We start from the raw sequence: 72089 nt of genomic DNA, 5'->3' as shown, positions 1-72089 counted from the left end.
ACAGAAATGTCAGTGTCACATATGGCAGATCCATCACCAGCCATTTCCTCCTCCTTTCTGCGTTTGAATATAGTTGGAGGAGCATATGAGGTTTGGAGCTCTGACAGCCATGTTAAGAATAAGAGATTTGCAGTAAAAAAAAAAAATGACCCAGATACCTGACATTACTAATCCCCCAGTTAAACCTGAAATGTCTTCCTGCAAATCATCTTATTATGGGAGATAATGAACCCTATTGAATGAACCATATTCTTTGATAGTTGCAGCTCAAAGATTCTAATGAATACAATGATATATGTTCAAGGTTTGAGAAAGCATGAAAAAAGGAGCTCTTGCCCCAAACTGGAGAATCAGACAAGGTTTTAGTAATGATGGAAAGATGCATAGAAGTTACCTGGATAAAAAACATGAGAATATCCTCCTAGGAAAAGATAATAGATGATAAAGGCAGAAAGCTGTAAAAGAATATGGTGGCTAGCCATAACTATTTTGACATTACTGTGATATAAAACATAGAAGTAGGTTGGGTTGGGGAGGTTCAAGTCATGAAAACTTTTGTATGTCATAATGAGGTCATTGAAATTTATGCTATAAGCAATAGGAATCTACTGGAATGCTTTATTTAAGCAGAGTGTTTTGAACTTAATTAAGTTATAGTTAGATACTTCTGTTTATATTTTACACTTATAAGACTGGAGTTATAGTAACAATCTCTCAGTAATAGTTCAGGCAAGAGATGATGATAATATAAATCAGACATTGGTAGTAGGAATATTAAGGAAGAAATATTTTCAAGAAACAGTTGGGAAGTAAAATTGAAAGTACCCAATTTATTGGATGTGGAGGTAAGGAAGATAAAAGGACTTAGGATGATTCTCAGGTTTCCGTCTTGAGGAGATGGTGGATAGAAAATAAGTGATAAAGAACTAGTTGTGATCATTTAATTTCCAAATGCCAAATACCTAATCTTTTGTTTTAATTATTTTCTAATGGAAAGTTAAATAAAAACATTTCCCTGCTATGGCATATACGGAATATTACTCAAATTTTCTTGATGACTCATGGTAGTAATTGTGAGTATCAGTTATTGTTTGGTGCTGTAAAATATTTATACACTCTGGGGCTTGAATTCATATGATACTTTTCTATAGCACGTTATTATGGAATTCTATGGCATTAATTAAATCGTTCTATGTGAATTTCATGGTTACTCTTTATTCTTCATTATTTTTAGGCTATGAGTTATCAATTCATTCTTTCCTTCAATACTATATTCAATTCAGTGTGTTAGACCTTGTTCTAGACATGGAGGGTACAGTGCTGAGCAAAACAGACATAGTCACTCTTCTCAGTGTCCTTATGCTGTAGTGAGGAAGGACAGACAGTAAACAAGAGACATAAATGTCAACATAATTCTACATAGTAATAAGTGCTTTGAAAGAAGTAAAATAGAAATGGCAGGGGATTAGGCCAATAGAGAGTAAGATAATAAGGAGGGAAATCACCTTTCACGAGGAAATTTTTAAGTGAAAGCTATGTAGATGACAAGGAGCTCATGATGCTAACCTCTGAGAGGTAAGCATTGCAAAGCCAGAAGCCAATCAGAGTAAAGATGGAGAGGAGGATGTAAGCTTGCTGAACTTGAAGAACTGAAAGACTGTTGAAGGTGAATGACCCAGGGGGTTGGGGTAGTAAGAGTTGAAGGTAGAGAGCTGGACATGGCACAGGTCATGAAGACCTCGGAGGCTACCATAAGGAGATGAATATCGTTCCAATTACACTGACAAGCACTGAAGTATTTAAATCATAAGAATGACATAATCACTTTTATACAAAGAAAATTCAGTCTTCTGAGTGGAGAATGGAATATATGAAAATAAAAGTGAAAATAAAAGGAGACAAGTTAGGAAGGTATTGTATTAGTCCAGGCAGACATGTAGCAATGGGAAGAAAGAGAAATAGATGTACTAAATATATTTTGAAGGCAAAACTGAAAGAACATGTTGTTTATAGCAAAATTTACCCCTACAATTTTGCTACTACTTTACTGTAGATTATTCCATTCAGATTATCAGGTGGTTATGATGATCTAGAATAGATTCTGAATAATAGTTTCAAGGGTTTCCTATAAGTAGAGTTTGAACTTTAGTGTATTGTCTTTATGTCTTTACACTGCTTTGTGGGTTTTCAGAAGATTATTGGGGAGTAACTTCTACAAAAATATGATATTGGTGTACTAAAGGGTAATTTCAAGATTTTTACTTTGAGGACATAAACATCATTTTGCAAACGCTTGCTTGAGATTCTCAGTACATCAAAGCAAAGTGATAAATGTTTACCAAGAAATTATGTCTCCTGGTAGACAGACCAAAATTTGGAACCTTTGAGATGTTCTTACTTTCCAGTGAAAAGTGATCATATTATCTCTGACCTTGCTCAGTACCTTTAATGGCTCTGTGTTACAGTTTCTCAGTCTTTGAATGGCAATAATGATCTTTCCCATCTAAGCTAAGATATATTTGTAAAGTACATGGAACTTGCCAACAGGCAATCACTATATACATGACAATTTATTGTTAGTTTTATGGCCAATTCAAATCACAAAGGAATTGAAGTCATTGCCATTTGAAGGTTGTTCAGTTCAGTTTTTAGAAAGATGACTGACCCAGTACAACAGTGACACAAAGTCCCTGAAAAATTACGCTCAAACTCTGCCTTGGCTATGACGGGAAAAAAATGATTGTTGAAATAACGGGACTATAAAAATGACATGCCTTTCTTCCCTAAACAGTTGGGAAATGTGAGACAGTGCTGGGGTTGAAGGATTAAAGAGAAGTCAGCACTATTTTTTAAAATATTGTTTCAATTTTAAGGTATAATAATTGAAGACTGCTTAGGCTTTTTCTTAAGTAAGTATTCATGAGAAGTATTTTTATTTAATTAAAAATTTACTGTGTACCTCATGATAATAAAGTCAACCGATGAGTGTGATGAGGGATACTAAGTGTTTATAGTAGCATGAATTTGTGAAAATTATTTACGTTTGGTGAAATAAAGTAAGCTATGGAGAGAAGGTGACATTTCAACCATTTCCACAGTGCAGATAAGAGGGAAGACTGCTTTCCTCCTAAGAAAACAAGGTGAGTCAGCACTTTCAAATGGAAATGTAGTGGTTACAATTGAGGAGAGTTGAATACTCTGATTTTAGTGGAGTACATAGGGGGAAAAATAAACCAAATAAATTAGAAAGAGACAGAGTAGCCTTATTGGTCATGCCTTTAATGACATCCTTAGAATTTGAATGTTGTATCATAGATGGGAAGACTAGAATTGGGATAATCTGATCTTTGCTTAACTAAAAGAAAAAAGTCTTTTCAATGGTATCTGCCTAGAGATACCATTACCTAATATTCCCCCATTTTATGGTTATTTTAACCATAAAATATAGATAAAAAATAGGATCAGTTTAAAGGGCTAGAAAAATTTATTCTATTTTTTTTTACTGAGATGTAATTCATATGCCATAAAAATTCATCCTCTTAAAGTATACAGTTCAGTGTACTTGCTATTCAGAGTGTCCAATCATCACTACTGTAAAATTTTACAAAAGTTTCATGACCCCAAAAGATACCCCATACCTAAAGGCAGTCACTTCTTCCCTCCTCCTCAGAGTACGACTAATACATAGTATCACTAACACTAATACTAATTAGTGGTAGAAACCACTAATCTGATTTCTGTCTCTATGGATTTGTATGTTGAGGATATTTTGGATGCTTAGAGACCTAAAACGTGTGGCCCTTTGCGACATTTCTTTCACTTAGCGTACTGTTTGTAGTTTCATCCACGTTGTAGCATTTAACAGTACAACATTCTGTTTTATTGTCCAATAATATTCCATTTTATGGTTATACCACATTTTGTTTATTTATTAAACAACATTGATGAACATTTGGATTGTTTCACTTTTTGGCTATTATAAATAGTGCTATGAATAGTAACATATAAGTTTTTTGTGCATTTACGTTTTTCAGTTATTTACTGTATACCTCAGAGTGGAATTACAGGGTAATAGAATAACTCTATTTTTAACATTTTGAAGAACTGCCGACCTTTTTTCCAAAGTGGCTGCACTATTTGACTATTCTATTAGTGATGTATAAGGATTCCAATTTCTCCACATCCTCTCCAACACATGTTATTTTCGGTCTTTTTGATTTTAGTCATTATAGTGAGTGTGAAGTCATATCTCACTGGGGACTTGATTTGTATTTCCCTAATGATCAGTGATTTGGTTGAACATCTTTTCATGTGTTTGTTAGTCATCTGTATATGCTCTTTGGAGAAATTTCTATTCAAATCTTTTTCACATTTTTAAATTGGTTTGTCTTTTAATCATTGAGATGTAAGACTATATATTCTTGAATAAGTCCATTATCAAATATCTCAGGTATATCACATCTGATGAAAACATATAATACATTTCTCCCCTTTCTGGGTTGTCTTTTTCTTGATGGTTTCCTTTGAAGCACAATTTAAAAAATTTAGATCAAGTTTAACTGGTATATTTTTTCTTTTTTTGATGGTGCTTTTGGTGTTATATATAAGAATACATTGCTAAATCTGAGGTCATGAAGATTTACTCCTATATTTTCTTATAAGAGTTTTATATTTTTAGCTCCTATATGTGAGTCTTTGTACATTTTAAATTAATTTTTTGTACATGGTGTGAGATAAGCACTCAAGTTAATTTTTTGTGTGTGAATATCCAATTGTCCCAGAACAATGTGTTTAAAGATTCTTCTTTTCCCATTGAATAATCTTGGCACTTTTGTCAAAATTGAATTAACCATAAATGTAAGAATATATTTCTGGACTTTCATTTCTATTCTATTGATCTATATGTCTGTCTTTATCCCAGGACCACAATGTCCTGATTACAGTCGTTTTTTAGTGAGTTTTAAAATCAGAGTGTGAGTCTTCTTACCTTGTTTTTCTCTTTGAACGTTGTTCTCGCTCTTCTGGCTCCATTGTAATTCCATATGAATTTTAGGATCAGCTTGTAATTTTCTGCCAAACAGCCAACTAGGATTTTGAAAAGAATCATATTTTTGTTTGTAGATCAATTCAAGGAATATTGCCATCTTAATAAGTGTTTCAATCTATGAACATGAGTTATATTTCTATTTATACATCTTCTTACGGAGCTTAACCTTCTTTCAGCGGTGTTTTGTGGTGGTCAGTGTACAGTTCTTGTGCTTCTTTCATTAAGTTTATTTCAAACTATTTTATACTGCTTGATGTAATATAACTGATTTGTTTTCTTAATTTTATTTTTGGATTGTTCATTAACTATTTTATAGAAAAAATGCTATTCTATGTTAATCATGTATCTTGCAATCTTGATTAACTATTAATTTTAACAATTTTTCTTTTCCCAGTTCCTTAGGAAATTTTATATATAAGATCATATTATTTAAAATTGAGCTAGTTTTATTTCTTCCTTTTTAATCTGGACATTAGTTTTACTTCTTTGGAAAAGAAGTAAATCTGGAAATCTTTTATGTATTTATTTTTCTTCTTTAATTGCCCTTCTATAACCTTCAATAATGTTGAATAGAAGTGGCAAAAGCAGACATCATTGTCTTGTTCTTTTTTTTTTATCATCTTTATTGGAGTATAATTGATTTACAATGGTGTGTTACTTTCTGCTTTATAACCAAGTGAATCAGCTATACTTATACATATATCCCCATATCTCCTCCCTCTTGTGTCTCCCTCCCACCCTCCCTATCCCACCCCTCTAGGTGGTCACAAAGCACGGAGCTGATCTCCCTGTGCTATGCGTCGGCTGCCCACTAGCTATCTATTTTACATTTGGTAGTATATATAAGTCCATGCCACTCTCTCACTTCGTCCCAGCTTACCCTTCCCCCTCCCTGTGTCCTCAAGTCCATTCTCTACATCTACGTCTTTATTCCTGTCCTGCCCCTAGGTTCTTCAGAACGTTTTTTTTTTTTTTGATTCTATATATATGTGTTAGCATACGGTATTTGTTTTTCTCTTTCTGACTTACTTCACTCTGTATGACAGACTCTAGATTGATCCAACTCACTACAAATAACTCAATTTCATTTCTTTTTATGGCTGAGTAATATTCCATCGAATATATATGCCACATCTTGTTTATCCATTCATCTGTCGATGGACACATAGGTTGCTTCCATGTCCTGGCTATTGTAAAGAAAGCTGCAATGAACATTGTGGTACATGATTCTTTTTGAATTATGATTTTCTCAGGGTATAAGCCCAGTAGTTGGATTGCTGGGTCATATGGTAGTTCTATTTTTAGTTTTTTAAGGAACCTCCATACTGTTCTCCATAGTGGCTGTATCAATTTACATTCCCACCAACAGTGCAAGAGGGTTCCCTTTTCTCCCTACCCTCTCCAGCATTTATTGTTTGTAGATTTTCGGATGATGGCCATTCTGACCAGTGTGAGGTGATACCTCATTGTAGTTTTGATTTGCATTTCTCTAATGATTAGTGATGTTGAGCATTCTTTCATGTGTTTGTTGGCAATCTGTATATCTTCTTTGGAGAAATGTCTATTTAGATCTTCTGCCCATTTTTGGATTGGGTTGTTTGTTTTATTGATATTGAGCTGCATGAGCTGCTTGTCTACTTTGGAGATTAATCCTTTGTCAGTTGCTTCGTTTGCAAATATTTTCTCCCATTCTGAGGGTTGTCTTTTCGTCTTGTTTATGGTATCCTTTGATGTGCAAAAGCTTTTGTTTCATTAGGTCCCATTTGTTTAGTTTTGTTCTTATTTCTATTTCTCTAGGAGGTGGGTCAAAAAGGATCTTGCTGTGATGTATGTCCTAGAGTGTTCTGCCTATGTTTTCCTCTAAGAGTTTGATAGTGTCTGGCCTTACATTTAGGTCTTTAATCCATTTTGAGTTTATTTTTGTGTATGGTGTTAGGGAATGTTCTAATTTCATTCTTTTACATGTAACTGTCCAGTCTTCCCAACACCACTTATTGAAGAGGCTGTCTTTTCTCCATTGTATATTCTTGCCCCCTTTATGAAAAATAAGGTGACCATATGTGCGTGGGTTTATCTCTGGGCTTTCTATCCTGTTCCATTGATCTATATATCTGTTTTTGTGCCAGTACAATACTGTCTTGATTACTGTAGCTTTGTAGTATAATCTGAAGTCCGGGAGCCTGATTCTTCCAGCTCTGTTTTTCTTTCTCAAGATTGCTTTGGCTATTCAGGGTCTCTTGTGTTTGCATACAAATTGTGAAAATTTTTTGTTGTAGTTCTGTGAAAAATGCCATTGGTAGTTTGATAGGGATTGCATTGAATCTGTAGATTGCTTTGGGTAGTATAGTCATTTTCACAATGTTGGTTCTTCCAATCCAAGAACGTGGTATATCTCTCCATCTGTTGGTATCATCTTTAATTTCTTTCATCAGTGTCTTATAGTTTTCTGCATACAGGTCTTTTGTCTCCTTACGTAGGTTTATTCCTAGGTATTTTATTCTTTTTGTTGCAATGGTAAATGGGAGTGTTTCCTTGATTTCTCTTTCAGATTTTTCATCATTAGTGTATAGGAATGCAAGAGATTTCTGTGCATTAATTTTCTATCCTGTTACTTTACCAAATTCATTGATTAGCTTTAGTAGTTTTCTGGTAGCACCTTTAGGATTCTCTAAGTATAGTATCATGTCATCTGCAAACAGTAACAGCTTTACTTCTTCTTTTCTGATTTGGATTCCTTTTATTTCTTTTCTGTCTGTGATTGTTGTGGCTAAAACTTCCAAAACTATGTTGAATAATAGTGGTGAGAGTGGACAACCTTGCCTTTTTCCTGATCTTAGAGGAAATGGTTTCAGTTTTTCACCATTGAGAATGATGTTGGCTATGGGTTTGTCATATATGGTGTTTATTATGTTGAGGTAAGTTCCCTCTATGCCTACTTTCTGGAGGGTTTTTATCATAAATGGGTGTGGAATTTTGTCAAAAGCTTTTTCTGCATCTATTGAGATTATCATATGGTTTTTATCCTTCAATTTGTTAATATGGTGTATCACATTGATTGATTTGCATATACTGAAAATCCTTGCATTCCTGGGATAAACCCCACTTGATCATGGTGTATGATCCTTTTAATGTGCCGCTGGATTCTGTTTGCTAGTGTTTTGTTGAGGATTTTTGCATCTATGTTCATCAGTGATAGTGGCCTGTAGTTTTTTTTTTTTTTTTTGTAACATCTTTGTCTGGTTTTGGTATCAGGGTGATGGTGGCCTCATAGAATGAGTTTGGGAGGGTTCCTCCCTCTGCTGTATTTTGGAAGAGTTTGAGAAGGATAGGTGTTAGCTCTTCTCTAAATGTTTGATAGAATTCACCTGTGAAGCCATCTGGTCCTGGGCTTTTGTTTGTTGGAAGATTTTTAATCACAGTTTCAATTTCAGTGCTTGTGGTTGGTCTGTTTATATTTTCTATTTCTTCCGGGTTCAGTCTCAGAAGCTTGTGGTTTTCTAAGAATTTGTCCATGCCTTCCAGGTTGTCCATGTTATTGGCATGTAGTTGCTTGTAGTAATCTCTTATTATCCTTTTTATTTCTGCAGTGTCAGTTGTTACTTCTCCTTTTTCATTTCTAATTCTGTTTATTTGAGTCTTCTTCGTTTCTTTCTTGATGAGTCTGGCTAATGGTTTATCAATTTTGTTTATCTTCTCAAAGAACCAGCTTTTAGTTTTATTGCTCTTTGCTATCGTTGCCTTCATTTCTTTTTCATTTATTTCTGATATGGTCTTTATGATTTCTTTCCTTCTGCTAACTTTGCGGGGGTTTTGTTCTTCTTTCTCTAATTGCTTTAGGTTTAAGGTTAAGTTGTTTATTTGAGATGTTTCTTGTTTCTTGAGGTAAGATTGTACTACTATAAAGTTCCCTCTTTGGACTGCTTTTGCTGCATCCCATAGGTTTTGGGTCGTCATGTTTTCATTGTCATTTGATTCTAGGTATTTTTTAATTTCCTCTTTGATTTCTTCAGTGATCTCTTGGTTATTTAGTAGTGTATTGTTTAGCCTCCATGTGTTTGTATTTAGTACAGTTTTTTTCCTGTAATTGGTATCTAGTCTCATAGCATTGTGGTTGGAAAGGATACTTGATATGATTTCAATTATCTTAAAGTTACCAAGGCTTGATTTGTGACCCAAGATATGATCTATACTGGAGAATGTTCTATGAGCACTTGAGAAGAAAGTGTATTCTGTTGTTTTCAGATGGAATGTCCCTTAAATATCAATTAAGTCCATCTTGTTTAATATATCATTTAAAGCTTGTGTTTCCTTATTTATTTTCATTTTGGTTGATCTCTCCATTGGTGATAGTGGGGTATTAAAGTCCCCTACTATTATTGTGTTACTGTCGATTTCCACTTTTGTGGCTGTTAGCATTTGCCTTATGTATTGAGGTGCCCCTATGTTGGGTGCATAAATATTTACAATTGTTGTATCTTCTTCTTGGATTGATCCCTTGATCATTATGCAGTGTCCTTCTTTGTCTCTTATAATAGTCTTTATTTTAAAGTCAATTTTGCCTGATACGAGAATTGCTACTCCAGCTTTCTTTTGATTTCCATTTGCATGGAATATCTTTTTCCATCCTCTCACTTTCAGTCTGTATGTTTCCCTAGGTCTTAAGTGGGTCTCTTGTTGACAGCATATATACCGGTCTTGTTTTTGTATCCATTCAACCAGTCTATGTCTTTTGGTTGGAGCATTTAAGCCATTTACACTTAAGGTAATTATTGATTTGTATGTTTCTATTACCATTTCCTTAATTGTGTTGGGTTTGTTATTTTAGATCCTTTCTTTCTCTTGTGTTTCCTGCCTAGAGAAATTCCTTTAGCATTTGTTGTAAAGCTGGTTTGGAGCTGCTGAGTTCTCTTAGCTTTTGCTTGTCTGTAAATGTTTTACTTTCTGCATCCAATCTGAATGAGATCCTTGCTGGGTAGAGTAATATTGGTTGTAGGTTTTTCCCTTTCATCACTTTAAATATGTCCTGCCACTCCCTTCTCGCTTGCAGAGTTTCTGCTGAAAGATCACCTGTTAACCTAATGGGGATTTCCTTGTATATTATTTGTTGTTTTTCCCTTGCTGCTTTTAATATTTTTTCTTTGTATTTAATATTTGATAGTTTGATTAGTATGTGTCTTGGCATGTTTCTCCTTGGATTTATCCTATATGGGACTCTCTGCACTTCCTGGAGTTGAATAACTATTTCCTTTTCCATATTAGAGACGTTTTCAACTATAGCCTCTTCAAATATTTTCTCAGTCCGTTTCTTTCTCTCTTCTTCTGGAACCCCTATAATTCGGATGTTAGTGCGTTTAATGTTATCGCAGAGGTCTCTGAGACTGTCCTCAATTCTTTTCATTATTTTTTCTTTATTCTGCTCTGTGGTAGTTATTTCCACTGTTTTATCTTCCAGTTCACTTATCCATTCTTCTGCCTCAGTTATTCTGCTATTGATTCCTTCTAGAGTATTTTTAATTTCATTTATTGTTTTGTTCATCATTGTTTGTTTGCTCTTTAGTTATTCTAGGTCCTTGTTAAATGTTTCTTGTATTTTCTTCATTCTGTTTCCAAGATTTTGGATCATCTTTACTATCATTACTCTGAATTCTTTTTCAGGTAGACTGCCTATTTCCTCTTCATTTGTTTGGTCTGGTGGGTTTTACCTTTCTCCTTCATCTGCTGCGTGTTTCTCTGTCTTCTCATTTTGCTTAACTTACTGTGTTTGGGGTCTCCTTTTCACAGGCTGCAGGTTCATAGTTCCTGTTGTTTTTGGTGTCTGCCCCCAGTGGCTAAGTTTGGTTCAGTGGGTTGTGTTGGCTTCCTGGTGGAGGGGAGTGATGCCTGTGTTCTGGTGGATGAGGCTGAATCTTGTTTTTCTGGTGGGCAGGACTGCATCCGTGGTGTGTTTTGGGGTGTCTGTGAACTTACTGTGATTTTAGGCAGCCTCTCTGCTGGTGGGTGGTGTTGTGTTCCTGTCTTGCTAGTTGTTTGGCATAGGGTGTCCAGCACTGTAGCTTCTGGTCGTTGAGTGGAGCTGGGTCTTAGTGTTGAGATGGAGATCTTTGGGAGAGCTTTCACCGTTTGATATTATGTGGAGCCAGGAGGTCTCTGGTGGACCAGTGTCCTGAACTCAGCTCTCCCACCTCAGAGACACGGACCTGACACCCGGGTGGAGCACAAAGACCCTGTCAGCCCCACAGCCATTTATTCACAAAGCGATGAACAGCCAGAGAAAGTGGTGGAGGGTGAGGTCTGGGAGGGTCCCGAGTGTAGGAGCTTCTGTCTCTGTGGAGTTTAGGATGCATCACTCTCTCAACTTGTGGATGGGTTCCTCAGTCTAGAAGCTCTCTGAACCCCTTTATTTAGGGTATTTATGGAGCTTCCATTAGGCATGACTGATTAAATCTTTGTCCATTGGTAATAGCTCAATCACCTGCCCCTCTGCCGTCTGTGGAGTCTGGGGGTGGGGCTAAATGGGCCAAACACTGCTAGTTTTTTAAAAAACCACTCCCCTAAATATTGACAAGATGATCTTACAATGAAATGTTAACCACCCACTCTTTCTGGGCACACTAGGCCAGCAGTGTTCACCGAGAAAGAAATGCTTCATAATGTACCCAGAATATATGTTTGTTTTTCCTTTTGCATAGAAGAAAATGAAAGAGTTAGAAGAGACAGAGATAGACACAGAAACAGAGAGAATGAAAGATACAGATATTCAATATTATTTTATTTCATTGTGAAAAGCCACCTTGGAAAGTAATGACCTTTAATCACAAACCACATAGAAAACTTTCTCAGTGCATTGCAGAGTGCCATGTCTTCCTTTTCTTACCTTTAATTTGTAGCTTTTCATTTTATTTGGATAATCTGTAATCCAAGAGAGGCTGACTTGTGTGTTTGGATAGTTTCCTAGTTCATAGTGAGCCAGCATTATATTGTAGTCCTTGGAAACATAATTATTTAAAAGAAATGGGTTGAAGTTCCCCCTTTCCCTTTTCACACACTGCAGGAAGCTGTTAATGGATCCCCCGAGATACCTATACTGGTGGAAAAGCAATAAAATTTCTTGTATTCATTGCTTATAACATTTTGCTAATAGATGTGAAATTCATAAAAAGTCATACTTTGTCACAGTCCTTTGTAGCACTTATTTGTATTTCTGTAACCTAATTTGTAGTCCATGTTCACACATGTTCTAATTATTCTATTCTGCAGTGAGTGATTTTAAATTGCTTTTACCACCTACTTTCCAGAAAGGAATAATAAGATGATTAATGAGGACATGTATAAAACATTTTGAATGCAGAAAGGAGCAGTTTTTAAAACTAAAAATAACAAACTATTGTAGGGAGCATTCTTATTTCTATGTCTATAGAAATACATTTGTTTTGGCATAATAATAAATGAATCCTCACCTTTAAGATGCCATATTTTAGAAAGACACGTCCTCTATATAAGTAAAATATCTATAGTTCTTTTATTGATTTATTTTGAAATGAAATTTTATTTTTTATTATAAAATAGTGGCATTTATTTAAAAAAACATTATAGTAAGTAAAAATTAAAAGTGAAAATAAAGTCCCCTGTATTCATCTCTCTGCAAATTTACCATTGTTAATCCATCAGTAAGTGCCTTTCCAATTGATTTATCAGTCTGTAAATCATATAGACACATAGTTGTCTGTCACAATAATTATTAAATAAATGAATAATGATATATAATTTTTTTACAATGTAGTGTTATTATACTCTATGTGTTTCTTTTCTACCACTTTTTCTCTTAATGATGTATTAATACTTTGTATAGTCTCCAGAATTTTACCCCATTATTTAATAGCTAAATGTGTTCGATAGCTAACATAACCAATTTCCTATTGTTAAATATTTATAGATTGACTTTCTTTATTCTATTTACAATCCATGATGAAAATCCTGTCAATTAAGTCCATTGTATAACTTTAGGAAAAATTCTCAGAAACAAAGCTACCAGTTGTGCTGGTTCTGAGAATACATAGGATTTAAGGAACTAAAACATACTGGCAAAATACCTTTCAGAAAGATGATACCCACTTACATTCCCACCAGCAATGTATGAAAGTTCCCAGGCCCTATGACCTAGACTGGGTCTCTGTCTTTTTTTAAATTATTGCCAATTGTATATGAGAAAAAAGACATCTGGTATCTCATTATTTTATTTTATTTAAATTAAATCCTAAGTAATAATCTTTCCAGTCTACTTTCTATCTCTTTAAATTACATGTTTTGCTTGTATAAATTTGAAGTTTAATGCCAATAACTGAAAAAAAATGAATAATTTAGATTATCTTTTCCTAAACTTGGGGGAAAAAGAAAATTATTTATCAAATAAATTAGGTAAGTTTTTACTTGAGACACAATTTTTTAAAATAGAAATACTTAAAATGTTTTATTTTATTTTATTATCAATGTCTTTTTAACCATCTTTATTGGAGTATAATTGCTTTACAATGGTGTGTTAGTTTCTGCTTTATAACAAAGTGAATCAGCTATACATATATTATCAATATTTTTTAGCCTAAGTTTCATTGGCTTGCAGTTGGGAGAGGGGAGAGGCTATATTACTCCTACTCTTTTGAGATGTATTTATTTTTAGGTTTTATAATATTTTAGTTAATACATGGAACACATTTTTATGATTTCTGAGAAGTGGATACCCCAGCAATAGTGTATCTAAAAGATATGTGAATTATAAAATTGTTTAAGAGCAATGAATTTCTTTTCAAAATAATCTTTCCAGAATGAATATAGTATAAACTTCTAAAAATACTGACATAGACTATGTATATCTAAAATATGTTTGTCAGATGATAACTGTTGGTGGCCAGATATTTTTAATGAATGTGCAATTCATTTGATGAAACATTGTACAGGTAAAATGTGTGTGGATGTGTATGCTTTATTTTATGGGCTAAATGAGAAAACTATTTCCTGCAGTATGTGACGTAAGCTAATGTCCATGTTAATGAATTTAAGGTTTTAAGAAAATCTAACTTTGTAAGAGCTTGCTCTTTGCATTGTGTTTTAGAGAATCTCTTTATATTTTTAAGACCTTGACCACATCAGACAGGTAATTGCTTACATTGTAACATAAAATTTGAAAGGTGTTGGTCAAATGACCTCATTTATACTTACTTAGAATATTTGTTTATCTTTAATTGAACAACCAAAGTACCATGTCTTTTATAGAATATGGATTTTTACAATGAATCCCAATTTCACAGTATTCTCAGTTTAAAGAAAGATCATAGCAATAAAAGTATACATTCTTCTAGAGAGCTTAGCTAATACAGGTATATCTCAAAGATTTGCTGGTTCGGTTCCAGACCACCACAATGAAGTGAATATCACAATAAAGGAAGTCACGGGAATTTTTGGGTGCATATAAAAGTTAAGTTTATACTATACAGTAGTCTGTTGTATGCAATAGCATTATGCCTAAAAAAATCAATATGCATACCTTAACTAAAACATAGTTTATTGCTAAAAAGTGCTGACCATCACCTGAGCTTTCAGGAAGTTTTAATCTTTTTGCTGTGGAAGGTCTTACCTTGTTGACGGCTGCTGACTGATCAGGGTGGTGGTTGTTGAGGGTTGGGTGGCTGTGGCCATTTCTTAAAATAAGACGACAATGAAGTTTGCTGCATCTTCTTTCATGAATGATTTCTCTATAGCATGTAAGGCTGTATAACAGCATTTTACCCACATTAGAACTTCTTTCAAAATTGAAATCAATCCTTTCAAACCCTGCCACTGTTTTATCAACTAAATTTGTGTAATATTCTAAATCCTTTCTTTTCATTTTAACAGTCTTTGCAGCATCTTCACCAGGAGTAGATGTCATCTCAAGAAACAATTTTCTTTGCTCATCCATAAGAAGCAACTCCTCATTCATTAAAGTTTTATCACAAGTTTGCAGTAATTCAGCCACATCTTCAGGCTACAATTTTAATTCTAGTTCTCCTGTTATTTCTATCACACGTGCTGTTACTTCCTCCACTGAAGTCTTGAACTCCTCACAGTCATTCATGAGGGTTGGAATCAACTTCTTCCAAACTCCTGTTAATATTGATATTTTGACCTCTTCCCATGAATCATGAATGTTCTTAATGGCATCTAGAATGATGAATCCTTTCCAGAAGGTTTTCAATTAACTTTGCCCAGATCCATCAATGGAATCACTGTCTATGGCAGTTATAGCCTTACAAAATGTGTTTCTTAGAGAATAAACTTGAAAATTGAAATTACTCCTTGATCCATGGGTTGCAGAATGGATGTTGTGTTAGTTGGCATGAAAACAACATGAATCTCATTGTACATCTCCATCAGAGCTCTTGGGTGACCAGGTGTATTGTCAATGAGCAGTAATATTTTGAAAGAAATCTCTTTTTCTGAGCAGTGGGTCTCAACAGTGGGCTTAAATATTCATTAAACTGTATTATAAACAGATGAGCTGTCATCTAGGCTTTGTTGTTCCGTTTATAGAGCACAGGCTGAGTAGATTTAGCCTAAGATTTTTGGAATGGTAAATGAGCATTGGCTTCAACTTTAAGTCACTAGCTACATTAGCCCCTAACAAGAGAGTCAATTTGTCCTTTTATGACCCAGCAATTCCACTACTGGGCATATACCCTGAGAAAAACATAATTCAAAAAGCTACATGTACCCCAGTGTTCATTGCAGCACTATTTACAATAGCCAGGATATGGAAGCAACCTAAATGCCCATCAACAGATGAATGGATAAAGAAGATGTGGTACATATATACAATGGAATATTACTCAGCCATAAAAAGGAACGAAATTGGGTCATTTGTAGTGATGTGGATGAATCTAGAGTCTGTCATACAGAGTGAAGTAAGTCAGAAAGAGAAAAACAGATATCATATATTAACACATATATATGGAATCTAGAAAAATGGTACTGATGAACCTATTTGCAGGACAGGAAAAGAGATGCAGATGTGGAGAATGGACTTGTGAACACAGTGGGGAAGGGGAGGGTGGGATGAATTGGGAGAGTAGAATTGACATATATACACTACCATGTGTAAAATAGATAGCTAGTGGGAAGCTGCTGTATAGCACAGGGAACTCAGCTCCATGCTCTGTGATGACCTAGATGGGTGGGATGGGGGGGGTGGGAGGGAGGCTCAAGAGGGAGGGGATATATGTATACATATAGCTGATTCACTGTATTCTACAGCCGAATCTAAACATTGTAAAGCAATTATACTCCAATAAAAAAAAAAAAATTGTCCTTTGCAGTTTTGAAGCCAGACATTGACTTCTCTCTAGCTATGGAAGGCCTAGATGGCATCGTCTTCCAAAATAAGGCTGTTTTGTCTACATTGAAAATTTGTTGTTTAGTGTAGCCACCTTCATTAATGATCTTAGCTAGATCTTCTGGGTAACTTGCTCGCAGCTTCTACATTAGCACTTGCTGGGTTCATCTTGCAGTTTGATTTTATGGAGATGGCTTCTTTCCTTAAATCTAATGAATCAACTTCTGATAGCTTCAAACTTCTTTTGCAGCTTCCTCTCCTCTCTCAACCTTCATAGAATTGAAGAGAGTTAGACTTAGGCTTTGGCTTAAGGGAATCCTGTGGCTGATTTAATCTTCTATTCAGACTACTGAAATTTTCTCCCTATCAGCAATAAGGTTGTTTCAATTTCTTATCATTCATATGTTCTGTACTGGAGTAGCACTTTTAATTTTCTTCAAGAACATTTCCTTTGCATTCACAGCTTGGGTAACTGTTTGACGTAAGAGGCCTAGCTTTCAACCTATCTCACCTTTCGACATACCTTCCTCACTAAGCTTAATTTTATTCTGGCTTTTGATTTAAAGTGAGAGATGTGTGATTCGTCCTTTCATTTGAACACTTAAAAGCCATTGTAGAGTTATTAATTGGCCTAATTTAAATATTGTTGTGTCTTGGGGAATAGGGAGGCCTGAGGAGAGGGAGAGAGACAGGGGAACAGCTGGTCAGTGGGGTAGTCAGAACACACATAACATTTATTGATTAAGTTTGCCATCTTATATGGGCATGGTTTGTGGCACCCCCCAAAATAACTACAAGAATAGCATCAAAGATCACTGATAACAGATCACCATAACAAATATAATAATAATAAAAAGTTTGAAATATTGTGAGAATTATCAAATTGTGATACAGAGACAAGAAGTCAGAAAATGCTGTTGAAAAAATGAAGCCAACAGACTTGCTCAAAACAGAGTTACCACAAGCCTTCAATTTGTAAAAAAAAATACATTATCTGCAAAGCACAATAAAGAGAAGCACAATAAAATGAGATACACCTTTATCGAGTTTTGAAAGGAACTAAATACATAAACTAGCCAATAAATGTCTCCATTAAATAAGATATTCCATGTCTTTTCAGAACAACTTGAGTAAGAGGTAAGGAAGTACTTATGGATTATTGTTCAGTAGCTCCTAAGTTTTAGCTTTAACTAAGAAGTGGAATTATCAAAGAAATATTGGGGACTAATATCCATTAGTCAACTTCGTCTTTTTCCAAATAAATTTAACAAACTAAAAGTATCCTCAAAAAATAACAATCATTGCATAAACTAAAGGGTCTTTTACACTAAAGGAGTAAGGTATACATGATTTCGTTGTAAATTACAGTCTTCTAAATTGAGAATATTTATCCTTAGGGAAATATCATTATGTTGTCTTGATTTTCTTAATTTGTATAAACCTATAAACCAGATTTTAGGAATTACTAACTGCAGTCTTCTTTGGAGAAGCTTGAATTAGAAGTTACAAAGAAGTTGTTACTTGGGGGAGTAGGAATAGTTTTGGTTAGATAAATGAAATAAAAGTACATTTTAATGAGCCTTTCAAGAAAGTTAAGTGTGGAGTACTTCAAATCAGACATATTGGGTGCTTAAGTCACATACAGCCTCCGTGAATGTCCATTAGTCTTTCCATGGGTAACCCATGTCATTGGTTTGAAGAACTATTCCGTTTGCAGTATATCCTGTCCTAATAGCCACTTCTCCTGACTGAGTGACTATGAAAACATGGAGAGTATGTAAGGACTTGTGACCCAAGTGTCTTGCTATATTAAGCACAAGGTTAATTGAATGGAAGTGTGCTATATAAAGTTACCAAATTGAATGTGGAAATTGCAGCTCTCTGTGTGTAGAAAATCCCTATTTTGGGATTGATTTCAGCTCACAGTGTGTGAAGATCTGGGTATGTTGGCTTATCTTCTTCACTGGCTTCTGGTATAGAACTCTTACCCACTGGGTTCAGAGAAGCTTTCAGAGCTATAGAACTATTACCAGAAATAAGGTCATCTACAGTCTGGGTTATTTGAAATTCACCACTGACAGTCACTGACAATGAAAGAAGAGAATTAAAAAATCAGATCACAGGGATATATCCATTATTTATCCTTCTTTTGCTTCTTCACACAGAGTGGCTCTTATATATCACTGGAATATTATCTTTTAAAAAATGTGTTTATTTGTGTACAACATATATACTACAAAGTGCAAAAATATTAAGAAGACAAAAGAGCAATTTTTGTTATGATCCATTTCAGTCATTATCACCCAAAATATAACCAGTATTTTTAGATCTATCACTTTATATTTGTTTTCTCTGTTTAACTTATATAAACTGAGTCATAATGTTGTCTATTGTGTCTTGTTTATTTCACTCAACATTATTTCTGTGGCATTCATTCATATTGTACATGACATTCGTTTGATATTTTTCATTACACTATAGCATTTTTTAATATAAATATACCATGATTTATTTATTTGGTTTTTGTTTTCTATATTTCATTGACCTTTGCATTATTTCCAGTTTGGCCCTATTATTAATGATGTGGCTATGAACATTTTTATACATGTCTGTTGGTGCATATATTTATACATCTTTATTTGGTTTAGTATTTCCAGTTACTGGAATTGCTATTTTATTGCTTATGTCTATGTTTAGACATATTATATATTGCCAAATAATTTTCCAAACAACTTTCCATTTTATATTCCCGGAGAATTCCAGTCACTTAATGTTCTTCTCAATGCTTGTTTTTGGCAATTTTTAAGATTTTTATTTTTAAACACATCCTAGTGAATGTGGATTGATTATTTAAGAATTTAGCTTTGTGTGTGTAAGAGGGCACCTATTCAACAACTCTGACCTTCTATCAAAAATTTGGCCATTTCAAAATATGTGTCCTTGAACATTCATATTTACAATGTATCTGATAATTTTAAAATATTTTGTTTACAGAAGAACTTATTTTAAGTGACTTTGAAGTAACTACAGGATAATGCTCTCCTTAGTCTGGCATTTTGGAATCTCTACAATCTGGTCACTTTATGTTTTCCTATGTTATAGACCCCATGGTGTCTCAACAGCTTGTGGTTCCAAAATAAAGGTAATATTGACAGAACTAGTTTATCAGGTCAAATGTTCTTTCCTACACATTATGAAAAATAAGGGCTTAGACTTCTCAGTTTCCCTTCCCCATCTAGAAAACCTTAAGGTTTTCTCTAGATAGGGGATGATATAACATATCATGGAGAGCCTGAGTTTGTATACATATATTCGAGCAGATTTTTTCAGCTCTGCTAAGATTCCTGCTTCTCTTGTTTACTTGCTATGCGACTTATGCATGCATATTCTTATAGTGTTTCTTCTATAGGGTTGTTGGTATGATTAAATTATATAATATAGAAAAAACTAGTTGTGTTTTTGATATATAATATGTACATAATACTTATTAGTTATATCTTTCTATACTTCAAAGGTGAGTTCAAGCCATTTATTTTCCACTAACTCTTTTCTATACATTTTAAATTTTCTTTAATTATTTCTTTGATAAATTTCCTCCTTCAGATGTATCTTGCATATTTTAAATATCTATCATATTTTTAATTTCCAAGAGCACCTTTTGTTCCTTGTATGCTGCTTTTCATAACATTATAGCATACGGTTATTGTTTTGTAGACAGAGTTATAGTTTCTTGACACTATTAGCCATAAACTTTTTAATAAAAAATGTGATCTTTGTATTGTATATTTCCTCACAACTTTGTTTTTCCATTTGTGTGCTTTGCTTTTGTTTTTGTTCTCTATATTTTTAGTTAGAGGTATTTTTCTAATGTCTGAACATTGTGAGCTATTTACTCCTATTAAAGAATGAGAAACAGGAAAGTAGACAGGGTGATCTGTGCACATGGACTGGGCTTGTTGGTGGATTTCGTTGAAGAGTGGTTTCATTAGGAGAATCTTTAAAACTGTTATTTCCTTTTAGGTTGGTCAGTTTTTTCAGAAAGTAATCACCAGTTTCCTTTCTTGGCAGTACAAGTTTCTTAGAGAAGAGGGAAGGGAGCAAGTTTCTTATATTTTCTTTTCGTATTTATTTTCTTTTCTTTATATACTTTTTTACTGATATAAAACTTATAGTTAAGAAAATGCACAGATTTTACATGTATAGTCCAATGAATTTTCTAAAATGGAAATATCTGTGTAACCATACCCAACATACATAATGTATTCATCACCCTAGAAAATTCCCTCTTGCCCCTTGCTCATCAATCACCTCTGCACAGAGTTAACCACCATGCTGATGTATAGCAATTTACCTGAACACCGTAAGCTTAGCTTTCTTTTTTCTTCAGTTCATCGTCATTTGTCATTTGTCCCTCTGCTTGCTAGGTTTAAAAATATTATTGTCATCACATCAACATCTTATCCTGTTCTCTTTTCTTTGCTAATTTGCCTCTTTAAATAATCATTTTAGTGTCATTTTTGTGAGATTTTAGAAGGAAGCAGAAGTAACCACACAGTTAAGCTTACATTTTGAATGTGCTTTTCAATGTAATGTCATACTTTTTTGGATTATTATATTTACTTAATTCTTGAGCCATTATTCTCATAGTTAATTATGTGAATGAACTAAATCCCTTACTGTTCTAATATTTCCATATCTCCTTTGAGTAACTGAATGGATATTTTGGGTTTTTTTTTAATAGGTACTGCTTTTACCACTCTAATCCTTTTGTATCACCCCAAAATAGTTAGCTGTGGCATTGTTCTGTCCACATAATCCATTTTTTTTACAATGGTAAGTATCTCTCTTGCAGATTATTTCACTTCCATAATGATTCATATTTGATAATACTTTTCCATATAAAGAGTTATTTATTGATATAAGTACAAAACTCTGCATATAGCTGTTGGGCGACCTTCAGTGTACTTCTGCAAGATAAAGAGGGTTGTGACATGTCAACACATTGATTTTCCTAGATATGACCACATTTTCTCAGTCCTCATAAAACAAACCAGTAAAGATAAAAATATTTTATAGCCACCAAAACAACTTGATTGTAATTTCTTTCCTAGCAAGAACTGTGTGATTCATTTATCATGAATATATGTATATATACATACATATATTCTATAAATGCTTAAATTATTGTGTTTGGATTCCGTTTTCACAACAAATACTTATGGTCTTGCTTTATAGATGAGCAAACGGTGGCTTATGGAGATCACATTTGCTCCAAGTTCATGTAGTTATTTATTGGCAGTCAAGATATGTTCCAGATTCCTTAGAGTTGATCCCGGTATTTTTTTTTTTTTTAATTTCCTACTTTACCACATTGGCCTCTTACATAGTCAAAGATTAGAATTAGTATAAAAAAGAAGAATGGTCATCTGGCAGAATACTGGCAAAGTCCCCTGAGCACAGGGGAGGCCTTACATTTTCATAGTTCTTATATCTCAGTGACTCTGAGACTGAAGTCCAAAACATAACACAGTAGAGCTTCTAAATATAGGGGAGTATTGTAGTTTTGTCATAATTACAAAGCTTTACTGTAACTCTCTGGAGAGTAGAGGTTTTCTGCTTCAGAGACAAGGTCCACGGGTCTTAGCCTTTATTTCTCATTAATTACCCAGTACCTTATCCCCTTCCCCTTCTGATTAATGTATCCAATGATGTATTGAATCAGGAATGTCAGAGGTACAGACTATCTCAATGAAGCATAAGAAAATCTTGGAGGGACAAATTTCCAGAGGTCAGTAATATACGTAGTAAAATAATCTGAGCCAACTCAAGGGTACCTGTATGGGTACCACAAATAAACTCTGAACAAGATGTGACATTCCCCAGAGATTGGTCCCCTTATGGACTTTCTTGATCCTGGATTAGGTTGTTCAAAATAAGTTAATGGTGAGGAATATGAGAGCAGCCTATCTAGCACCACCTGCCAATGCCTGATACCAATAAACTAAAAGTCAGAATATTAACACTCTGAAGCTTGGTTTGCCTTGAGCTCTGCTATCTTGCTATTTAAACCTTCCTTATGTCCATTCCCAAACAAAGCCTGCTTCTAGCTAAACATAACTTATTCCCATGGACTCTAAGTGGGGTGGAATCTTCTTGGCCTGACATTAGGCTGGTTTTCAGAAACCCTAGGGATCTCTCTCAATGTCAGAAACTCATTTTCCACTAGGGATTTTGTCTTTGAATATTTCCTGTGCATTATTCTTGCTTAACATGATAAAATAATGCTACTTAACAAAAAGGTGACTTTAAGATGCTATTGAATAAGAGCCTAAGAAACATTTACATCTTGCCAGCTCATTATGCAAAGTAGTTAAGGGAAAAATAGATGTACAGGGGACCATGGCTTAGTCTCAAACCTTAATGTAGAGCACAGTGTGAGAGGCCTACTTCAGGTAGAACTCTTAAAACCTTAAAACAAATGCAGCCAAATGTCTTACTCTATCTTTTTCAATGTGGAAAGCTCACAGGTAAGCTTTAGATCTCATCACATCACCAAAAAAGAAAAGTAGGAGAAAAGAGGGAGCTTGTTCAAATACCTAGGTCAGAACTAGTTTAGGCCTCTCATTCCAGATTTGTCAAGGATGGAAAATAGTTCTCAAGAAAAGCAACTCCATGCCCATTATACTTAGATGCATGTAAAAAATATTCAAAGTGTATATGTGTGTTGGGGGGGAGGTGTTTGAAGGTTAGAAAGTCTTGAGTCTTGAAAGTTCAAGAGAAGTAACCAACCTTGACAGACCCTAGACCATTTGATCTCAGCACACAAAAGAAAATCTCTAATGTAGAAAGAGAGAGGACAGGGCCTTCAAATGACTGAGAGTGGGTTATGCACTGTTTCAGCTCTCCAAGATGGCAGAAGGGAAAAGCGTCTTAAGAGGAAAATGACTATTCCATTGTGGGCAGTGATGCTTATTAACCTTTTGATAAGAATAGTGAAAATCTTTATCCATTAGCAGAGTGGTCAGTATAAGGTCCAAAAATTAAAGACTGAACCATAGCAAGGGCTTACTACCTTGGGAATGGATCCAGGGCACAGGAAGTAGAGCTTTCTTAAATTAATATTTATAGTGATTTTCTATCCCTTTACTCCTGCCACTATTACAGTGTTAGAATTGTTTTCCTTTTCTGTGATTTTTTTTTTTTCTTGTGGGAATGATACCCACTCTCAGTCTTAGATTGGTACTACATTCTAGCATTTCATATGAATTCAGTTACTAGTCATAGATTAAATTTATTTTTGCTTTTTCCCTATTCCTTTCCCACCTCTTTGGTTATGTGAAGTTAATACAGTTATCACATTTACAATTTATGATCATTTTTATTAGTGCACCACACACAACATGGTTATGCTAATTCACATCTAAATTTGGTAAAATGTATGGATGTATATCCATCCCCACCCAAGGATGGACATACAAACACAAGCAAACGTGCAGATTGAATGGTTTAGTGAGGATGTGTTGCCTTGACACTGAAAAGCAGCATTTCTGGGTAGGTTAGCAATGGGGCTACAAATGTCTAATTACCTTCTATCTGATACCAACTAAGATGATCATTACAGTGTGAAAAATAGTCCCATCAGTGTTGATAACTAGGGACCAGTGCTAAAATTATAATCCCTAGCATTATTAAGGATACAGGGAAAGTGTGTGAATGTGCTTAATTTGTCACTAGTTTCTGGAAAGTGAGACGTTACACATTTTGATTTCATCATTATACTTCTAGGTATTAACTTTCAGTATATAATTGGACAAAAGCTCAATGGTGTATATAAGTAATAAATATTTCACTCCGTTGGTTATAAGTCTAAAAGTTAGAAATAAATATTCACCAATAGAAAAGTAATTAAATAAATAAAGCCACATAGTGAAAATACTATGCAGCTATTATAAAGATGATATAGAACTAAATTCTAAGGGTCACAACATAAAACTTGAGTAATAAATAGTGCCACTGTGTGAAAGGTAGAGTACAGTCTATAGGTTTGTGAGTGTTTGTGTATGTGAATATATTTGCAAGAATATATATCTGGGATGGTTATGCCCAATATATTATGAATAATTAATTCCTATTGCTAAAATTTAGCTTGATATTCACTTTTCTTCATATTCTATCCCATTATTGATTTTTAAAATTAAATAACATGTATATATAACTCACATAAATACTAAAATGTGACATGATTTTTATTTTTCACACAATTATTTCAGTAACACAGAAATATTCAAAAATACTATCTTGCCATTTAATATATACAAATTTCATAGGTTTCTTCCAGTAGATTTATTGCACAATCCAGGAATAAAACTTAAAACTGAAAGTCATTTAATAGTAATAAAACCTAAATTAACTAAAGAAAATACATTTCTCATATTTAGTCATTTTATATTTAGTTATTGTTATCCATGTATAGTTTTTGAGTTGTTTATATACAGTTGTTTACAATTTTAATTGTAGCACTTTGTAGGAAGAATCCAGGCTAAAACTATTTTTCTTCGGGTAAGAAGGTGGGAGTCATCAACTGACTCTATCCCAGTGGCCTGATTATTAGGCCTACTACCAGGCTGGCTTTGGATTTATCAAACACAGAAAGTAATGTACATGACTGACATTCTTCCAGTTGAAGGTCAGTTGATAACCAGTCTTCAGTCCAATGCAATGAAACAAGACAACAAATGGTTCCAGGCCAGCTAAGAATTGTTACATGACAAAGAAAGATCTTCGGAGATTTTTATGTAAATCCTCATAATGTGATTTTGAACTGGTACCATTTTAAATTCTAGAAAGAATAATTCCTAACTAAATCCAAACAAGATTATTTAAAGCACATTATCCTGGAGATCCAATGATGGCAAACCCAAAGAATTTCTATTTTGTTTGCTACTGCAGTTACACATGAAGATACCTAAGTGAGCTTTTCTTTAGCTTTTAGATCTGTTGTTATAAGCTGAAACAATAGTAAAGCAGGCCTCTAAGATTCAAAACTACAAGTGTATCTACCTGTAAATCAAAAAATCCAAGTCAGAGATAGTTATACTGATTTGCTCACAGTTCTGTAGAGAACCTCTGCATTACTTAACTCTAGATACATTGGATTCTCTCTGAGTAATGCACTTTGAGCAAAATACAATGGTAAAAACTCTCATCAAAGTTTGTATGGATGGAACATATCTCAACATAATAAAGGCCATTTATGACAAACCCACAACTAACATCATACTCAGTGATGAAAAGCTTAATGCTTTTCCTCTAAAATCAGGAACAAGACAAGGATGACCACTCTTGCCACTTCTATTTAATATAGTATTGGAAGCCCTGGCCACAGCAATCAGAGAAGAAAAAGAAAAGCCATCCAAATTGGAAGGGAAGAAATAAAACTGTAACTGTTTGCATATGGCGTGATACTATATGCAGAAAATCCTAAAGTCTCCACCAAAAAACTATTAGAACTAATAAATGAATTCAGTCAATTTGCAGGATACAGATAATTTACAGAAATCTGCTGCTTTTCTATATACCAAAAATGAACTATCAGAAAGAGAAAACAAGAAAACAATCCCACTTAAAATTGCATCAAAAAGAATAAAATACCTAGGAATAAACTTAACCGAGGGGAGGAATGACCTATACTTTGAAAACTATAAAATGTTGATGAAGGAAATTAAAAATGATACAAAGAAATAGAAATATATTCTGTGTTCAAGGATTGGAAGAATTAATGTTGTTAAAATGTTCATACTACCCAAAGCAATCTGCAGATTTAGTGCAATCCCTATCAAAATACCCATGACATTTTTCACAGAACTAAAACAAATAATCCTAAAATTATTGTCAAACCACAAAAGACCCTGAATTCCCAAAGCAATCTTGAGAAAAAAGAACAAAACAGGAGGTATCATGCTCCCCAAATTCAGAATACAAATCTACAGTAATCAAAACTGTGGTACTGGCACAAAATCAGACACATAGACCGATGGAACAGAATTGAAAACGCAGAAATAAACCCACACACTTACTGTCAGTTAATCTGTGACAAAAGAGACAGGTGTATACATTGAGGAAAGGACAGTCTCTTCAATAAGGTGCTGGGAAAACTGGACAACTACATGTAAAAGAATGAAAATAGAACATTTTTTCACACCATATACAAAAACAAACTCAGAATGGATTAAAAACCTAAATGTAAGACCAGAACCCATAAAATTCCTAGAAGAAAACATAGGCAGAACACTGTTTGACATAAATTGTAACAATATTATTTTGGATCTATCTCCCCAGGTAAAGGAAATAAAAGCAAAAATAAACAAATGAGAAAGCTTTTGCACAGCAAAGGAAACCATTGACAAAATGCAAGACAACCTACTGAGTGGGAAAAAAAAAATTTACAAATGGTATATGATCAACAAGGAGTTAACATCTAAAATATATAAACAGCTCATACAACTCAATATCAAATAAACAACCCAATTTAAAAATGGGCAGAAGACCTAAACAGACATTTTTTCAAAGAAGACATATAGATAAATGGTCTTTGAGGTCCTGCCCACCTTAAAAAGTCTCTGGTTTTAGATTAAAATGAGGTGCTCTTAAAAATTATTGCTTGAGGTTTCTGTGTGGAAGTCGGGGTAAGGGAGTAAATCACAGAGCAGTTGCACAATTAGAAATATCCTAGTTAATCATTTTTATTCTTCAGCATTTTGTTTTTATTGGATCGTTTATTTGATACAGGATCACATTCTGCATTACATTAAAATTTTTTATATGTGAAAACTTCTAGTTCCTAATTAGATTGTAAGTTCTATGGTCTTTAGAACCTGATTTATATTTCTTCATTTTATGCTGCAGTCATATGATCATAGGAGGTGCTTAGGAAATACTCGTAGAATTAATGAAGAACTAAATTTATAGAGTTAATAGTCCCTTCAGGCAGGGATGTATCTTAAATTATTTTATTATACAAGTCTTTTTGTAAACATATATTTTTCTTTACCTTAGTAAAATAACTGGGAGAAGAATTTCTAGATCTTTAAATTGGTTAATTATAAGTAATTGCCAAAAGTTTTACCAGAGTGGTTGTACCATTTACACTTCCATCAAAAATATATAACAGTTCCAGTTGTTCCATATTCTCATCAATATTTGATGTTCTCAGTCTTTTCATTTTAGGCACTCAAGTGTGTGTATAATGGCATCTCAGTAATACCTGTTTAAGTTTTGCGTATTGGTATTGAATTGTTTGTCCTTTTATTACTGAATTGTGAGAGTTCTTTATATATTCTGGGTACGAATCTTTTGTGAGATATATTTACTAATACTTTCGATCTGAAACTTGCCTATTAATTTTCTTAATAGTGTCTTTTGATTTAATTTTTTTCTTTTATGAATCTTACCTTTTGTGTCCTAAGATACCTCTCTTTACCCCCAGGTAATGAACATTTTCTTCTGAAAGCTTTATAAATTCAGCTTTTATGTTAAAATCTATGATCCAAGACAGATCATTAATTTTTATACATGTTGTGAGGTATGGGTTAAAGTTCACTTTTTCATTTATGTGCATATCCAATTGTTGCAGTACCATTTATTGAAAAGACATTCCTTTCCCCACTGAGTTGCTTTGGTGACTTTTTTGTTGAAAATTAATTATGTATGTATGGATTAACTTGTTCAAGCATTTTCTTCTTTAATAGACTGTTGAACTTTGAAGAGTATTGATTGCTGAGTTAAATGCACAATACAGAAGGACTATTTTTATATTAAACTTTAAAGTTATCATTTGTGGACTAAATATATGTCTTAATTTAAAAACATTTATATTTAAAGCCTTCTTATATTTGCATGAGGCCACATGAGAGATAATATGATGGACAAATATGGTGGAAAGAAATGGCAAGAGATACAAATGAGCCATAAGGTGCCATAGCTGAAGTAGGGAGATAAAGGGACAGAGCAGGAGAAGGGGAATACAGAACAATTACATAACACCAAAGAAGTTGGATGGTAATTTAAGTTTTTGATGGAGAAAAATAAATCTTAGTTTCTTTGAAATGCACCTATTCCCAGAGATTTACTTTTTTACGTTGTGTTTATAAATTGAATTCAGTTTGTCAGAGTGACAAATGAACACAAAATGCCAGTCATAATGAAAGGTCATGTAAGCCCCAATTTACTGTCACACTTTTCTAGTTTGTTGTTTCGGCCACCAAAAATACAGATTTTTTCCCCAGGATATGAAAAGATGGAGATCACATTTTAACCTTCAAGGCACTTTTCCACTTATCTAGACACTTAGTTCTTTATCTGAATGGAAACTACCTACTGGGTTGGATTTTATGGGAAATTTAAGGCTGCAGTGGTTTTGATAGAAATCAACTTATAGTAATTTATGATGGGATACTGATTAGTCAGCTGTATAAATGACCCACTCCCATTTGCCTGGAGATTTCTTGTCCCATTCCCACCTTTTATACATATTCCAAGGTTCTGCTGAGCAGTACGGATTGCTGTTAAGCAGGCATGTGTTACTGTCAGTCATTTTCCATCTGTTTCTCCCACACACTCTAGATATGCAATAAATGCATATCAATATGCAATAAATGCAATGACAAATTGCTTATAAGAAAATGCTTAAATGAAGCATACATTCTGATCTTTTTAGAGAAAAATTACCTCCTTAAAGAATATCTATTCTTGGCAAATGGAGAGCTTATGCAGGAGAAAAAGTTGGACATCTCCTGTGGTTGCATATTAATTTTGATCCTCATCTTTCTCACAGTGCCAATTATTTTTAAAAATTTCCTTAATTTTCAGTCAAAAGTAGAATTTTTATTTGGAAATAAAATTCTTAATATAGCATGAATAATTATTCTTACTGAACTTTCTTTTTGAGGCAAAAATATGAAATAGACTACAGATTACCCATAGAAGCAAAATGTAAACATATACCAGAGAAGTCAAAGAAGCTTAATTTTTCTTATTTTTTCATTGTTAAATATGTCACCTAAAGAATGACTTCTTTTTTTTTCCTAAAGAGGTGCTTAATTGCACTAATTTTAACTGATTTTTTTTTTTGTACGTGTAGTTGTACGAGTTGAATGCTTCATATACAGTAGCATGCTACTATAGCAGGAAAAAAAGGTTGAATTTCATTTTAGAACAAAATAAAAATAAAATCGTGAAGTACTGTTTTTCTCTACAGGATACAAATTTGTATAGTTAGGTACTTTATGACATTAATTTTTCACCTCATCTCAGGAGAAGGAACTGACTTTATGATCTATAAAATACAAAGCATGGACTTGAAAAGATGTGTTTGTGTTTTTATAGATACATTATTAACTGATATATTTGATGGTTTTATTTAAGGATTTTTGCTATTTATTTATGAAATGCCATTTTTTTAAATGGACTGTAGGGAGAGGTAAGAATTCTTGGCTCTGAAAACTGCTAGTGCTATGGGGAATTATTAAAGTTATAAGCTGGATAAGAGGAACGTTTTTATCTTTTCTAACCATAGCCACATTTCTCTTTGTTTAAAAATAAACTTTAAAAAAATTTTCTGTAATCAACATCTGGGTAGCAAATGAAGAAGAATGGTGAAGTGGGTGGCCTTCAAACACAGTTTAATAAGGACTACTCATTACAGCTTTAAGGATCCCCGTTCCATCTTACTGTGCTTCAGTTTAGCAGATGGGAAGATACACACATGTGGGATTACCTTCTTCCCCTTTCTTCCTTGCTTCTACTGCTCCCAGGAAATAATTGGATTTTGTGGCAATTCTGTGCCATTGGAAACTAGGAGATTCTTGTGATCCTCCCAACAATCCCACACACACACACACACACACACACACACACACACACACACACACACACATATACATATTATGGAGCTGATCTTGTTCTCTCTCTCATTTAATTCAGATCTTTCCATCTTTGGTGAAGTATTGAAAAAGTATTTAATAAGCTGATATGTGTGTCCACTACTAAAATTGATACAGAAAATAGAAAAATATTATTTTAGGGTTTTTAGAATTTTATTTGAATGACTTCACAGTGTAAAGAATTGATGCTCTGATTATTTGCATTACATTTTCAGGGACACAAAGACAGTAGTACAGCCAGGATTAGGAATCAGGTAGCTTGATTTCTAGTCGATAGCTTTATGCATAGTACTCAGCATTGCCTTGAAATCAATTGATACCATTTGTTTTGGAGTCAGGAAATATATTCAACAAATAGATACTACAATATATAGTTTCCTATCAGAATGAAGGAATAAAACTTCACTAATATAAATAAATCCTTCCAACATTTTGTCAGTGTGGAATAAATACCACAAGGAGTTGCCCCTCGTTACTCTAATTTTGAATATAGATGCCAAATGAATTTGGAACATCTGGGTTAGACTTCAGCTGATTTCTTTACTGCCAAACTTTACAAAATCCTATACCAGTCTACATTCCCACCAACAACATAAGTGGGTTCCACTTACTCCACATTGAGGTGAATACTTAGTGTTGTTTGTCTACCAAAAATTTTAATTATTCCAATAGGTGTGTGTTGATGTCTCATTAAAGTTTTTAATTTGCTTTTCCCTGGTATCTAATTATACTGAGCATCTTTTAATGTACTTATTGGTCATTTATTTAGGTTCTTTGTGAAGTGTCTGTTCAAATATTTTGCTGATTTTTTTTTTTTTTTTTGAGATTTTTACCGAGTGTCATGTGCTAGGTAGAGTTTTAGGCACTGGATAGTGAGATAGAGATTTGGTTTAATATAAAGAATACCATTCTTCCTCTTCCATAATCAATATTATTAATTCTAAGTAGAATTCATAAAAATCATTTTACATATGGTTCCATTGCTCCTTTCACTGATTCCTCTCTTAGTCTGTTCATATGGACAGGTAATCTCACAGTGGTTATAAGGACCAGACACAATTCTCTATTTTACTTTCTAAACTTAACAGTAAACCTATAGCTTTCTAAGAATATGGGGTATGAGCTTTTCAGTGATGCAGGCTGACTTGACATCTGTGGATTTCCTACTATGAGGTCTTTTAGGTAAAGTCTAGATGATTACTTGGAAGAGATACTGTGGAAGTTATTCTAACATGTATGACAGAGGTAGGGCTTGTTTTAAGATGATATAAAAAGAAGTACACTGAAGTGAAAAGAGGCCTAGTAACTCAGAGGTCTAATATTAGTGTTTACAAAGAGGTTTAATATTAAAGCAGCATTAGAAGCAAACTCACGAAAGCTCATATTTCTCTGTTCTCCTATAGTCTAATACTATTTCTTAGTTCGTGTTTTAACTTTTTTGGATAGTAGTGTTTTCTATTTTTCTGGTTATTTTATTAACAATACTATGGCTTTTCCTTTCTAATATCCCTCTGATAAGTAGCAACTCTTCTCATACAGAAAATTCAGTTAACTTGGAATCTTCCATACATACTTACGGTATTAGACTAAATCTCCAAAGAAGAGATAAAGTTCCTGGATAAGATAGTGCTAGGTTCCTATTTTTCTGCCCTTTTGTTAAGTGAAAAATCATGGTAAAGGAAAGGATAAAATTGAGCATAGAATCAACATATATATACCAACAAGGCATATGAAATCTTTGTAAAAATTTCTCTCTCTTAGTTGCACTTGAGCCCTGTGACCTCTGCAACATGGTTGAAGACATGAGTCTGAAAATATTGTATATGAGTTTTTTATTAATATTGAGTTGTTCTTTGTATATTTTAAATTCAAGTCCTTTGTCACACATGTATTTTTTTTTTACAATCTGTGGCTTACCTTTTCATTTTTTAATAGTCTTTACAAGAGTAGAAGTTATGAATTTTTACTAAATATAACTTACTCATCTGTGGTTCTTATTTTTTGTGTGTGTATACTATATAAGAACTATATGCCTTTTTCAAGGTCATAAAAATTTTCTCCTGTTTGCTTCTAGAAGTTTTATAGTAACAGCTTTTACATTTAATCAATGATCCATTTCAAGTTAATTTTTCTGTATGGTATAAGGGAGGGCATCTGTTCTCATTTTGTTTTTCCTATATGAATGTTCAGGTATGACAATATAATTTATTGTAAAAACTATGTAATCACCCCTGAAATACTTTGACACCTTTGTTGAAATTCAGTTTACCATATCAGACTGACTATACTGCTAGACTGTCTGTTTTGATCCAAATATATATGCCAATCTATACACCAGTATCACGCTGTCTTTATTATGGTCATTTTCTTTCTTTTTCTTTTTTTTTTCTTTTCCATTATGGTTTATTACAGGATATTGGATATAGTTCCCTGTGCTATACAATAGGACTTTGTTGTTTATCCATTCTATATATAATAGTTTGCATCTGCTAGTCCCAAACTCCCAATTCATCCCTCCTCTGCTCCCCCTCCCCCTTGGCAACCACAAGTCTGTTCTTTATGTCTGTGAGTCTGTTTCTGTTTTGTAGATAAGTTCATTTGTGTCATATGTTAGGTTCCACATATAAGTGATGTCATATGGTATTTGTCTTTCTCTTTCCGACTTACTTTGCTTAGTATAATAATCTCTAGGTCCATCCATGCAGCTGCAAGTGGCATTATTTCATTCTTTTTTATGGCTGAGTAATATTCCATTGTATACATGTACCACATCTTCTTTATCCATTCATCTGTTGATGGGCACTTAGGTTGTTTCCATGTCTTGGCTATTGTAAATAGTGCTGCTATGAACATAGAAGTGCATGTATCTTTTTGAATTAGAGTTTTGTCTGGATATATGCCCAGATGTGGGATTGCTGGATCACATGGCAACTCTATTTTTAGGGGGTTTTTTGTCTTTTTGTTTTTTGGCTGTGTTGTGTCTTCATTGCGGTGCATGGGCTTCTCATTGCAGTGGTATTTTAGTTTTTTTGAGGAACCTCCATAGTGTTCTCCATAGTGGCTGCACCAATTTACATTCTCACCAATAGTGTAGGAGGGTTCCCTTTTCTCCACACCCTCTCTAGCATTTGTTACTTGTAGACTTTTTAATGATGGCCATTCTGACTGGTGTGAGGTGGTACCTCATTGCAGTTTTGATTTGCATTTCTCTAATAATTAGTGTTGTTGAGGATCTTTTCATGTGCCTTTTGTCAATTTGTATGTCTTCTTTGGAGAAATGTCTATTTAGGTCTTCTGCCCATTTTTTGATTGGATTGTTTGCTTTTTTGTTATTGAGTTGTATGAGCTGTTTGTATATTTTGGAAATTAAGCCCTTGTAAGTTGCATCATTTGCAAATAGTTTCTCCCAGTCTGCAGGTTGTCTTTTCATTTCGTTGATGGTTTCCTTTGCTGTACAAAAGCTTATAAGTTTGATTAGGTCACACTTGTTTATTTTTGCTTTTATTTCTGTTGCTTTGGGAGATTGACCTAAGAAAACATTGGTATGATTTATGTCAGAGGATGTTTTGCCTATGTTCTCTTCTAGAACTTTTATAGCCTCATACCTTATATTTAAGTCTTTAAGCCATTTTGAGTTTATTTTTGTGTATGATGTGAGGGTGTGTTCTAACTTCATTGATTTACAAGTGGCAGTCCAACTTTCCCAACTTGCTGAATAGACTGCTTTTTCCTCATTGTCTATTCTTGCCTCCTTTGTTGAACATTAATTGACCTGACCGTAGATGTGTGAGTTTATTTCTGGACTCTCTGTTCTGTTCCACTGATCCATATATCGTTTTTTGTGCCAGTTCTGCACTGTTTTGATTGTTGTAGCTTTTGTAGTATTCTCTGAAGTCTGGGAGGGTTATGCTTCCTGCTTTGTTCTTTTTCCTGAGGATTGCTTTGGCAATTCTGGGTCTTTTATGGTTCCATATAAATTTTAAATTATTTGTTCTAGTTTGATGAAAAATGTCATGAGTAATTTGATAGGAACTGCATTAAAGAAACTTGCTGGATTTTGATTTTCATTGCCTATAATCTATAGATGGCTGTGCAGAGAACTATGGCTTTACAAAACTGAATCTCTAGATTCATGATCATGGTATATCTTTTTATCTATTTAGGTCTTTAATTTCTCTTCTTAGTAATTAGTAGTTTTCAATGTATAGATTTAAAACATTTTATTAAATTCATTCCAATTTCATGTTGGGATTTTATAATGATATTTAATATTTACATTTCATAGTTTTCAGTGCTAGTAAATGGAAATATACATGATATTGACCTCGAATCCTATGACTTTGCTAAACACAGTTATTTGTTCTACTAGTTTACTTCTCTATGACTGTTAGGATTTTCTATATCTATAATCATGTCATCTGACAATAATTTTTTTCTTGTTTTAAGTATGTATGATTATTTTTTCTCTTTCCAGTCTTATTGCACTATCTAAGACCTTCCATAAAATTTTGGATCTAAGTAGTGAGAGTGGACATTCTTGTCTTTTTCCTGATATTAGGGAGAAAGAATTCAGTATTCACAAGTAAATATGATATTATCTGTAGGTTTTTTCATAGGTACCCTTTATCAAGTTGAGGATATCTAGTCTAGTAATATGGTAACATCCAGTCTAAATCTATATTAACCTACTTATCTTCAATGGACAGTATTTGATCTTAGTGAGCACTGTCTTTAAGGGCACTCATTTTGTCGGTCATAGGATAATTTCAATATATATTGTTCTGCCTATCCAATAAAATTCCTGTGTTATATTTTTATTTTTTTAAAATAATTATTACTTTTAATATATTTCTTCCTCATTCTACACATATGTAGGGGGTTCTCTAGTATGTTCTTACCTCTGCTCCCTTTTTTTTTGGCTAAGTTCAATTTTTTAAGGTGGACATAGTTAACACAAGAGGTTACAATCTTATCAACTATACTTTTTCTATGAAAATTTAACTTTTTATTGATGTGAGGTATAAAGCCTTTTAAACAAGGATGTTGTAAAGTAAAATTACCAATACCCTTATTATTTAAAAAATTAAATGCAAGTCAACAACTTTTTACTAGCTAAATGTTTTCAAACTCAGATTAAAATTTTCCTATTAGGAAGTTGATATTTAAATTCATTTTTCTTGACCTATTAGTATTCCAAATATTATAAAACATAGCCCATTAGGCTGACTACAGTTGCATGGCAAGATACTTTTGCTTGAATGTTTAAGTCCCTTTTACTTTTTTTCCTGTTTTCTATGTTCATAATGTCATTTATGGTAAAGCATCCTATGCCAATACTCAGATTTCACAAATTGGTGAGCCTATTTTTCTTTTCTTAACATTACTAATTTCAGGAAGGCTTTAAAACTGCCTTTATTCATGTAAATTATAATATTTTCTTTTCTTTTTAACCTAATAAGGTAAAGAAAGAAGAAAGAAAAGTGTCATACCTGTCCACTTCCTCAGTCTGCTTAAAAGATTACATATCGCTCCTCTTTACAATGGCTTATTAAAAAATAAAACAAAACTATTAACATAGCTATCAAGTTAATAAATACATTCAATAGAAGCAAAAATAAGATATTTATATAACCATTTCTCAGGAATAGATAAACACTGAAAATTTATCTACAATATTTTAAAGTTTTACCTCTTGATTTCAATATTTATCACCTTATATGGAGCCTTAAATATGCTTTTGGACAAATAAATTTATATGTGAAGGAGTTTTCAGGTGTCAAATTTTCCCCTGACCTTTTTTTATTTAATTACCTAAGAAACAACTGTATATTTCAATCCATAGGAGGTAGTATAATTCTAAGCATGCAGGTTCTAAGCATGTAGACTGTCTGTGTTAAAATCTCTGCTTCTTCACAAATTAACTATGTGTTCTTGGGCTGCTTATTTAATTCATTTATACATAAAATTGGGTAATTGTATCATCTAAGTCATAATGTAGTTCTAAGAACAGATGAGATATTTTCTATAAAGGGAATATCACAGTGCCTAAAACAAAGGTCATAATAATTTCTACATTAAACTCATACATTATATACAAAGAACTGATAAACATGAAACTAATTAAATCAACACACAGAGTACCTCTTTAAACACTTATTTGTATATCATTACATACTTATGCAAATATAGATTGACAGAAACTGTCATACAACACATCTTTTTATATTACAATGTATTATGAATAACTTAAAAGGCGAAGATTATTTTTAGTGAGTGTGCATTCCAAGTATTTTTTTAAGTTTATTTTTGAACACTGAGGTTGTTTCAATGAAAATTAAAATACTTCTAATTATATTTTAAATTAAAAAAATTATAAAATAATTATAATGATAAACACTGTATCATCCACCTGTTGACATTAGATGAATATATTTTTTTAAAAATTACTGAGCTTACAGAAAAACAGAAAAAAATCTTGTTTTTTTCTTATTTATGTTACTAACTAAAAGGGCTTTGTTATGTTTTTAGGGTTTCTTATTACAAACCCTGAGCTGAATGTTGATGAAAGTATTTAATTCTTGATCCTTTCTAGGACCTGATATTTGAGTAATTACATTAAAGAGAGGCATCAGCAATACTAAATAACCCTGATTATGCTGAATGGGAGATGAATGATTAAAAGCCTGCATGAGGCATTAATTTACTACCTAATTGTCACATAATACCAATTGACTATTCTAGTTATTTTTCCCCTTTGGGTAAAGTTATTTTGGATGGAATAAAACTTGCAGTGTAATAGTTTGCAAAGACCATACATAGAAGCACTATAATTCATCAAGGGGCCTAGCTGGACAGCTTTGTCAAAATAGGTTAGGGAATTTCTCGTGACTGTAGCCGGTGTTACAACATTTTTAAAGATAGCAATCCATTACCACTTCTCTTCTGTCACCTGAAAAAAATCATCCCACAGAATGTGATTTCCTCCTGGGGTGACATGACACTGCTCAGAAGGCAATGAAACATCCTTTTTCGAAAATATCAACTATCAAATGACAAACTCTAAGCCTGAGTCATGTTGTTATGTTCCTCAGGTCTGTTGTGTATTACTAAGGAAATAGGAAATGTAAATAGCTTTGATTCTCCTATATTTTGATTTAATTTTGTTTTGATTATATCAGTAATAAAAACAAAATCTGCAGCAATTATATTCTAAAGGATATAACATGTCCTACAGATGTCATTCAAAGGAAGATATACATATATATATGTTATATGTATAGTTCCATAGGAAAGGTATAGCACTTGTTTTGTTTATATGCTTAAAGCCAATGAACTTAAGACAATTGAAAGCTAGGATAATTATGGGGAAGACTCTTTTTTGTAACGAAATTTGTGAGTTTCAATTTGGTAATAGCTACCATTTATTCAAATCAGCAAAAATTTTAAACTTCATTGTTATAAAACCATTCTAAGGACTAAACTGAGAAGAGGATTTGTTTTTCTGGTGAAGAAATCTATTCAAAGATGGTTTCCTTCGGAACTATTATATTTCTGTAGTTCTTCTAGAACTAGACTCTTTAAAATAAATTCATATGATGGCACTAAATTCTAAAATTATACTTTTCTTTTCCAGAAAGCCTAATTTAAAAAGGCTTTATTTTTAAAAAAATATCTTAGAATATTACCTATCAAGTAAATGTGGTGATTATGACAGAAACTGTTACTGCTTATTAACTATCCATAACAACCCCATATTTCCCACATCCTTAGAGTTAGGCATGGCCTTGGAACTAATTCTGGTCAATGGGTCGTGAGTGGAAGTAATGAATGTCACTTCCAGGATGAAACAATTAAGAGCCAATGTTTAACTCCCTAACTCATTTTGTCCTTTGTCATTGAAACCACTGAGGCCATGGAGAAGGTACAAGATACTGGAGTTTCTGACAACTTGCATCACTGAGTGGCTGTGTAGAACAGGGGGTGCCCCAGCAGTTCACACTGGGTATGTTCTGTGAGCCAGAAAGAAGAAACCATTTGTTATAATAAGCCACTGGGATTTCAGGATTGTTCTGTTATTGCAGCCATGATCTAGACTATCCAAATTAATTCAGTGAACTAAGCCAAAGAATATATGGCACACTGGTCAAGTTTCCCTAATAGTAAATATAGTTTAAAAATGGGAAGAACAAAACAAATGAGGGCATATTAATTATTAGCAAAATATGAACTTTTTTGAAGAAAATGATGTGAATTGTCACTCCATTTCCAAGAACTGAGCTGATACCACTTTAAGAGCCTTACCTATGAATTCAGGTTTCCCCATCTGATGGGCTTTGCTGCCCTCAGCAATTTATTCAGGCCACCTATGTGGAAGAGCAGGTGTATTTGTGAGTTCAGGGAAAAGGTTTTCAAACTCAACTCTGTATGACTACTCCTCAATTCTTTTCTTCTCTGTTATTCAAGTGGGAAGTGTTAATGCTCGTCTCATATTTGTCCATATGTTGTTAGGATTGCTTGAATAACATGTTTTAGTTATGACCTCTCACTATCCCTGAAGGAAAAAAATCACCTAAAAATGTACTGTGTGTATGCAAAGAGCTACATTTTTCATTAGTCATACATTCAGCACCGACATGTGGGCTTATCTACATATAGATCACTAGAATGTGAATGTGTATGCTGAATATTTAGGAAACTAAGGCCTGACACTTACTGGATGCTCATGTTAGCTTTTGGAAAAATTTGGCTTGTCCAACTCTAATGCGGTAGGTATGTCTTGTTTACTTTCAAATTTAATATTCAAGTTGTATTCACAACAGCATCTGACCCAAATTCGAATTTATAAATATGCATTTCTGGTCTTAGATCTCTTTATATGAAACAAGCATTCTTTATATTACCAATGACTTTCCTGGAAATTTCAGAAGTAATTGCCTACTTATTTGCAAATACAGTGACTAGTCTTGTATGCAATAGCTTACACATGCTACCTTTCTCCTGTCCCCCCTTCCATAGCTTTGTTTCATCTTTTCCAGAAAAATCAACAACAGTAACAACAACAACAACATAACACAAACGACCTTCTGGTAGAATGAGGGTTTGAATAATAATTTCCCATTCCTCTAGTTTACATATTAAATTCAGGTCTCTTTTTACATCCCAAGCAGGAACTTAATTGAAATGTCCTGTAGTCATCATCATTATTTTAACTGTGATGTCCATCCCATTCTTTGGGTTTTCCACTGCCTTTAAACTTTCCTCTTTTCTTGCTTCTTTTGGATTTTAAGCAATTGTAATGAAGTAAACAATAATCTTCTACTTTCCCCTTTTTATTTAATTAGATATCTCTGTGATTTTACAGTTAAAAGGAAAATATAAAAATTCAAAAGTCCTAGTAACTAGTGAAATATAAGGATAATTTATGGTTAGTAAAGTCACCCACACACACGACCATGTCTCTGGACGACATTATCAGTGTTAATATCCCTGCTGTTTCTTTATAAGCTGAATGGCATTGGATGAGTAATATCATTTTCCTGAGAATTGACCTCCTTAGATGTCACTTAAGGATCATCAGATAGTGACACACTCAAGCTGTTGTTACTACTGTTGTTGATACAGTGAACCCTCCGCCCTCACTCCCCAGCTCTCCCCCTACCCAGCTGCCACCCCCTCATCCCAGTCCAGGGAAAGGGAGTCTTGTGGGTATTCTCATAGACTTTTTTGTTGTTGTTGTTTTAAACAACTTTACTGGAGTATAATCGCTTTACAATGGCGTGTTAGTTTCTGCTTTATAACAAAGTGAATCATGGACAGGGTCTTGGTGCTCCAACCTGGTGTGAGGCCTGAGCCTCTGACATGGGAGAGCTGAGTTTAGGACATTGGTCCACCAGAGACCTCCTGGCCCCACATATTATCAGTAAGCGAGAGCTCTCCCAGAGATCTCTGTCTCAGCGCTAAGACCCAGCTCCACCCAACGGCCAGCAAGCTCCAGTGCTGGATGCCCCATGCCAAACAACTAGCACGACAGGAACACAACCCCACCCATCAGCAGAGAGGCTACCTAAAATCATACTAAGTTCACAGACACTCCAAAACACACCATTGGATGCAGCCCTACCCACAAGAAAGACAAGATCCAGCCTCACCCACCAGAACACAGGAACCAGTCCCCTCCACCAGGAAGCCTACACAAGCCACTGAACCAACCTTACCCACTAGGGACAAACACCAAAAACTATGAACCTGCAGCCTGTGAAAAGGAGGCCTCAAATGCAGTAATAATTAAGCAAAATGAAAAGACAGAGAAATATGCAGCAGATGAAGGAGCAAGCTAAAAACCTACCAGACCAAACAAATGAACAGGAAATAGGCAGTCTACCTGAAAAAGAATTCAGAGTGATGATAGTAAAGATGATCCAAAATCTTGGAAGTAGAATGGAAAAAAATACAAGAAACATTTAACAAGGACCTAGAAGAATTAAAGAGCAAACAAACAATGATGAACAACACAATAAATGAAATTAAAAATATTCTAGAAGGAATCAATAGCAGAATACCTGAGGCACGAATAAGTGATCTGGAAGATAAAATAATGGAAATAACTACTGCAGAGCAGAATAAAGAAAAAAGAATGAAAAGAATTGAGGGCAGTCTCAGAGACCTCTGGGACAGCATTAAACACACCAACATTCGAATTATAGGGATCCCAGAAGAAGAAGAGAAAAAGAAAGGGTATGAGAAAATATTTGAAGAGATTATAGTTGAAAACTTCCCTAACATGGGAAAGGAAATAGTCAATCAAGTCCAGGAAGCACAGAGAGTCCCATACAGGATAAATCCAAGGAGAAACATGGCAAGACACATATTAACCAAACTATCAAAAATTAAATACAAAGAAAAAATACTAATAGCAGCAAGGGAAAAGCCACAAATAACATACAAGGGAATCCCCATAAGGTTAACAGCGGATCTTTCAGCAGAAACTCTGCAAGCCAGAGGGAGTGGCACCACATATTTAAAGTGATGAAAGGGAAAAACCTACAACCAAGATTACTCTACCCAGCAAGGATCGCATTCAGATTCAATGGAGAAATTAAAACCTTTACAGACAAACAAACACTAAGAGAATTCAGCACCACCAAACGGCTTTACAACAAATACTAAAGGAACTTCTCTAGGCAGGAAACACAAGAGAAGGAGAAGACCTACAATAAGAAACCCAAAACAAGAAAATGGGAATAGGAACATACATATCAATAATTACCTTAAATGTAAATGGATTAAATGCTCCACCCAAAAGATACAGACTTGCTGAATGGATACAAAAACAAGACCCGTATATATGCCCACTTCAGACCTAGGAACACATAAGATTGAAAGTGAGGGGATGGAAAAAGATATTCCATGCAAATGGAAATCAAAAGAAAGCTGGAGGAGCAATTCTCATATCAGAAAAAAAAGACATTAAAATAAAAAATGCTACAAGAGACAAAGAAAGACACTACATAATGATCAAGGGATCAATCCAAGAAGAAGATATAACAGTTGTAAATATTTATGCACCCAACATAGGAGCACCTCAATACATAAGGCAAATGCTAACAGCCATAAAAGGGGAAATCGACAGTAACACAGTCATACTAGGGGACTTTAACACCCCACATTCACCAATGGACAGATCATCCAAAATGAAAATAAATAAGGAAACACAAGTTTTAAATTACACATTGAACAAGGTGGATATTTATAGGACGTTCCATCTAAAAACAACAGAATACACTTTCTTCTCAAGTGCTCATGGAACAATCTCCAGGATAGATCATATCTTGGGTCACAAATCAAGCCTTGGTAACTTTAAGATAATTGAAATCTTATCAAGTATCTTTTCCCACCACAACGCTATGAGACTAGATACCAATTACAGGAAAAAAAACTTAAAAAATACAAACACATGGAGGCTAAACAATACACTACCAAGTAAGCAAAAGATCACTGAATAAATCAAAGAGGAAATCAAAAAATGCCTAGAAACAACTCACAGTGAAAACACGACATCCCAAAACCTATGGATGCAGCAAGAGCAGTTCTAAGAGGGAAGTTTATAGCAATACAATCCTACCTCAAGCAACAAAAAAAATCTCAAACAATCTAAGCTTACTCCTAAGGCAAATACAGAAAGAAGAACAAAAAAACCCCAAAGTTAGCAGAAGGAAAGAAATCATAAGGATCAGATCAGAAATACATGAAAAAGAAATGAAGGAAACGATAACAAAGATCAATAAAACTAAAAGCTGGTTCTTTGAGAAGATAAACAAATTTGATAACCATTAGCCAGACTCATCAAGAAAAAAAGGGAGAAGACTCAAATCAACAGAAGTAGAAATGAAAAAGGAGAAGTAACAACTGACACTGCAGAAATAAAAAGGCTCATGAGAGACTACTACAAGCAACTATATGCCAATAAAATGGACAACCTGGAAGAAATGGACAACTTCTTAGAAAACCACAAGCTTCTGAGACTGAACCAGGAAGAAATAGAAAATATAAACAGACCGACCACAAGCACTGAAATTGAAACTGTGATTAAAAATCTTCCAACAAACAAAAGCCCAGGACCAAATGGCTTCACAGGCGAATTCTATCAAACATTTAGAGAAGAGCTAACACCTATCCTTCTCAAACTCTTCCAAAATATAGCAGAGGGAGGAACCCTCCCAAACTCATTCTACGAGGCCACCATCACCCTGATACCAAAACCAGACAAAGACGTCACAAAAAGAGAAAACTACAGGCCAATATCACTGATGATCATAGATGCAAAAATTCTCAACAAAATACTAGCAAACAGAATTCAGCAGCACATTAAACGGATCATACACCATGATCAAGTGGGGTTTATCCAGGAATTCAAGGGTTCTTTAATATATGCAAATCAATCAATGTGATATACTATATTAACAAATTGAAGGATAAAAACCATATGATAACCTCAATAGATGCAGAAAAAGCTTTTGACATAATTCAACACCCATTTATGATAAAAAAAACTCTCCAGAAAGTAGGCATAGAGGGAACTTACCCAACATAAGAAAGGCCAGATATGACAAACCCACAGCCAACGTCATTCTCAATGGTGAAAAACTGAAACCATTTCCTCTAAGATCCGGAACAAGACAAGGTTGCCCATTCTCACCACTATTATTCAACATAGTTTTGGAAGTTTTAGCCACAGCAATCAGAGACGAAAAAGAAAAGGAATCCAAATTGGAAAAGAAGAAGTAAAACTGTCACTGATTGCAGATGACATGATAGCATACATAGGGAATCCTAAAGATGCTCCCAGAAAACTACTAGAGCTAATCAATGAATTTGGTAAAGTAGCAGGATACAAAATTAATGCACAGAAATCTCTTGCATTCCTATACACTAAGGATGAAAAATCTGAAAGTGAAATTAAGGAAGCACTCCCATTTACCAACCATTGCAACAAAAAGAATAAAATACCAAGGAATAAACCTACCAAAGGAGACAAAAGACCTGTATGCAGAGAAGTATAAGACACTGATAAAAGAAATTAAAGATGATACAAACAGATGGAGAGATATACCATGTCCTTGGATTGGAAGAATCAACATTGTGAAAATGACTATAATACCCAAAACAATCTACAGATTCAATGCAATCCCTATCAAACTACAAATGGCATTTTTCACAGAACTAGAACAAAAAATTTCACAATATGTATGGAAAAACAAAAGACCCCGAATAGCCAAAGCAATCTTGAGAAAGAAAAATGGAGCTGGAGGAATCAGACTCCCTGACTTCAGACTACACATCAACGCTACAGTAATCAAGACAGTATGTTACTGGCACTATAACAGAAATATAGATCAATGGAACAGGATAGAAAGCCCAGAGATAAACCCATGCACTTATGGTCACCTTATCTTTGATAAAGGAGGCAAGAATATACAATGGAGAAAAGACAGCCTCTTCAATAAGTGGTGCTGAGAAAACTGGACAGCTACATGTAGAAGAATGAAATTAGAACATTCCCTAACACCATACACAAAAATAAACTCAAAATGGATTAAAGACCTAAATGTAAGGCCAGACACTATAAAGCTCTTAGAGGAAAACATAGGCAGAACACTATGACATAAATCACAGCAAGATCCTTTTTGACCCACCTACTAGAGAAATGGAAATAAAAACAAAAATAAACAAATGGGACCTAATGAAACTTCAAAGCTTTTGCACAGCAAAGGAACGCATAAACAAGACGAAAAGACAACCCTCAGAATGGGAGAAAATATTTGTAAATGAAGCAACTGACAAAGGATTAATATACAAGCAGCTCATTCAGCTCAATATCAAAAAAACAAGCAACCCAATCCAAAACTGGGCAGAAGACCTAAATAGACATTTCTCCAAAGAAGATATACAGATTGCCAACAAACACATGAAAGGATGCTCAACATCACTAATCATTAGAGAAATGCAAATCAAAACGACACTGAGGTATCACCTCACACCAGTCAGAATTGCCATCATCCATAAATCTAGAAACAATAAATGCTGGAGAGGGTGTGGAGAAAAGGGAACCCTCTTGCACTGTTGGTGGGAATGTAGATTGATACAGCCACTATGGAGAACAGTATGGAGGTTCCTTAAAAAACTAAAAATAGAACTACCATATGACCCAGCAATCCCACTCCTGGGCATATACCCTGAGAACACCATAATTCAAAAAAAGTCATGTACCACAATATTCATTGCAGCACTATTTACAGTAGCCAGGACATGGAAGCAACCTAAGTGTCCATCGACAGATAAATGGATAAAGAAAATGTGGCGCATATATACAGTGGAATATTACTCAGCCATAAAAAGAAATGAAATTGAGTTATTTGTAGTGAGGTGGATGGACCTAGAGTCTGTCATATAGAGTGAAGTATGTCAGAAAGAGAAAAACAAATAGTGTATGCTAACACATATATATGGAGTCTTAAAAAAAAATGTTTGAAGAACCTAGGGGCAGGACAGGAATAAAGACACAGACGTAAAGAATGGACTTGAGGATGTGGGAGCGGGGGGATGGGTAAACTGGGACGGAGTGAGAGAGTAGCACTGACATCTATACACTACCAAATGTAAAATAGATAGCTAGTGGGAAGCAGCTGCGTAGCACAGGGAGATTAGCTCGGTACTTTGTGACCACCTAGAGGGGTGGGATATGGAGGGTGGGAGGGAGACGCAGGAGGAAGGGGATATGGGGATATATGTATACATATAGCTGATTCGCTTTGTTATACAGCAGAAACTAACACAATATTGTAAAGCAATTATACGCCAATAAAGATGTTAAATAAAAATAAATAAAATAAAGTTAATGGAAAAATAAAGTCAACTATTATGAATCACTACTTAATTTAACCTATTTTGTTTGCCACTCTGACTCATTTGTCCTTATGCTTGGAGATGTAAAGCATGACTGATAAAATGTATGCTTCAGCTGTGTAAGGTTTCTTTAGGCTGCTTGAAAATGATCAGAGCTGTTAATTGCTTTGCTGTTCACTTTAATCCCCTCTTAGAGAATCTTGTCTCTAATATTTCCTGGTAATCTCATTCTTTGCACAGGCAAGAGCTGCTTTTTTTCCATTTGGCTTCTAAATATGCCAGCTTTCATTTAATTTATTTTCCTGCACTATTCAGCTTGGGTTTCCTACATTTTTTCCGTGACAAACAAGAAAATTAAAAAATTTTTAAAAACATATAAAGAAATGTCAAGTTACTTATCTTTCGTCTAATATTATGAATATTTTTCTTTTCTATTAGGAAAACACTGCATTGGTTATTATGTATTTATTATATTCCAATAGATTTTCCCATCAATAAATTATCCAGATGGGATGAGGTTTTCTTGTAGTTTAGCTCTTTTTAAGAGTCCCCTACCTCTTAAAGGGTGAATGCTTTTTCTCTTTTTTCATATATCAAAACAATTATATGGGTAAAAGTATTATTGGTTATGTTATTTATGTCTAGCCATTATATTTATATATTATATTGTTTTATATTTTATAACTATTGTATTCTACAGCCTCTAAAGACAAAGTAATGCAGAGGAATTTATTCCTCCCAAAAATATTTAGTTATGTGTCTTTAGGCAGATTTCATAAACTCTCTGGTCTTCATTTGCTTCATTTACATATTAATTTGTCATTGGTCTGTTGAGCCCCTTTCCTATGCACTATTAGACTGGGGACATGAAGGTAAATAATCACAGCCACATTAAGGTGCTTACATTCTATAGAGAGTTGGGGTGAGTAAGGTATGACGGTAGGTAATTGAAACATCTCAGAGGAGAGAACATCTGGGCTAAGTTTTAAAGAATGAGTAAGAATTAGCTGAGTGGAAAGGACATGGAGATCGAGACAAACGGGTAGTCTGGATAAAGGGTATAGCTTAACCAAAGCCATGAGTGAAAGAAAGAGCCATATATCTAGGGAAAAACAAGAGGTGAGCAATAACCAGATCAAAAAGTCTGAGGCAGGTCATGTAGGGAGAAAAATTAAAGAGTGATAGAAAGAAATAAAATAATAGTGTTTACACCATGTTAAGCATTATGGAATTAATTTAGTAGGTGATATAGGGGAACTGTTGAAATGTTTTAAGCAGGGGTGTCTTGGGGTTATACTTGTGTTTTAAATATTTTACTTTAAAATTGATGTAGTGAGTGGATTTGAGAAGTCTAAAAACATTGATGAAATAGTTGTAAATTCAAATATATCCTATTGTCTCCATTAATATGTTTGTGTTCATCAATCAACATGAGCTATATCTTTTGGTATAGTAAATGCAGACACTGTATTACTCTGAAAAATGGGGACAATAAAATTTGCATGAGTGGACTGAAGGAAGGAGATTGTACCTTATCATCTTGGAAATTCTAATACCTACAATATATGAATTTAGTGGAGAGTCAGTACCTCTCTTACATATTGAATAAATGAATACATTTTTGAGTGTCTATGACATGTTAGATATTGTGCTAGGTCCTTTCATCTAGGTACTAATTTGTACCATAATCCAGTGTTATGATATAGTTTAATTACAGATAAGGTAATAGTGGGGATTATGTGCTATGTGTGCTATAATAACTTAGTCTCACAACAGGCCTGTTAAGAAGTTGTAGTTATTCCCATTATACTGTTTGTAAAACTGTGATTCAGAGAGCTTTATGCAAGTTTATATAACCAGTACGTAATGGGGATAAACTTAAATGCAAATCTATGTGCCTTCAAATCTCACTCTATTCGTAGAGAATGGGTCCACAGCAAAGTGTGTTTTACTTTCCTTCTGGAGGAAAATGAGAATTAGAGTTCAAATAATTTAAGCAAGGATTAATAGCAGGTGGCAGAGTCAGTCCAACCCAGATCCTCTGATTTTAGGTACAATGTTCCTTCCATTGCACCAGACCAGTCTTCCTACCATATCCATGGAGCTCCACTCTGAAAACCAAAGCTCCTCATGAACATCCTCAGACTCTGACGCTCTGATTGCTTTCTGGATTGACAAATAGAAGTTAAGGCTGCACAACTCCCACATCCCTACCCCCTGACCATGATCAAAAAGTGATCATCTAATTTCTAGGTTAGGTCTCAAAATATCCCAATTGCATTTTATTGACATCTATTTTTTTAAATTGGTAGTGTAACTTGATTTAGCAGACTACGCATTTAACCAAAATGCACCATCTCCCAATCATTTACTATATGCTTATCTCAAACACAAAGAGAGATTTTTTTAAAACAGGATTTTAGATATTTTATTTCCATTTTATACAAAGGATGTAGAATTTGTTAATTTAGGGTGGGGAGAGGTTTAAGCTACAATTTTTTTTTTTTTTTTAAACTTAATTAATTAATTAATTATTTATTTATTTATTTATTTATTTTTGGCTGTGTTGGGTCTTCGTTTCTGTGTGAGGGCTTTCTCTAGTTGCGGCAAGTGGGGGCCACTCTTCATCGCGGTGCGCGGGCCTCTCACTGTTGCGGCCTCTCTTGTTGCGGAGCACAGGCTCCAGACGCGCAGGCTCAGTAGTTGTGGCTCACGGGCCTAGTTGCTCCGCGGCATGTGGGATCTTCCCAGACCGGGACTCGAACCCGTGTCCCCTGCATCGGCAGGCAGATTCTCAGCCACTGCGCCACCAAGGAAGCCCCCTAAGCTACAATTTTTATTACCCAATTAAGTTTTTCAGTGTATCAGCCCTATAGATATTAAAAAGTAAATAATAGCCACCCCCAATCTAATAAGGGAAAATAAAATGAAAATATCTTTATTCATTCCACATATAAATCATCTTATTGTCTTCTCTTCATCAAATAAATTCATCTAGAATTAGGCTTTCATGGCCACCAAAGGTACTGTCTATCTCAGTTTCCTCGACTTCTCTGAGATGTTGTCTTTGTCAGTCACACCCTCCTTCAACAGGGCACTTCTCTTGCTTCAAGGATGCTATACTCTCATGTCCTCATCTTCCTCTATGGCCATTCTCTGCTTATTTTCTTTTAATGAATGTATTTAATTTCATCTTATTTAAATTGTTAACTAGTCCTATATATACACCAAAATGCAATTATTAAGTAATCTGCATAAACAGGTATATTTTATGAGCTATTAAAAAAATGTATTTCATTATTGAAAATCTCTAGATTGATCCACAGTTGTCCTGGAGACTTCTGCTATTAAAACTAATGCAGTCAGTGTTGAGGACAAGTTGTTTTGCTCAGCTTTGAGTGTCAAAAGAAAAGTATTGTATATATGGTGGGAAGGCCACATTTTCTTGAGAGATAAGTTTCTAAATCCTAAAATTCCTATGAACTTTCATTCCTATGAACAAAATGCTCAAGATAGTATTTTCCTGGTGGTTTCAATGAAGCCTCACCCCGTCTAAACTGGGGTCTAGAATAAGACATATGAGGTACTGTTGCTCTAGTTGATCTTCATACCAATAGCCAGAAGCATCCAGAGACCCAACAGACAAGTAAATTAATGCTTTATGCCACTAAGTTTATGAGTGGTTTGTTATGTGGCATTATTGTAGCAATAGCTGTATTCAGTTAATACAGAAATTGAAACTTAAAGTCTGAATGTAGGGTTTTATTTTAAGACAACATAGAGTGGTCATCAGATTTGAAGTCACAGAAGCTTTTGGCTGAACATCAATGTAGTAAAAGTTTGAGCGACAGGCAAAAAATAGAGATTTTGTGAGGGAAATATCAATAGATTGGAGTTGAGATGTGCTGTACATACATTAAATTATTTAATCCTCACAGCCAATAGAAGAGAGACCCTTTCAGTCTGCCATAAGGTATACGAGGAGAACTCATGGAAAATTTCTCCAACCATAGTTGGAAAAATCTGTACCAAATCCTTGACAGAATTCTGGACATTTCTCCTCAATGATTATCCTAGCTGGGCACAGAGAGCACTTAGGAAAAATAAACAATACTAACAAAATCACCATTGCCATTTCTACCCATAGATTTATGTGACATGCAGACAGGGAAAAGAAGGAACCTGGCTGTCAGTAGCTTCAGTTCAGCCCAGACTTCCAGTTCTGAAGATATAATACAGTAGCATCTTACCCTTATAAGACAACAAGACAGTTCATCATATATGTGGAATGATTTTAAATGCAATGTTTTTGATTCATTATAATTAGGATAAAAATTGTACACGTATTACTAAGAAAATGTGTAAAATTTTATTGGAAGTTAGTGCTTGCTGAATAACTGTGATTTTCAAATTTTTTCTTTCCTGTGCTCATAATTTTTAAAAAACCACAAAAATATGCATCTAACTTAAAATTGGTATTAAAAATGTTTCTTTTAAGTCTAAATTGGTGGAAAGAATTCCATCTCCCATGCATTATGCATACTAACTTTTGAAAATAAAACTGTCATTTCTTTCATTCTTTATTTGCTTATGAGTTTATTTATTTTAATGAGGAAAAAACAGAATTAGTTTTTTTAAGAACCAGATTTTTCAACTGCCAACTGTTTTTCCTCTTTAAATTTTATGTATTTATTTGTTTATTTTGTTTAGAATATGTTGTACCTTCCCTTGTTTCAAAATCAAAATATAAGGAAAACACTGAGAAGTCTTGTTTCTACACCTGTCTCCTATAAGTAACTACTTTTATTAGTTTCTCAGTATAATTCCAGTGTTTTTTAGGCATATACAAGCAAACATAAATATATGTTCTTATGCCCTCATCTGTTCTTTTATAAAAGGGATCATACTATATAAAATATACTGATTTTTTTTCTTTTAAGAAAGAAAAGTATAGTTTCACATTCTTGTAACAAATTACCATAAATTTAGTGGCTTGAAAAGCATAAATGTATTACATTTCAGTTCTGGAGGACAGAAGTCTAAAATCAGTTTACAGGTTTAAAATCAAGGTGTTTGCAAGGCTAATTCTTTCTGGGGCTCCCAGGAAGAATCTGTTTCTTACCTCATCCAGCTTCTAGAGACTGCCCTAGAATTTCTTGTCTCATAGCCAAACCACTCCAATATCTACTTTCATCTTCACATCACCTTCTCCTGTCATCAAATTTCCCTATGTCTCCCTCTTACAAAGACACTTGAGATTACATTTATGGCCCACCTGAATAATCTAGAATAATTTCCCCATATCAAATTATTTATTTTAATTACATTTGCAAATTATCTTTTGACATATAAGCTAATACTCACAGGTTCTGAGGATTAAGATGTAGATATCTGTGGTGAGAGTGTATTATTTAGCCTGACACAGCAATATGTCCTGGAAATCACTCCTATCAATCTTTAGATGTGCAGCTTTTTCACTTTCTTTTTGTAGCTGTATAGTACTCCCATGTATAGCTGTACCATGGTTTATTTAACTAATTTCTTACTGATGGACTTTTTTTTTTTTTTTTTTTGCTTTCATAGGGAATGCTGCAATAAGTAACTTTATAAATACAACATTTTAGACCTGTACATATAGATATATAACATATTTAAATATAAATACATAAAATAAGTATATAAAGATGTATAAATATGATATAAATATTAATTTTAATACTTAAATATTAAAAGAAACAATTTATGAAAATACGTATACTAATGAGTTGGATCGACTTTTTATAATTAGCTCATGTTTCTGAGGATAAATTATATTACTTATTAGAATGATAGTATTCAGCATCAATTCTATTCTATCTTTCTATATGTGTAAATTCAGAGAAACCTTGTTAATACAAATAGGTGAAAATTAAAGGAGTTACAGGAGTATTTTCAAATTCTTTAAACTTCTTTTTAATCATATACTTAAATCATTTAGTGACCTATCATCAAAAACTGATAACTAATCATATAACTCAATTATATACTCTTTTAACTTTTGTTGAATGCAAATAGTTGGAAGCCACTGAGCAGCAAAATATTTATTATTTGTTGTCCATTCATCAGAGTCATTCATTTTTTTCAAAATCAAAAGCAAGAATCTGGGGACTTCCCTGGTGGTGCAGTGGTTAAGTATCTGCTGCCGATGCAGGGGACACAGGTTCGAGCCCTGGTCCAGGAAGATCCCACATGCTGCGGAGCAACTAAGCCCATGTGCCACAACTACTGAGCCTGAGCTCTAAAGCCCGTGAGCCACAACTACTGAGTCTGTGTGCCACAACTGCTGAGCCCATGTGCCACAACTACTGAAGCCCACGTGCCTAGAGCCCGTGCTCTACAACAAAGAGAAGCCACTGCAATGAGAAGCCCGTGCACCACAACAAAGAGTAACCCCCTCTCACTGCAACTAGAGAAAGGCTATGCACAGCAACGAAGACCCAACACAGCCAAAAAATTAATTAATCAATTTTTTAAAAAAAGCAAGAATTTGAAAATCATTGCTATGTTTTGCTGTTTTGGAGTCCTTCCTAGAATAATGGAAGATGATAAAATATGGGAGGCAAGAAATAAGAGCTAAGTTGGAGAATAAAAATTATGAAGGGAAGTTAGGAAAGGGAGCAAAATTCAACTACATGTTCTTTCTTGGGCAGATCAGTTTTGGTTATGTGTACATAAGACAGCTGAAGATCTGAAAATCATTTCTTTAAAATATTTCTTCTGCATACTCCTTGTGAAGTCTTCATGTACCCACATGATATACATATCCTACCCAATATTGAAGACTATAGCTGTTTACTACTGCAGAATGTATTCTCAAACACCAAAGGCTGTATTTTTATTCTCTTCTTAATGGCATACATAAATTTTAGAAGAACTGAATTAGAGCAAGGGGTCTCTAAAATAATCTCTCTTTAAGAACAAGGATGGTCTCTTCTACTTAGTAAAATTTCAGAATAACTCCTGGTGCTTGCCAAATATATGTAGATAGTAAATGCTTATGGTTTGATTTAAAGAAAATTATCAAGAGTGAATGCAATGCATAAATACCTAGTTCAGATTTGGTCAGCTTGCTGTTCACTTGCCAGTTCCTTCTAAGGGAGTCAAAGTCTTGGCCCTAATAGGAAGCATCTACCCAGTTCAGCTGCCTTTATATAACCACAGCAGGGTGGTAAGTGAGACTATTCCTGCTGTTTTCAATGTCTAGCTGGGGCTCCAAAGCATAGCACAATGGGTGTTAAGTGCTCACACGTTCTGCAGAGGTGCTAGACCACCTATGCAGAACTTGTTGGAAAGTGGCCCAAATTGGTTCTGCAACATTTAACCCATCACCACCTCCAGCCTATATATAAGAGGAGGCTAGTAAATTAATGGGTGAGGACTGATGAATAAGGATTTCCTTCAGGAAAATTTTATATAGTGCTATGCTTTCCTTCTCCCATTTCTTGGGGGCAGAATGTGCTCCTTTTCAACTTAAGCCATGTGACTAGGACTTCAAGGAACCAATCAAAGAGCTTGGAGGTATAGAAAATCATACCTGACTCTTGCTGGAAAAGTAATAGCTAAAGACTGGCTAATATTAGCTGGGAAACAGAACAAAGAGAGAGAGAGATCCATAGGGGATGACTCTTATTTCCAGTGTTTGGTGGAAAAGGACATACGTTTTCCCTTAAATTAAGATGATGTATATAATGTAGCCAAGTTTGATCCAGGAAAACATGACCCCAAGAGCAATAGGCTGTGTGGGACATTAACAAGAAGAGAATAACTGAAGACTCAAGAGGTGGTATAGCACTGCGGTAAAGAGTATGAATGTGGTTGATATTAGAAGAACTCTCAAGAGAGAGCTGATATTTAAGCACTGGCCATCAAGAGGGCTACAACTTTCATATTGAAATAATACCAGTCAATTCAAATCCTGTGCTCATTTTTAATCAAATTATTTGTTTTTTCTCTTGAGATATATGAGTTCCTTATATATACATATATATTATTTTTCCAAAGAAGTTATACAGATGGCCAACAGGTACATGAAAAGGTGCTCAACATCACCAGTCATTGGTAAATGTAAATCAAAACCACAATGAATTATCACCTCATAACCTGTTAGTATGGCTAATATAAAAAAGGTAAGTGATAACAGAAGTTGGTGACAGTGTAGAGAAAAGGGAACCCTTAGGGACTTCCCTGGTGATGCAGTGGTTGGGAGTCTGCCTGCCAATGCAGGGGACATGGGTTCTATCCCTGGTCTGGGAAGATTCCCACATGCCGCGGAGCAACTAGGCCCGTGTGCCACAACTGCTGAGCCTGCGCTCTGGAGCCCGCGAGCCACAACTGCTGGGGCCCGCGCACCTAGAGCCCATGCTCTGCAGCAGGAGAGGCCACCGCAATGAGAAGCCCGCGCACCGCAACGAAGAGCAGCCCCAACTAGAGAAAGCCCACGCGCAGCAACGAAGACCCAACGGAGCCAAAAATAAAAATAAATAAATAAATAAATTTAAAAAAAAAAAAAAGAAAAAAAAGGGAACCCTTATACATTGTACAATGTATATTGATACAGCCATAATGGAAAACAGTATGGAGCTTCCTTAAAAAAGCTGAAAGTAGAACTGCCATATGAGGTACCAATCCAACTTCTGGATATATCTGTAGGAAACAAAATGAATATCTCAGAGAGATATATATATCCCCATGTTCATTATTCACAGTACCCACATGAAAACTAAGTATGCATCAACAGATAAATGAATAAAGATATATATATAAAAAGAGAGATGTATATATAGATTATATCTATATAAAATTCTTCTTTTATATGTATAAATATATATAATGGAATATTATTCAGCCAAAAACAAAACGAAGGAAATCTTCCCATTTGGGACAACGTGGATGAAACTAGAAGGTATTATGTTAAGTAAAATAAGCCAGTCAGAGAAAGGCAAATACTGTATGGTATCATTTATATGTGGAATCTGAAAAAAACAACTTGTAAAAATAGAATAGAACAGTGGTTACCAGGGTCTGCTGCCAGTATTTTCCACCAATGCAATATACTCTTAGTAAATGCCAGTAGTTCAAAATATAAAAGAGACTTGCCTCCTGAGAAGAACAACCAAATACTTTCTTCCAGTAAAGTCCTCTCAAGTATCAGTGTAGAAAGGGTTCTTTTTTCTCCTTGATACTATAGTTTTGTTTTGTTTTCTTCAGATTTTCAAGAAACAATGAGATAAAGCTGCTGGTTTCCAGGGATATGTCCAACTTCAGACTTCAGTGATAAAAATGAGAAGATAGAAGTGGATCACCTACCAGAAGATGCTACTAAGGTAGGAGAACCAGACTAGGAAGAAAATGTAAAGAGCAACTTAGATGGGGAAGCGCTGCCACGCATGAGAAGGCAGTTACTTCTCAGCCTGCTCTGTGATCAGTGCAGGTATAACTAAATTGTCCAAGCATTTGTTCTAGTTGATACCGGATGGGCTGTCCAGATCCTTCATAATAACATGACAGTGGCATCTACTGCCAAAGCATACATATTACAAAAAATCTAAAGAGAGACAGGGCCAATCATGTTGATCAGAAGCCAAATACTGCCTCTACTTATCATCCTCTTTACCCTTACCTTCCTTAAGACCAAAATATTTTTTTCAGGGCAATAACTTAATGATTGTACCTGTTTTATGCTAGGCATTCTACTAAGAGTTTTATTTAAAAACTGTATATACGTCTTTATTCCTGTCCTGCCCCTAGGTTCTTCAGAACCATTTTTTAAATTATTTTTATTTTTTTAGATTCCATATATATGTGTTAGCATACGGTATTTGTTTTTCTCTTTCTGACTTACTTCGCTCTGTATGACAGACTCTAGACACAGGGAGGGGGAAGGGTAAACTGGGACGAAGTGAGAGAGTAATGTGGACATATATACACTACCGAATGTAAAATAGATAGCTAGTGGGAAGCAGCCACATAGCACAGGGAGATCAGTTCAGTGCTTTGTGACCACCTAGAAAGGTGGGATAGGGAGGGTGGGAGGGAGATGCAAGAGAGAGGGCATATGGGAATATATGTATACGTATAGATGATTCACTTTGTTATACAGCAGAAGCTAACACACCATTGTAGAGCAATTATACTGCAATGAAGATGTTAAAAAACAATTTAAAAAAACTGTATATACACATTATTTTATTCCATATTTACCACATCCTTAAAGAGATGGGTGTTATTATTTCCATTTTTCAGTTGCGTCTCAGAGAGGTAAAACAACTTCAACAGAAAGTTGCAGAATTAAGAATCAAACTCAGGTGCTAGATCCCCAAAAGCATCTTCTTAGCTTCAATACTAGATCACCTGGTCTCTTGGATTTAAGTGCATGGAGAATTAGTATCTCCCTAGAATCTATATTCATTCTACTGTCATTTTCCTAATTTACATTACTTATTAACTACATAATCCATGAAGCAGAGCAGAAGTATATGGTGAAGTGTTGTTACTTTCTTCAAGGCATGTCTTTGCTTTATTAAAGTTTATCCAATTCTCTAGGCTGCCTAGTCTTGAAATGCAGGTGGCTAAGTTAATTCAAATAACATGTATCAACGAGAGATAAAATGTTATAAAACTGGTTGCTTAGCACAACAAGACTCCTTACAAAAGTAGAGGTAGTCATACACCTATCTATTATCGATTCCTTAACATTTTCTAGAAAATAAAATAGCTGAAACACACAAAATAAGAGATAATATAAATGAAAATTGAAAGGAATAATGAACTGCTTCTGAGTTTCTAATGTCAATTTATTGATTTTTAATTAAAATTAATACCTCTAAAATATTGCTGTTTTTAGGGGCTATACATAGTTGCATATAACTTGTATTTCTTTTAAAATGATAAATTAGACATAATTAAAACAATTGTTAAAGAATACAGACATGACAGTGAAAAATGACTGGGAATCACATAAAGCCAAATCTTTTGTGTATTCAAATAATACTGAATTTTAGGGCCAATGACTACATAAATATAAATTAATAAATGCCCTTTCTGAACTCTATTTCATAATCTTTAAGGGCCAGAGATATCTATCCAACTGAGACTTTGAGGTGTGAAATCGTCAATGGAGAGGAGATGAACAGTGTTTAACATAAAGCTAATGACTCATCAGATTGTTCAAACTTTACTCATTATTCATGGGGTCTTTACAGATTCAGACCAGAATAGTATATACCATTGATATTTGAAATATAAAGCCAAGCATAGATTTTAAAAGTAGTGTTAGTGATGTTGTTTTTCTCCTATTCCAATCTTCTCTTTTTGAAATTGTGTTGTTATAAATTTGCATTTCAACTTGAATGTCTTCAAATTTACATTGTTACAACATCTACAGATCATCTTTTACATTTAAGGAAGTTCATAGAGTTTTGTATATCCTCAGCTAAGAAATCTATGAAAAACGGGGAAGCCTCTAAAAGGTTCATGGAGCATAAGTAGGGAAAAAAATATATCTATCTTGCTTTTTTTTTTTCTCTAATGCTTCCCTTGGAAATATGTTGGAAAGAAAACTATCCCTGTTGCAATATTTATCTCTAGGTTTTATTTTCTTGCTCATATACACAATAAAGTGACTAATATTTATAGAAGCCTGACTTACAATTTGTAGTCCTGATTTCCGTCAATCGAGTTTTCCACTTAGTATCACATATTGGTATGATGGAATTCAGTCTTATATTTTATAGCCCAATACTCTTCCAAGTGTCTCCATATTATAAAACTCCCCATCTAAACACCACTCACTGGACCCTAGCAGTTTAGAATTTAGCTGATGTTCAAAAGGTTAACATCATTACCAAGACAAACAACCAAATGAATACCATATTGGAGAGGGTAGGAGAAGCTGTTGAGACTAGAATTTCTGAGATCTTTTAATCACATGCAGCAGGAAAATCTGAGTGGTCAAGAAGTAATTAGTATAGTTTATTCTGCAGTTGGCATGGAAAGTGTTTGCCGAAAGTAAGGTGCCCTTCAGTTCAATAATGCTATTACAAGAGTCTATTTGTATGCGTATCTATTTAAAGTTTTGGTACATTTTCAATAAAAATTAAACCATTTATTCTCGTAAGTGGGTTAAGTTCATACTATTTCATTTAATATGTCTTGATAGGGTATTAAGATACTTCATTTCAAGCATATAATAACCTATTAATCACCATTTTGAACATTATAAGTGTATGTATTTGTTTACATGTATATTAGACACCAATGTTGTTAAATATGTAAGGTGTGTGTGAACATATGCATATATAAAGATCTTTTAGCAGCTGTTCCTGGCCTCATACCATAGGGAACAGAAACTGGACTTAAAGTGAGAATCTCTCAAACTAGGTCATGTCACTTATTGCTTCCATTTTCCCAGATGCTTTGCAACCTGAATAGATTTAAGGGTGAAAGAAAAAAAAATATTTATCAGAGATAAAGATATGGCCATGTTTATAGAGTCAGCTATAGTTCCAACATGACATGAACCAAATTTGTCCAAATATCTTGAATTATTATTATATTTTGATGGGTGTGTTTGGGGAGGGGGTGTTGTTTCATATCTTCCCTTAGGGGACATGAATATTTATTGTAAACCTGTAGTAAGTTTAGATGAAACAGGAAAGATAAATATTTCTCTTCAGGATATCTTAGGCCAGAAGTAAGAATATAATTGGTTAAATACCGTAATCAAACATCCATAAGCAAGTTAAATTCTAACTACCTTTGCACCCTGTACTTTATTCCAACAGCTTTATAATATGTTTCTCATATGGTGGGAACATTCTATTAATGAGGCATGCATCTAGTTGTTGGCTCTTGTCATTACAATTAATAGTTTTGACACAGATAATCTCCTTCTTTCTTTCCTTCCTTCCTCTCTCCCTTCAGCCTCTTCTACCTCTCTCCCTCCTTCCTCCTATCTTTCTGTTTAAATAAATAGACATCATAAATTTTTGTGTGTGTGATATTTTTGTTTGTTTATAACCCTCTCTTTTGTATACATTCTTTGTATACATCCAAAGAAAATACATTTACTTCATATATAAAGAAGTGTGTCAATTTTAGATATAACTGAATATTTGTTAAGCAAGGATCTTTTGTAATTCGTGCATATTGGAAGATATTGCTTACATATTTCAAACTGGAGATTGTTAAAAGTTATAGTTTATGCAACTGTTATCACTGATACCATCTGGATAATGCTTGGAACTATAAAAAGTCTGAGCACATACATGAGTTAAGGGTATTTTCTCATTCCAGGAGGTTGTAATGAAACTCCATGTGGAAATGAGTCTATATAGAGAAACAACATTGTTCAAATCTGAAGGGGGATAACAGAAGGCAAGTGAAGTAAGCAGTAGTTTTATGGGATATGAGATGAGGAACAGCTAATAAAATTATGCCTGCATGACTCTGCATGAAAGGAGAGTCAAGGAAGTTGAATGTTAAATTACCAAAGGAAATATTTCAAAGAAAATTACAGACTTAAATGGAGTCAGCCCTTCTCATAATTTAGACCTAGAAGCTTGTGTTTTAAACTCAAGACTGATGACTTTACTTATGAAAGTCAGTTTTCAGAAAGGGTAAGACAGCTATCTGGGTCTCTGAGCTTGAATTAAATGTCCTTTGGGGAATAATTTAAGGAAGAGGTTGAGAAAATGAGGAGATAAGAATCTAATCTTTCACATCAACTAGTTGCATTTTTATCTCATGTCAGACTGGTCCTTAGAATAAAGCTGCAACCTCCATCTCCCAGTGTCAGAGAACAGAATTTCACAAGCTCTTGGGAATTGTGTGGTTAGAGGCACTATTCTCAGGGTGATTTTTCAAAGGTCTCTGAAATAGCATCTCCATTCTGTCTCTTCTTTCTGCAGTAAAAAGAACCACACTCTATTCTTTTTTCCCCTTGACAAACATTGTCTTTACTTCCAAAATGTATATTGATAGTCAAATAATATAATAACCTCTCCAAAATAAGTGAGCCAGTCACCTTCACAATGAATCAGTATTCACAACTTTTTTTTTTTAACCACCAAGAATCTCTTTGATCATTTACTCCCCACTTCATGAACTTTGAAATTTGAAATAAATAAAAATGTCCGTATAGAGAATTTACTCACAATGAGTAAGAATTTAGTTCCCATTATTTTCTCCCTTAGATAAGAGTCAACTGAAGATTCTGATAATCATAAGTAGAGTCAAGGGCAAAAAACTCGAGATGATATAGCACCCCTGTGAAGAATATGAAAGCTGAAGACTGATTTTCTATCCTGTCTCTGCAACTTATTAGCCATGTAACCATGGACAATTTATTTAACCTTTCTATGCCTCTCTTCCTCATCTGTGATAGGTGGGAAAAAAATGGTACCCACATAATGTGACTGTGAGGATTAACTGTGCTATATGTATAAAGCACTTAGTATCACTGTGAAAGACCTTGCTATTTTAATTAGCCTATGCAGACTTCAAACAGGTACATGTATGACTCCTATAAAGTTTTATTTTCCATAATCATTAGATCTTTTTGAAAACTAAAAGAAGATTTTGGGGATCTAAGAGATGTCAGATCAGAAATCACTCTGGTAGCATGTACATCCCTGAAGGGGAGGTGCTATAATTGCATTCATTTTCATATCCCTATTCTATGTCACATGGGTTTTTGTACATAAACACTCAATAAATCTTTTGATAAGTTTACATTTTCATGATATTTTTGAGACAGATATTAAGTATATGCATTTATTCTAAAAGATCATGATGAAATTTGGTTATAAAGTTTTATAATATACACTGTTTTAGTTAGTTAACTTCTATCATTTGAACTGGTCACATGGTAGCAACTTGCATAACTTACAGTTAACACTGGTTTGCCAAATTTCCTAACAGTGACAGCAAGAAGAATGGTCCCAAACTAGAACTTGAGCAAAGCATTTCTTTAATTAAACAATAGAGAAATAATAAAGAAGAGAAACTGGAGAAAAAATTAGGGAAAATAAAGGGCACAGAATAAGCTAAGCTTAAACTATGAGAATACTTAATTAACTTTTCTTCCTTGATTTATATTGCATATTTGTAAGGCCCTCTGTAAACTCTAAGTGTAACATAAGTAACAGATTTCTTTAATTTTTTACTAGTAATATTTTCACGATGCCTGTCCCCAACCAGGCTACATCTGTAGAAAGGAATCATTGAGACAGGTTTCCAGATTTTAGCTGCACTGGCCAAGTGTTTTCTTTCCCAAGGCTGAGAATAGCGGCACTATGAAGCTGGAATCTAAAAGCATTCAGGGCACTGAACCTATTCTTGGTCATAATCAAGCATCCAGGCTTGTGACAAAGGTTGGAAAAGACCAATCAGCTGGAATACATAGCATTGTGGACAGTTAGATCATGGCGTGGTATCTAAGGACACATCAACCAGACTGATCATGTCAAACAGAATTCTCTAAGTGAAAGCCTTGGAGTCAGCACTTCCTAAAAAATAAACAGCTCAGAATGTGCCTGTGTAAGGACTCTAAGTCTTCTCTTGAATGCTGAAGGGTGGCATTGAAATGTTTAGTGGCTTAGTTAGACTCTGCGTGTTGAACATGTGGATACCTCCAACTCTTTTGTCATATCTGGGCATATTTCTTCTTAGTGTATTATTTATTTATTTATTTATTTATTTATGGCTGTGTTGGGTCTTCGTTTCTGTGCGAGGACCTTCTCTAATTGCGGCAAGTGGGGGCCACTCTTAATCGCAGTGCGCGGGCCTCTCACTATCGCGGCCTCTCTTGTTGCGGAGCACAGGCTCCAGACGCACAGGCTCAGTAATTGTGACTCACGGGCCCAGTTGCTCCGCGGCATGTGGGATCCTCCCAGACCAGGGCACGAACCCGTGTCCCCTGCATTGGCAGGCAGATTCTCAACCACTCCACCACCAGGGAAGCCCCTTAGTGTATTTTTAATAGCACATTTCTTTTGAGATGCTCCAACAAGTTTGTTAACAAAACTGTGCTCTGCTGTCTCGAAACTACCGATGAACAACATAGGTCAGTTTTTAAGTTCATGTTAAGTATAAGGGATGTAAGACACTAAAGGAATATGACGGTGAGGTAGGAAGAAAGGACTCATTAACATAGTGGAAGAATTCTTATCTAACTCTAATCCCCTCTTTATCCTCTGTAATAATTGCATACTCTCTATCACCAGCATCTTTATCTTTAATTGTGCACACACAAACTTCATGCCACCTTGTTTACTTTAGTTACCTCACTTTCTAATTAATCCAAAGCATTTCTCCACTTCAGTCTTTTTGGGTGGGGGAAAATAAAACTCCAGCAAAATCTTCCATTCAAGAAAGTATCTCTAATGTCTCTTACAAAATTAAAGAATGCCCAGGATTTTTTGAAACAAGACATGCTTATTATATCATGAAGAGAATTTTTGTTTTACTTCTGTTTCTTATGTCAGTACACAATAAAATCTGCTTAGAGTGTGTTTCATTTCCAGTGGAATTATGTTTGAGTACCTTGGGTTGCAAGTGGGGAATTAACAGTATTTTAAATACTTATTTGTAATTTTGTATATGTATTAAATTGGTAATTACTATGGAATTACATATTTTAAATGTAAAAGCATTCTACAACTGAATGTATGTTGAAATAGTATATTAAAAATAGGTCATTCTCAGGAGTATCTAGTAAATGACTCATAAAATGAGTCTTGCCGGTAAGACATTTCTAAATGGGAATTTAATTTTCTATGAAAGAAAGAACTTACATCTCAGATCTGACAAAGCAATTGGTAGGACCTCTCTAATAGAGAAACCAAAGAGGAACCCACGATGAACTAGGCCAACATCTTTAAATTTTTAATGACTAAATTGCATATTTCCTAAATTTATATAATTATGTTATTATATACTGGTTTATCTGATCATTCACTCAAATAAAAACTATGATTGGAGTTTATTCTATAATAGTTAAAAACACCTTGTATGGAAATAATAGCATTACCAAAAGTTAAAAGTTAAATTCTTTGATTTGATTAACATTTAGTATTTTTTCTTTGTTTTATTTTCTGATGTATTTCAAATGCCTTGAACAGTGACTAGCATAAGGTGGATAATAAATATTTGTTAAATGAATGAATGAAATTTTTTTCTCCTAAACTCTTTTCTTTTTAAATCAATGTGTAAGTGATTTACAATATTATGTCAGTTCCAGGTTTACAGCATAGTGATTCAGTATATTTATAGATTACACTTCAGTTAAAGTTATTATAAAATATTAACCTATATTCACTGTGTAGTACACTATATCCTTGTAGCTTATTTTATAAATAATAGTTTGTATCTTTTAATCCCCTTCCCCTATATTGTCTCTTCCCCCTCCCCCTGTAATCATTAGTTTGTTCTATCTGTGAGCCTCTTTCTGTTTGTTATATTCATTCGTTTTAGTTTTTAGATTCCACATATAAGTGATAACATAGAGTTTTTGTCTTTTTCTGTCTCACTTACTTCACTAAGCATAATCCAACATTTAGTATTTTTGTGAGATTTTTAAAATATTTGTTTGTCTCAAAGATGTATAATTACTAACTTGTCTCATTAAAACGGTGTCTAATACTCAGACCGAGCAATCAGTGTATTTTACCAGGAGGAGAATTGTTCTAGGTGACTGTTGCTCAGTTTTCTCTCTTACAAATCCCAAAAGCCGTATTGATCTTAACCAGTTTCAGATATGAGTTTGTTTGGTCCAGAGGGATTTTCAGTTTTAGTTGCTGGCCCTAGACCAGTCCTTCTCAAACTTTAATGTGCAAATGAATTACTTGGCAACCTTATTAAAATGTAGAATGACTAAGAATATCCAAGACAGGGGCCCGAGATTGTACATTTTTAACTAGCTCCCAGGTATTGCTCATGGTGATGGTCCATACACTATACTTTGAGTTACAAAGTCCTAGGAGATTTCTTCTCTAAGGTTTGAAATGTCATCAGTATTATTTTATAGTTATCTCCAACCTAGAATGTTCCCTAGTGCTGGTTCCACACGTCGCTTTATCTAAATAAAGATGATTTAGGCCTTCTGAGTACTCCTCCAAAATAATGTGCTTCAACTAGTATGCCTATGGGTACGTTTCACCTTTTGATAATAAGAAAAACTGACTACGAAGCATGAAGATTGGGTAGTATCAGATGAGGACTATAAGTTCTTTAGAAATTTAGTGGTATTAACAAAATAGATATAATATATGCAAGCATAATAGGAACACATGCCAAAATGTCCATTTCATTTATGAAGAAATACTTAATCCCCAAATATTTGGATTATAAACAACATATCTCTAAATAACATATGAGTCAAAATAGAAATCTTTAGAGAAATTTTGAAATATTTTAAACCAAGTGAAAAACGAATATAAAATTTATCAAATTTTGTGTGATGTAACCAAAGCAGTGATCAGAGGGAAATTTATGGCATTGAATGTATATTTTAGAAAAGAAGAAAACTCTAAAATCAGTAGTCTAAGTTTCAACTTATGAAACTAGAAAAAGAAGAGCAAATTAAATCAAAAGTAAGCAGAAGAAAAAAATAATTAGAGCAGAAATCAATGAAATTGAAAACTGAAAATCAGTAGAGAAAAATCAACAAAAACAAAAGCTCATTCTTTGGAAAGATCAATAAAATCAATAAACCTCTAGTCAGGCTAACTAAGACAAAAAAAAGAGAGGACACATTTTAATATCAGAATGAAAGTGGGAACATCAGTACAGATTATATGGGCACTAAAAGAATAATAAATAAATACTATGAGCAATTCTATGCCCACAAATATGATAATCTAGATGAAACTGATCAGTTCCTTCAAAGACACAAAAAGAAATGGACAATCTGAATAGGGTTGTATCTATTAAAGAAACTGAATCAATAATAAATAATCTTCCAAAGAGAAAGCATCAGGCCCAGGTGAGCTCACTGATATATTCTAATAACATTTAAGGAAGAAATTATACCAATTTTCTACAATCTCTGAGAAGATACAAGAAGAGCGAGTACTTCATAACTCATTCAATGATACCATCATTACCCTAATACCAAAACCAAAGACATTACAAGAAAACTATAGACCAATATATCTCATGAACATATATGCAGAAATTCCCAGCAAAATATTAGAAAATTAAATCCAACAATGTACAGAAAGAATTATATACAACAACCAAGTGGGATTTATCTCAGGTATACAAGGCTGGTTCAACATCTAAAAATCAGTTAATGTAATCTATCACATCAATAGGCTAAAAGATAAAAAATCACATGATCATATCAATAGATGCAGGAAAAGCATTTGACAAAATACATCACCCATTCATGACTTAAATAACAAACAACAAACAAACAAACAAAACAACCTCTCCATAAACTGAGAATAGAGGGAAACTTACAACTAACACTGTGGTGAAAAATACAAAGCTTTCTCAATAAGATCACTACTCCTTTTCAACATCATACTGCAAGTTACAGCTAATACAATAGACAAGAAAAGGAAATAAAAGGTACACAGATTGGGAAGGAAGAAACAAAACTGTCTTTGTTCACAGATGACATCATATATGTAGAAAATCCCCCAAAAATGACCAAAAAATTCCTGGAAATAATATGTGATTATAAGATATATAATCCTACATTGCAGGATACAAGGTTAATTTATAAAAGTCATTTGTTTTCCTACATGGTAGCAATGTACAAGTGGAGTTTGACATTTTAAAACCCAATACCATTTATATTGAATATTAGCACTCCAGTAATGAAATACTTAGGTATGTTCCTAACAAAAATATGTGCAAGATCTATATGAAGAAAACTACAAAAATCTGACGAAAGATATCAGAGAAAAACTAAAAGAATAGACATTCCATGTTCATGGATAGGAAGACTCAATACTGTCACGATGTCAGTTCTTCTCAACTTGATCTACAGTTTCAATACAATCCCATTCAAAATCCCAGCAAGTTAATTCACAGACAAATTGATCATAAAATTTATAAGGAGAGGCTAAAGACCCAGAATAGTCAACTCAATACTGAAGGAAAAGAATGAATTCTGAAGATTGACACTACCTGATAACAGCACTTAATATAAAGCTACAGTAATCAAGATAGTGTGGTATTGGTGAAAGAATAGACAAATAGATCAATGGAACAGAATAGAGAGCCCAGAAATAGACCCACATGCATATAGTCAACTGATCTTTAGCAAAGAAGCAAAGGGAGTGCAATGGAGCAAACATAGTCTCTTCAGCAAAAGTGTTGGAACAGTTAAACAGCTACATGCAAATAAGTAAATCTAGACACAGATGTTACACCCTTCACAAAAGTTAACTCAAAATGGATCATAGACCTAAATGTAAAACACAAAACTATGAAACTCCTGCAGGATAACATAGGAGAAACCCTAGGTGACCTTGGGTATTGTAATGACTTTTTAGATTCAACACCAGAGATACAATCCATGAAAGAAATAATTGATAAGCTATAGTTCATTAAAAAAAACACTTCTGCTCTGTGAAAGGCAAATTGGAATAATGAGAAGACAAGCCACAGACTGGATATGAAAAAATTTGCAATAGGCATATCTGATAAAGGACTGTTATGTAAAAAATACAAAGAACTCTTAAAATTCAACAATTAGAAAACAAACTACTGGCTTAAAAATGGATCACAGACCTTCACAGACATCTCACCGAAGAAGATGCATAGAATGCAACTAAGCCTATGAAAGGATGCTCCATATTATATGTCTTCAGGGAAATGCAAATTAAAGCAACAATAAGATACTACTACACACCTATTAGAATGTCTGAAATCTGGACATTGACAACACTAAATTCTAATGAGAATGTGGTGCAATGGGCACTCTCATACATTGCTGGTGGGAATGAAAAATAGTACAGCCACTTTGGAAGGTAGTTTAGAGGTTTCTTACAAAACTAAACGTACTCTTACCATATGGTCCAGCAATAGTACTCCTTGGTATTTATGCAGAGAGCTGAAAACTGGTCTACACTAAAACCTGTACAGAGATGTTTACGGCAGTTTCATTCAATTGCTAAATTTAATTAAAGCTTTATTTAATTGCCAAAACTTGGAAGCAACCAAGGTGTTCTTCAGTACATGAATGGATAAATAAACTGTGGTTCATCTGGACAATTAATATCATTCAGCACTAAAAAGAACTTACTACTAAATGAAAAAAGCCAGTTTGAAAAGCCTACCTCCTGTATGATCCCATCATTTGACATTCTTGAAAAGGCAAAACCATGGAGAGATTGTAAAGATCAGTGGTTGCCAGAGACTGCAGGGAGTAGAGTGAAGGGATGAACAGGTGGAGCACAGAGGACTTTTAGGGCAGTGAATACACTCTGTATGGTAACATAATGATGAGTACACGTCATACATTTGTCCAGACTCAGAATATACAACACCAAGAGTGAACTATAATGTAAACTAAGGACTTTGGGTAATTATGATATGTCAATGTAGGTTCATCAGTTGTAACCAAGATACCACTCTGGTGAAGGATGTTGATAATGGGGGAGGCTATATATGTGTGGGGACAGGTAGTATATAGAAAATTTCTGTATCTTTCTCTCAATTTTGCTGTAAACATCAAGCTGCTTTCTAAAAAATATATACTGTAGTCTTAATTGGAAAAATACTTAGCTGGTCATGGAATATTTTGTAATGGGATTTGTGACATTTTTACTTATCTTTCATGTTTTCTGTAAAGAATTATTTCTTCTAATGATTTTCCTCATTACAAAATAATTCCCTCACTTCTATAAATGGTGCAAACAACTTTTCTACTTTCCCAGGTTTGCAACATCAGAGGCATGTATATTTTCACATCTTATCTGCCAGACTCTGTCAGTGATTCTTGCTTCTATCACACTGGCCCAAGTCATTACCATCAGACACCTGAACCACAGCCAGAGCCCAGAACTGGCGTCCTGCATCTGGTCTACTTTTCTTCCTATTTTACTTGCACAGTGCTTTTTCCTTCACCTTCTTATTTTGCTTGCTTTGATCATTTCTGTCTTTAGCCAAACATTTCTAATGATCTTCTAGATAAATTCTAAAATCCTCCATTTGTCTTTCAGAACCTCAACAATTTGATCCTAAAATACTTCCTCAGATGCATCTTCCTCTCCTGTATATAGACCTTCTCCAGCCCAATGCTCCTTCTCACACACCTTTTGTGGTAGATGGAATAATGTCCCCAGATCCTTCCTCCATGCTCCCCTCCACTACCAAAGATGCTCATAGCCTAATCCCTGGAAACTATGAATATGTTAGGTTATATGGCAAAGGGGAATCAGGTTACTGATGGAATTAAGGTTGCTAGTCAGCTGACATTGAGAGGGGAGATGATTCTGCATTTTGCAAGTATGCCCAATGTAATCACAGGGGTCCTTATAAGTGGCAGAAGGAGGCAGAGGAGAGAGACAGAGTGATGGCAGAATGATGAGGATTCAGCCTGATGTTGTTGGCTTTGTAGATAGAGGAAGGGGACCATAAGCCAAGAAAGTCACGTGGCCCTTAGAAGTAGGAAAAGGAAAGGAACAGATACTCCTCTGGAAGTTCCATAAAGGAACACAACCCTGCTGACACCATGACTTTAGCGCAATGAGACGTATTGTGGACTTCTGACTTCCAGAACTCTAAGATAATGGATTTGCATTGTTTTAAGCCGCTAGGTTTGTGGTAATTTGTTACACAAAGTAGCAATAGAAAAATAATGCGTCTTCTATTAAATTCACCCTATTAATTACATACAATGCATTCCACCTTTAGTTATTTGCTGCTTATATGTTCTTGTCTCTTTAATTGTAGTATAAACTAGTGAGAGCATGGAACTAATACTATATTGCTTGAGAGTATGCTTATATACACTACATTGCTTTGGATATGGCAGATCCTTAGTTGTCTTTACTAATAATTTGATTAAATTGGGCAATATTTTTTTAAAACTTCTGGTAAATATCCATAATAGGGGCCATTTCTCAGAGAGAAAAGATATAGTGACAGTTCCACTATATAGCATTCATATATCAATTTGCATGGTCAAGGGAATTTACCATCTTAAGAGGTCAGTATGAACAGAGTCTCTGAGGGGTTACTACGTCAATTTACTAAACTAGGAAACTAAGTCCTAGTGAGGCAAATGGCTTTGTTTGATTAAGTAGTTGCATGAGGAAGAATCTGAATTTATATTTATCATGTGTGTCTGATACCAAGTTCCTGAACTATCTTGACTTCCAAAATGGTTGCTTACAGCAAGATTAAATGAGTCACTCAGTACTGCGCCCAGCTGTATGGATTTAATCCATATGTGTTCCTGTAATTCTTAATAAACCCTTAGAAAGCTATAGTATATCACATTCAGCAGTGCTATGTGGAGAATATCTAGAGAGTGTAAGAATCTCTAAATCAACATCCTAGGGAGAAAAAAGAAGAAAAAAGTAAATGAGAATGGAAAACAACCTGGTTTTTTTTTTACAATAAAGCGCTATCTTGATTGCAAATTACAGTGATGAGTAGGCACATATAAGTGCTAAAATTGGATTTTTTTATTGAACTTGAAATTATTTTTTCTTATTTAAAATAAAATTTTGTTCTTTCAATAACACAACTAATTCAGTTATACTTATTGATAGCAAGCACATGTATACTTCCTAAAATCTCAATATTTCAATCTGATTCATTTCCATTTAATGAAGATAATTACAGATGTAACACCTACAAGGTGCAAGAGATGAATCAGTGCTCCTAGAATTTCCTGGAAAGCCATTACCAACACTCCTGCCCAGGCTCCACTGTTACAGCAGAATCTCCAGAAGTGCATCCATACATGAGTGTTTCTTAATAGTTCCCAGTTGGTTCTAATGTGCAGACAAGTTTCAAAAACCACTGGGATAGGAGATAGAAGATATATTCCTTTTATACAGTTAATCTTTTCCCTTTCCCTCAGGTACAAAAATAAAGAGTTTAGCTATTGCTGAAATTGAAAGATCACCATCTTTCTGGGGATCTGCAAAAATAAAAGGTGATATTGTGCACAACTGCTGTATGATGCATGCTTAAAAAGAATAGTTTTGAGTATCTTGACAAAAAGAAATACAATATTTTCTTGGGGTCTGTTAAGAAATACCAATCATTACCAAACATAATGTGTTCATAATTTTAATTCTGTTCTGTAATACCATAGAAATATTGACCTTCATTATGCATCTGAAACAAATATTTTTTGAAGTAATCTAGTTGTATTCTTTCTGTGTAATCTTGGTTTCAGTGGTGAATTCTGGGTTCAACATTCCCTATGCAAAAATTAAGACCAGGCACAAAAATCTACTTCACGGATCAACTACACATTTACTTAGAAGAAAATCTTCGTGAAATTTCTATACTGGATGCTACATTTTCTTGTCTCTTTTAAAATAAATCTATTTGTTAGAAACAGAGGAATCGTAAATATATTTGTAGGATTTTTCATAAAGAACATGCAGCACATTAACACATTTTATCTTCATATTCCCACTTTAACATTCAAATTTACTAAGTTAAGATGAATCCAAATAAGAGAACATTAAGCATAGTCAAGGTGGTGACAAATCAGTACTACAAATCTATTGTTCAAAATAAAAGAATTTGAGAAAAAAATCCCAGATTTCAACTGTTAGGAAAGCTTTAGTATTGTGTAAAGAAGATATTATAAAAGCTACTTAACATTGAAAGGTCAAAAGGGAATGAACATAACTCTAAGAGTGAATCATAAGCAACAGCCAAAAACTGACCATTAAAGACAATGGCAGTCAGAAACAAGTGAGTGGATTAAAGAATCAAATAATGTTCCCATAAATTCTGAATACAGATGTTACCTGGGCACTGAGAAAACTGTGTGTAGATTATAAACTGCTCTATTCGAATAAAGGAGTTGAAATACTGGTTCCTAAAAGTAAATCAGCTGTTTCGACCAAGAATCAGTAGTTCCACTCCTCCCAGATACTGACCTTACAACTAAAAATCCCTTGACATAACACAACAATAAACAGCAAGACACTGAAAAGCAGAAAGTCTAGTAACCTTAGGACTTGTGGATTTAGAAGGTGATGAGTTCTCTGAGTTTCCTTTTAGCCTCCCATATATCTGGAACAGAGCATTGCAGAAGCCTACAACCTGAAACATGAAGTTTTCTTCATGTCTTTTCATAGCTTGATAGCTTTTTTTTTTAGGGCCGAATAATATTCCATTATCTGGGTGTACCACAGCTTATTTATTCATTCCCCTACTGAAGAATATGTTGTGTCCAAGTTTTGGCAATTGTGAATAAAGTCTCTATAAACATCCACATGCAGGCATTTTGTAGACATACATTTTGAATTCTTTTGGGTAAATACCAAGAAGTGTGATTGCTAGATTGTATAATAAGAGTGTGTTTAGTTTTGTAAGAAACTGTTAAACTATATTCTGAGATATCTGGGCCATTTTGTATTCCCAAAAGCAATGAATGAAAATTCCTGCTGCACCAAATGCTGAGTGGAAAAAGGCAATCCCATGATTCCGTTTATATAATATTCTTTAAATGACAAATTATAGAAATGGAGGACAGTTTAATGATTGCCAGGGGTCAGGAATGGAGGTAGAAGTGTATTGTAGGAAGGAGGTGGATGTGGTATAAAAGAGCAACACCAGGGATCCTCATGGCAATGGATGTATTCTGTATCTTGAATGTATCATTTTGTCAATATCTTGGTTGTCCTTTTGTACTATAGTTTTGAAAGACATTACCTTTGAGAGAAACAGCGTCAAAAATGTGAGATTTCTCTGCATTATTTTTTACAGCTGCATATGAACCCACAGTTATCTCAAAATAAAAGATTAATTTAAAAAGTTAATCAGCTGCTCCTCCCTCAGAATGCTAACAGATAAAATTAGCTTTTTCACATAAATTCTTTCATCTCTGTGAAGAAATTTGCACTTATCTAAAAATAAATGTCATCTGTACAAGAGCTTAACAGTTTACAAAGCAACATCACAAATGTTACCTCATTTAATTTTTCCAACAACCCCATTAGGTTTCATCCTCATTTAACAGATGACAAAACTGCAAATGTGTACTTGCCCAGGGTAATCTGGCTAGTAAGTAACAGAGGAAGGATTCAGTGTCTACTGTGCACATATGTCTTGCTTCTCTCACAAAGGCAGTCTCTTTGGCTTTCTTTCT

Source organism: Balaenoptera physalus (assembly GCF_965194825.1).
Source record: "Balaenoptera physalus genome assembly, chromosome: 3".
Classification (NCBI taxonomy): domain Eukaryota; kingdom Metazoa; phylum Chordata; class Mammalia; order Artiodactyla; family Balaenopteridae; genus Balaenoptera; species Balaenoptera physalus.
This window is presented reverse-complemented; position numbering follows the sequence as displayed.